Raw genomic sequence first — 72,089 nt, 5'->3', positions numbered from 1 at the left:
ATTTCCAACATGGAAAGTGCAGCACAGCATACGAGTCCAGATGGAGAAAGGTGAAGATGAATTAACTTCCTGTCATTTTAGTGGGAACATCTAAACACTTTTTGGTCTTCAGAGGAGAGAGTGCCTCCTTGTGATCAGCTCGCAGGGTTTGGTGAGACTGTCGCCAAGGTGAAGCCCCCACAACTGTAAGAAAGCAGACAGGTAACTTCAACTTTTAGAAAAAAATTTAGCAAAGTCTTGGATCCTGAGAGATAAATGAGAGGAAAAGACTAAGAAAGAGAAAAACACCTGCAAAAAAGGTGGACTTTGGGAACTCCTGTCTTTCCACCCAGCTCAAGTTCTTGCAACACCTTCCATCGTCACAGGCAAGAAACAGACACACCCAAAAAGCATAAAATTAATTGTTCTCTTAAAATTGCAAGTAAACAGGCAATGAAAAGCATTTAAAAAGATTCAACAAACTTGGCAAGGAAAGTTTGCTTGTTTACTTAAGGCTGATTCTGACGTGAAGGGACCTTGACCTGCAGATGCTCAGGCACAGAGTTTGTGTCCATGTGGTGCCAGGAGCTCAAGTACCCAACTCAAACTTTAGGCAAGGTCGATACTATAATTTATGAATACAAAATTATTTCAAGATCCCTTTCTAGTTTGGGAGAAGCCTAGGCTGCACAGAAACCATTGTAACTTTGGAGCTCTGTAAATACAAACCAGAGAAATAATGGAAGAGCTGCTTTGAAAGGAAAACACTGATTCTATGCACATGTGCTTTTCTACTATCTACTATAATATCACTTCTTTCTAGGTACCTGTTTCTTCCTACCTAGTTTTGTGCACGGCTTTATACAAGACCTCCAGCTCATCATTCTTTACACTGTTGGGTTTTTTTTGTTTTCAAGGTACATTCAACTACCCTCATCCTTTTACTTGCACCCTACTTCCTACAGTGTTCCTGCGACACTTTAATTTCTTCTTTCTCAAAAGGAGAAAACTGGATTCACGCTTGTCTTTGCCTGGTGGCATGAGAAGGAGAGCAGCCTTATTTTACAGAATAACTTCTGTTTCAGGTAGCTTTCCCACTCTGTTGTTCACAGTGAGCTTTTAATATGGATCCACCTTAAGTCCCCGTTTCAGAATCTGTGCAGAAATTCTGAAAAGTCAGCGAATTCTCAGCAACAATATCAAGCATTTCAAAGCATATTGTGCATTTCCTTAAATCCTTTTAACGCATCCACCCTTTCCACTAAATTCTGCAGCACAAAATTGTTTGAAGTTAGCAGAACAAGATTTTGCTGCAGGTATTTAGACAGCCTAAGCCAATAGTCTAGATTTAAGTCCATATAAGCAACCAGTCTAAGATATTAGATAATTTTCTTGTTGTCTGAGCTGAAAACTGTTAAAACAATAGAAAATTAATAAAAGTTTGTCATGACTACAAATGTGATTTTGTAACTGTAACTGGCTCATATGTAGTAATTTAAGTTGGGTGCAAGAAACACAACTTCATTTATATCAGAGAGTTGTTTTTTTCTCCATCCCAGTTATCACACTCCCAGTTGTGTTTGCTTAAGCACTGAAACACATTTGGGCCTGGTAACCAGCTAAATGACAGTATTTCTTGTTTGTTAGAATTTAAAAGTATCATAATGAGAAGAGGAAATCTTTATCAGATAGAATTATCAAGGCCTTCCTTTCGTTTATGTAACACAAATATTTGCGTGTGATTGAAGAGAAAGAAAATAGAGAAGAGAATGCAAACACAGATTTTAAAGGGAGACTATAAGTAAGATACAGCAATAAGAAATACAGAAAATTAGAAGGCTAAGACATCTTTTTATCAAAATGAGAGCCCTACACCAAGGGAGAGCCAAAACCGCATCTACAGTATCTCTTTCCAATCTCTAGGATATAAGGCATATCTATTGCAATTTTAAAATAAGGATTGGATATAAAAATTGCCAATATAAGAGACTGCTTTGGGTGTATTTTAAAGTAATTTGAAGCAAGTTTTTTTACTGCTCTACTTCCCCTGCAAAATTATCAGCATACAAAACCTGAGAGATCTCTGAATCCCTGCTGTCTGGCGAGGTGATAAGACTAGAGAGAGCTGGAACTGCCAAAGCAGAAGCGCTGCTGCTTTTTTCTTGAGGACCCCAAAGCTGTTTCCATACAGTAGCTGAAATATTGATCACAAATTAGATATACCAGCTGAACAGCACACATAATGTGCAAATATACAGTGGTCTTTAAATGAAAGAATCCTTGCTGTGTCTACTAAATCCCTTTCCTCCTCTAAATATATTGCTTTCTTGGAAAACATTTCCCCTTTCACATCAGTGATTCTATTGCCAGTTTCTATCTGCTAATCATTCGCAATTCAATTTTGGAGAAAATGTTCAGGTGCTTAAATTCTCTGCTCAGCAGACATGTACTGGGTTTTGTTTCCACTAAAAATTAGAAAAGTGTTTTACTGGTACTGAACAAGAATGCAAATCAAGCTGTTAGCATTTTTAAATGTTTTCATCTAATCACATAACTGGAAGAGCATCCACATAACTGAATGCTACTCCCAAGTCAGCAGTCACACCTGTGGTCCATGTGACTCTTCTATTACCTACAGATTGTTATTTGCTCTAAAAAGCCATCTAAATAATAATATCTGCAGCTCTATTTTATTATGATATTACTAATTATGGCTTTTTTTTCCTTCAGTGCTTCTAGTATAGGATAAATTACCTATTTGATAAGAGTTAAATAAAGGAAGGTAAAGCTGGGTCACAATATCATGTTAGAAAAGCATATGCAGCATGTGATATAAGCTTTAGCACAGCAGGGGTTTAGGCTTTATTGACAAGCCTGAAAACATTATCTCATAAATTCATTGCACAAAATTCCCCAGTAATCAAGGGGTTTGAGCATTTTTTTTAAATTTTTAAGTGAAATATGCATATTACAGATTGAAAATAATGAATGTTATGATTGGGAGAAACGTATCACTTAAATATGTGCTTAAAGCCTTCAGACAAACCCTTTCATTAAAGAAGATTCATTTTAGGCTAAATATTAAAGAAGTTGAAGTTCCTTTTAGGTAGAAGTCTCCATTTTGTGCTATCTGATAGCAATAAAACCTACACTGCCATTTGCTTGAATACAAAATACATTTAAACAGAATACAAATGCACAGTGGGGTCCACCTGAGATCACAGCAATAACTCTATTTAAGGATGTACAATGATAGAAGCAGGGTTTTGAGGTAATATGTCTATGCTCACCACTTGCTTATATGTGTCCAAGTTTCCAAAGCTTTCATCTGACATCCCAATGGATCCAAAGCAAAGTGACACACCAACACTCATACAATAACCTTGGCTAACTCACCTTGACTCTTCTGAAATCCCATAGTGCAAAACTAGACCTTTTTAAGAGCAAATTGCCTTCTCCATGTCTTTCCACAGCTGACATCACTCCAAGACCTCCCTGATAAGGACAGCATAAGGATGTTGAGCATGCACAGCTCCACCCAGGACCTGTCCATCCACCCTTCAGGTAGGCGTATTCCAAGGCCTTTGCTAAGAAGCAGCAGAAGCTCAGCTTCCTCTCTTTTCCATATTTCGGAGCTCTCCCAAAACTAGGGATTGATCCTGGATCTCTGCTCAATTAGTTTGGATTATAGAAGATAATTTCACCTGCCAAGTATCGAACTATGCAATATAGGCATGTACATTCAAACTAGTCGGCTGGGTGCCCTTTACAGTAACCTTAATTCATCTTACTCTAAATTAGGGCATCTAAATCACTGCCACCAAGCCACCAAATAGCTCAGAGGACAGTGAGGCAAAGAACATATTTAATTTTCTAAAAAGCTCTGCTATTTACCTGTTCTGTACATAAATTGCTATATCTGTTCCCTTGTTCACTAATACATTATCCCCTTACGTCTTTATTCTCTGTCCATTACAGAGACCTTTCAATAACAATGAGATCCTTTGGATGATATTAGCAAAGAATGAATACTGCCAATGTCCACTCTCATTTTCATTAAATGATCTATGCCTTTTTATAGATCCTATTCTTTACTTGCCCTTTGTGTAATGGTTAGCAACAGGTTTCTTAATTTTTCAAGCAGTACAGTTTTCATTTATATTTTATTCATTTAACTGTCCTTGTCTATAGGGAACATACTACATCCATATAATAGATTTCAAGGGTTTATTGTTTCTGCACTCGGCATCAGGATAAAGGACTAGAAAAGACAATTATACCTGAAGAACTAACTGTACACGTTTAGAAGGTCCTTTGAGAGTCTGTTTGCCTCTGTAGACTGGGTTCACTCTTGGAAGAGACCTTGGTTCATCTGACAGCTAAGTATATTTGATTGCCTATAAAATTGGGATAGTTGTATTGCCTTCCTTCTTCAGATGAGGAAAATAACGTTATACTCAATATTAAATAATTTGAAATGTGTTCTATCAGCAGAAAAAAGTAAGCTTAGACTTCAGACTCTCTGGTTCAAAGGAGAAGTGAAATTGTACTTCAGAAGGCAAATCTCAAAACATTTGAAAGATCTGTGAAGAAGGTCAAACATAACTCAAATTTTACCAAGATGTCTTTGTTCTGAAGAAAACAGGTCTAAGTCATCAAGATTAACTGATGAAGAATAGTTCTCTAATGCTGAAACTGTTCAAAATTGCCAGGAAGAATCTCCAAACTGGTGTCACTGAGCAAGAAACCAATACAAAAGCTGGTGAACATATAGCACAGCTCTCTCAGACTGCACCTTTAAGGGACACAACTGCCTGGCTCTCTACTATGGAATGAACAGTGCCAGAACCATTGCATTCAACTAAAACTGGAACTCTTCTGCATTTCTGTGTTATGTGCCACAGTCTTCAAGTCCTTCTGTACTGAAAGCAGCTACATCTGCCTGCTTTCTTTCTTTGTCCACTGGAGTAACGTGTGATGAGCCACACAATTCCGCGAAATATCATTGATGTCAGTGGTTAAAATTTGAGCTAATGTTAATATTTAAAATGCAATCTACAAAATATCCATTTTAATTAGTACATTTGACATATTAAAAATCAATACTTAAGTAGTGAAAGATTCTGCTGTTTAGGCTGCACTCCACATGAATGATCATTTCTAAATTAAGAGATGCAAATTTAATCAATAGATTTAAAACTTTACATCACTTGAGGCACTCGAATTGCTTCTAATCAGCCTAGTAAAGTGAAAGCAGCATTTAATTGTTTCTTCACCCCCTTTGAAAGACAAGCCCACCTTCAGGCTGGATTCTGCTCAGAATGAGCTAGATTATCTGCAACTTTGGTCTTCTTTGTTATTCTCGACAATTAAAAGTGTATTTATAAAAAAGGAAAGCAAATAGTTTATAATTCCAAAGATCATTTCATCATTTAAGAAACTTGAGCAGAATCAACTTCTTCACTTGGATTCCAAAAAAAAAAAAAAAAAATTAGTAAAATATAATTTTCACATTGTAATTTTTGTTGCTGATGAGAAATCAAACTTCATGAAATTTTTTTGCTTATATAAAAAAAAAAATCATTTTGTGAAACAGGCTGTATAGAGCTCTCATGCTTTAGTAACTGATAGTATGAGCCACAGATGATTGAAAGTTAAAATTCCTTCTTTTCTCACCCCTTTTTTTAAGTTTCAATCTACATGCTAACAATGTCACAGCTATCTGTCCAAATATCTGCAAGACACCTTGAAATACAGTTCATACTAAATTTTAGCCTTGAAATACTTTTTATTTTTCCAGAATATTTATCAACAACTTGTTGAATGTACTTCTGAAAAAGGACAAGAAAGACTGAAGACTTAATTTTACCTTTTCACATGAAAAATCACACTGACATTGATAGAACTACTCACTTTCTTGATGAATTTTTACATCTGGAATTAGTATGAATTTTTTCACTGTATTTTCTAGGATTATGCATGCACAGTAATTATTACATATGCAGTTGAAAGTACCTTAAAAGCTTTTCATCTCAATATATCCCGAAGATTTTCAGGCTAAATCTTTTGACAGCATGCATGAAGCCTGTATTTCCTTTACAATGGACAGGTGGAATTATAATGGAGAAGAATATGACAGTGTTCTTCTTTTTTTTTCTTAAAGCTATCTGTGGACAGTGCTGCATGGAAAGCCCCATACTTTCAAATGGAGCAGAGTAACTGCTTTATAAATTCTGGTATGTCACTACCCAGCTATTTAGCATGCAGTAGTATTGCATTTATATAAAGAAACTTCTTGACAACATACTTAAATTGTTATTCACCCAGTTTTCCCCTAAGCCACCAGAATTACATAAATAATTACAACCTGCAGTTACTAGCAGATTGTCCTCAGTAAAAAATCTGCTTCTGAGTCATGGGCAACAGGATACTGAGACATTCACACGATGTGAACCGGGTCAGCAATCTTGTCTTTCCACAAATTTCAAGGACAAAAATCATATGATACACACTCGAGGAAAAAAAAACACCTGTGGGCATCGCAACCAAATTGCTCTTGTATTCTCTGATACAGATGAGTCACCCTAGCAGGAGTTTCCAGGGCAAAATATTTTTGGACACGGGAGGGAAGCAAAGATTGTATTTCATCTCTGAATCGTACGCAGGCTGTTGCATGGTCTCAGCACAGAGACTTCCTAGATCTGAGCTAAAAACAGCCACAGATGTCTAACACCAGTCTTCAGCAAGCAAAGAGCATTAGTTATTTTGTGGTGTTGTGAGGATCTTCAGTCACACATTCAGTACTACCGATGTCTCAGTGCAAGGTAAACTGTGAGTATTAACTCCCAGGCTGGTGCAAAGGTAATGTCCTTTCCAAACATGCAAACCCAGTTAGGATCCTGGCTGAAAAACTGAGTTCTGTCCTACTTTTCTTTTCAATACAGCATGATAAGAACAGTTAGGGTTTAGGGTCTCAAACACTCCATTTTTCATGAAATGTTCAACCCAGTTGAGTGTTTACAAGTCCCACCAGGGTATAGAAATCTTTGCTGAACTACTCATAGGGGTACTGGAATCTCATAAATTTATTCCCTAAAATCCACATCTCATGGCTGTCAGATGTTAGGTGGAAAAAAATAAAAGTCATAACATATTAAAGTTTTAGCATACATGACCAACCCCTGATTTAATGAGTGGTGCTAGCATGACTAGAGATTTAGCAGGCAGCTTTTGAAGGAAAGGCTGGGGCTGCCACTAGGAAGTGGGCAGCAGCTATTTTTATACGCAGCACAGACCTTTTCTTCTTATGCTATCAAGTGGGAACTACTTCCCATACCATCTTTTAACATCCTTTGACAAGGGTGACAAAACACTGCCCAAGGGCTTGGTGTAAAACCCACCCCCCTCCCTTCTCCTCCACTTACAGACATTATGCAGGGTGCTGGCACACACAGGTGTCGTCACACATGTTCAGAGAGGGTCACTGGAGGAGAAAATCCTAAGAAAACTGGAAAAGGAAAGCACAGAAAGAGCTGAACTTTCAATTTGATTCAGCTACTTTCTGTCCAGATTTTATTCTAAACCTATGACTGTCAACTGCTCTCGGAAACCCCAAGTCACAGCCCAGCTTTTGCAATGTTGGGTATGACTCGCAGAATGGCTTTGAATTGGTTTTAAGATCTGAAACAGTCATCTGGCTTGCATACATTTTTTTCATTACCCATTTGGCTACAGTGCTTCCCTGTGAAGCATTTTTGCCAAAGTTTCATTAGTATTCTGTAAGAAATAAGAAATTTCAAAATTATTATATTTCCAAATTGTCACGTAATTCAAAAGGACTATCATTCTTTAGAAATTTAATGTGTTATTACTGTGTAAAAATCTATACTGCTTTTATTTTCTTATCATTTCCAACTTGTATGCAATAGTTAAAATTAGGCAGCCTGCAATATCTTATTTGCTAATAGAAAGATCACTCAATACCATCTCTAAAATCTGAACAGTTGTGTTTGGGAATCCATATATTGTCCAAAACAGTCAAGTTATGTGCTTTTCACTGATTTTGTAGAGACTAAAATGTCATTTATTTATTTTTTTTTGCTAGATAATGTAGGAGCATCAGTTATCCTCTGACCTCAGATCCCCCTGGCACTTCCCATCTGTCAGACATTTCTGTAACTACATGTTCTTTCCTTACATCAGACTAATGCACTAGGCTTGTACACATCCCTTACAAACAAAAGGCTGAAATAAAAACAAGAAAGGTATCATATCCAAAAAAATTCACCTTGTTTTCCACGTTCTTCCCCAAAACTCCAGGGCCTCGTTGTTTTGACTATCTGTTTGATCTTTGTAATATTATATATTTGTGAGACCATCATGTGGTTTTTCTTCAGTGTGAGTGAAAGCTTGAACTCCGCTCACTAAGGCAAAAAAACTCTTTACAATGAGGCAGGACCTCGAGGGATCTCCTGTGACTCTGCAGCAGACCCATCACAAACATGAGCCCTAAGGGTTGTTTATTTTCCTCCCCTTAATTCTTTGAGTAGGTAATTTTAATGAAATACAGAGTAATTGGACCTCTTTAAATGGTTAAATGGGGAGCTTCCTGGAAATGTTTTCCTTATGTATTTACACAGGATCATCTAAAGTGTAAATATAGTCCCTGGATAGTTAGCTCACATTGTAATGGATTTAATACAGTGGTTCAGATTCACAGTTGACATAAGTGTTTTGCAAATACAGGGCCATTAAAGTCAATGACGCTAAGTCAATTTACACCAGTTAAGGGTATGACAGTGTGTACAGAAGACTTCCTTCTCTGGCATAATCATCCTGGCTTTTACAGCTTCATTGACTGAGGGAGCCTTTAATACCATAGCGGGGCTTCCCATAGGAAGGATTTCTTCTGACATACAGAGGAAATGTATGGGCAGAAGGAGAGGAACCCACCAAATAGCCTGTTTATAACACCAGTAATGTTGAAAATATCTGCATTATAAGAATATATTGGTGGATGCCTTCACTTTCCAGGTATGTGGGAAACTGACTGGGACTGCCTCAGCTTTAGCAGATGTACAGTGATACGTTTTATATTTCTATTTTGCCACAACACAGAGACATTAAAAGAAGTGTGTATCTCATTCAGGCCCACAGACCTAAAGTTCTCTCCCATGTGCTGTAAGGCAACAGCACCCCACCCTGGGAAGAAGTCACTATCATAGCTACCTGAGGGCAGGCTAGGAAAGAGGAAATTTGGGTCTCGTGTACAAGTGTGGCTCTGACTCACCCAAACCAAGAAAAACCTCTAGGAATCATGGCTTCTCTTTGTATTTATTTGGTTCGTTGTTTTCCTTTCTTTTTTGTGATTCACTGGTGAGCAGCTAACAGCATCTGAGGCATGGGCCTGAAAGGAGATGTGCTGGGCAGGTAAAATCACAAGTTTGGTCCTCATTTGTGCAATACATCCTTCTGCTTTGGGAAGTAACTCTCTCTAAGCAGAGAAGGTGAACAGACAAGTAACACTGTCCATTTTCCAATAATTCTGAACAGTTTAAAATTTTGTCATTATTTGGTTTTTACACTACTCTCCTCTAATCCCCATCTGTGCAGAATGTATATAGCCTGAATACAAGGGCCTTACACCCAACAGGCACTTATTAAATATATACAGCTTACATATTAAACCCCATTTTCTGATTTATTTCCTCATGATGCTCACTTCACCTAGTCTTATTGTCATGGCCTGTACCTATTACATAGACCCCAAATGAGTTTTCAGAGAAGAAAATTGCAAGAGTTACCTGACAGGCTTCCCCATCACCACCTTGCTTTTAAATATAAAAAATACTGAAATACTAAAACAACCAAAAAATAATGTTCCTTATTAACAACTTTTATCCAATTACCAAAACAAATAGTTATTTTATTCACTAAAGGTTTTCTTGGTACTTTAAAAGAAATTTAAAAGTATGGTTTTGAAAATTCAAGTTACTGGGTTTTTATTATTTTTTACAAAAGAAAAAGGTCTGGAAGCTATTTATATGTGGTTGTGAAATTATTTGCTCAAATTTTACTGGGAAAGGTGGTGGCATAGATTTGGTGTAAATTATAGCACTAAGTACTTGATCCTTCAGAATAATTTTTCTACATTTTCTGAATTTTACAATAGCCTGAGAAGACCTCATGTAGGCATTTACATTTTCCTACTGGAAGAACGGGAAATCTTTCTAGTGTTGAACACAAAAGGAAGGAAATCAAAACCCTATTTACAGTATTGATTAAAAAAGAGAATCTTCTAAGATTTATTCATTTTCTTTGAAAGACTCAGATTACAAATAAGTTTTTTAGAAGTGTTACAAATAGATTTTGAAAGTGTGGGGGGGATTGATTTAAAAAAATAATCTCACATTTAGCCCTGCCTGATGTGAGGAAGAGATGTAAACCAAATCAGAGGGAGTACTGTAATGAGTAGAAAACACCAGAAAAGGAGCTCTGATGTGGTTATATTGTGAGAAATAATGGACCTGCTTGAAGAGAGAATATTCCACTTGATATATATACTTTTTAGGTTTACCAGTGGGAAAGTTATGTAATGCTACAAGGCACATGCAGCAGTTTCAGTCTGCATTTTTCAACATGTCATTTAAAGCACAGATTGGTACATACCTACTCAGTTTTTACTCATTGCTTCAGGATGAAACTCGATTTCCCTTAATATGCTTGGATAATAAAACAGTTGGTGGCAATTATCCTAATGATTTCAGCATGAAGATTAGTAACCCTTGTAATTTTTACCCTTGCTAGTATAAATCAGTTTATAAGGGCTCAAAGTACTTGTTAAACTGCCAAAGCATTTTAAGCACTCAAATTAACCTCTAGTTTACAACAGCAATACCTTTTTATACAAAAGTGATGCCTCTCTACTTTCTGAATAGGAAACATTAGTAACTGAAACACTAGTTGGGAACAGACTGTGGATTTAAAGTACTTTTTCCAGAAGGAATGAGGAGATGCTACCCTTCAAAATGAAATTCAGATACAAATGATCCAGGAAAGAACTCCGTCATTTTCCTTTTTTTTTTAAAGAGTGTTCATACTTTGGTATGATCACCATTACTGTAGAAATACATTATGAGTGTTTTCTAAATACTATATAAAACACAATAATACTATATATTTTATATATATAGATATAATTGGAGTCAATGAAGACCCTCAATTTACCACAGTTCAAAGCACTTAACTTGAAATATATTTTGCAGACCCTCTTTATTCTGTAAGTCAGTTCAATAAATTCTGCACAGTGTGAGGTTAAGTAGCCCCATAACCTGAACACACAAACACATTCTACAGTGATACCAAGAGTCACTTTTGTAGCCCTAATCTGTCTGTAAAAAATCCCATTAAGGAATTGGCCTCCCTAGTATGATCAGTGAAATACAACATATGCATATTTGTACACGTGAAGATTGCAAAGCAGTCAAATACTGTTTTTAAAAGACTGGTAGACACACATTTGTCCAGTAGTTCAATTTTCTGCTGAACTTCTGCTGAATTTTCTGTGCTTTTTAATTGCATACCCAATAATTAGTCCATGTCTCTTATCTAGAAACTCATTTAAGTATGAAAAGACTGTTCCAATCCATGATTTTCCAGTAGAAAGCAAGAATCAGGGAGTAGACTAACAAGAAGTGTCTAATGGAAAGAAAAGTTATAGTGAATATTTAGATTTTCACCCACAATCAGATGCAAGACTGATAGTAGCTTATCTGACAAGTTTATTTAGCTTGCCCTTGCACCCAAGAGACACACTTGGTTTGTCAGAAACCAAGGCACACTCTAAAATACATTATTTTCTTTTTTGTCAAAATTAATTTTCCTTGCAATATCTCAAAGATGAGATTATCAGTCCACAAATTTAGTTTTTATTATTCCAATTGCTTTTATTGTTTTCAGTCCTATCAACATTCATTGACTATTAGAAGTTTAAGAGTAACCACACCAAATTTTCTGCAAAATACTTTTCAGCAACTTTACCTTTGTTCTTTTTCTTTTCCTGCTTTACTTAGGTTTTACCATTTTCCAGTTGTCTATAATGTACCTTTTATTCACTTTTTATGACATAAAAACAAAACTTGGGAAACTCTCATCTTATTTCTTTCCATATACTCCATTTCTGTGTGCATTTTTTGACAACCATCTGCTTAGGTTAACTCTGCCTCCGTCTCCCATTCATCCCTGTCATAATAAAATATTGACAGAAACAATTTCTTCAAGGAAATAGAAAGTTAATAGGCAAGTGAAAGCTTGACTTGTTCTTTCATTAAAATCCTGGTATACTCTCACAACCTGTGTTGTATTTATTTATATGATCACATGAAGTTATAAAAAAAATTAAAAGGTAAAGCCCCAGCCCCAATCACTGGATTTCACAAAGGGATTCAGACTATACCTAATATTTACAAATTACTGTAGAGCTTTTGCAAATGGCAAGTAGCACGTCAGATAAAAATCTCTGGGTGCAACACACGTAGTGTAAGAGGAGGCTCTTTAATGGCAATTAAAGGGGAGAAATGACAGCAGGTTTATATAAATGAGAACAAATTGGTAAGGAAGCCAGGGCTTACACAACTTCAGTATTTCTAAAATCGTGTGACCTTTTTACCTGTTAGGGTTGCAGGCAGGTGAGCAGCGCCTTTCCCAGGATGCTCGGAATCAGCAACTACCCACTGTCAATAATTTTTCCCTTCTCCCTCAGCATTCAGGGAAGGATATTCTCAAGAACAAACATCGTATCTGGAGAGACCTTGTTTTGTAAAAGTCTTCCCTTGCACAACCAGTTAGAAATTCTCAGGGATCTGATTTATCCCTGTTTTGCTGGGTGGCTTTGGCAGCTGCATGCCAATGATGAAACTTCTGATATTCTGATGATTTTGGCTGGAAAGACACTCAACATTTTTGTAGTTGTTATATTTTTAGTTGATATTCTCTGCTTCAAGGTTCACATATCTTCCCACAGATACTACACAACTCCATTGACTATTATCTTGGCTTGTCCCCCTCTGGGTGGTGTGTTCCCACAATATCATCTCACACCTTACATTCTTCATCCTCAAGCTTGCAAACTTGCATTTGACCATGTCAAAAAATGAGCATTTTCTCCAAAAGAAACACCTTAGAAAGCAAATTAGACCAGTCTATGTGTATGAGCTATTTTCATAATTATTTACTGGTGAATCACCTTTAGTGTCATTTGCACATTTTCTCAGTAATAAGTCCCTATATTTTCTTCTAATAGCACTGAAACAAGCTGGTAAAAATTCTCATTAGAAATACCCACAGCAGATGATGATGATATAATATTAGATAAACTACTTTTTGCCACCTACGACTTTAGCAGAGTGACCGAGCATCTTAGTCTTTTAAGGCTGTTTCCATTAACCCTGTCTCCAGCTTCTAAGAGGTGCTGAATTGAAGAGAAAAAACCTCAGATATAAGAATCTATCTAATAATTAGGATATTTGAATGCCTAATAGAAAACCTAAGAGATTTTGCAAATTATTTTTTATACTTGGAAGCTGATGCTAATCAGAGGACCTTAGTGAAAAAAAATATTAAATTGATGAGCAAGAATCAGATGGGGATGATGCTAACAGAGTTAAATTTTGAGCAGCATAGCTTCATACAGGTTTCAGAAAATCTGAGATAGAATTAAATTGGTTTCTCTTGTAGCCCTTGTCCCTGAGACAGAAGAAGGAGGTGGCAGAGAAATAAAGGAAGTATCAAGAAAGACAGACAAATTTGCTGCAACCATTTTACAAGATCTGATAAGAAGGCTGGATCAACTCTCAATTTCCCATGTCCTTTGTCCTTTTAAGGAGCTACCACTGAATACTAAGCCTAAAGCATAGAGATGACCTAAATTGCAATTGTTAGTGGCAGCATAAAATAAATACATACTTCAGTTTTACAGGACATTCCAGGGGAGAAATGTAACCAAATATGGGTGCTACTAAGTGACTAATTAAAATCTTAATTTCTGGAGGCTTGTGTAGTGCTGTTGAATGTGATTTTTAAGTGAATGCCTGTTACTTTATTAACCTTTCAATTATGCTGCATCAGTAAGTTTACATGAATATTACATTAATAGATGTTAAGACCAAACAGTATTATTTGATCATATCCTCATATATTTACATGCAGGAAAACTTCTACTATTATTCTGGGGAAATAAAACATATATATAGTGTTTATAAAAACAACAAAGTTATAAAATTTTCCAATGCAATAGAAGTAATGCACCTTTAGGAAGGTGTTTAACAATTCTTGAGGGCTCTTCCAAAGATTAATTCACAAGCTCTGAAACCACCGTTTTTAAAAGTATAAAGTATATAATAAACAGTTTAATCACTATTTTGAGTGCAAACCTGAAGGCAACTTTTATTGTGGAAATCCTCTTGCCTTTCCATTAAATTTTCTCTCTTCTGAGCAGATGGGGGAAGGGAGGAGGAATTATTATTACTGATTTAATTAAGCTACTAAGATTACTGGTCCAGTCCACCAGGAAATGACAACTTTGAGATTGCGAATTGGATGTAATCATCTCACCTCATTATTATTTTTGGCATGAAAATAAATTAATTTTGTATATTTTCTGTTCTCATTACTGTACTTGTCACAAGAGGAAACTATCAAAATTCTAATAATACCTGATGTACTTTGGTAATTATGGTACTACGCTCCACAACTTTGACATTTTCAACCCCATTCTTGATTTGCTGGCTATTCCACTCCTCCCTGTCAGGTTAATAAAGGCTGTAAATATGAAATCAGCAAGGTAATTTTCTACAAAATGCAATTGCCCCACTTTATCCCTTTCCAGTTTTCAACTATAGTTGGAAGGGGAGGGAGCGAATAGAAAATTAAGCTGAACTGCACTGATATTAGTGCAATTTAAGGTATTGGATTTTTTTCTTGTGCACTGAAGTGAATTATAGAATAAACATGAAATAATATCTCTGGATATCACATTACCAAAGATTAGGCTCTTCCTCTGGAAGTAGGCAGGTTCTGCTAATGAAACTGAACTGCAATTGCATGAGTTACAACCAAACAAATGTTTTTGTGGTTTTACATGTAGAAACATTGTTATAGATGACTAGAGAAAAAAAAGTCTTGGATAGCGAAATTTGCAACAAAAGCAAAACCAGAAAACTAAGAAGCTACAAAAGAGAGAGTTATTACATGATTCCCCCTCCTCTCTGCGAATCTGTGGCAGAGAAGAGGACATGAGATGGGCTGGACATTTAGTTGTCAGCAGTGTTCCAGTAACACATTCCTATATACCATTTATTTTCAGATGAGGCAATCATTAAACCTTCTTCAAATCAGAAGAATCACTTGTGAATGGAGGAAAGAACAACGCACATAGAACTGAAAAAGGATCAAAACCATGCTAGACAGCAGAAAATCTTCAAAAAATATCCCCCTTTTCCTCCAATACCAGCAAAATTACTCTTAAAGTGATGCAAGGCTACACTTCGAATGGTAAAGTTTTCCAAAAATATCTTTCACCATCCATACCTTTTCAGAAAAGTGCTTCTCCTGGATGAAGGCAGAGCTAAACTGACACACGTCTTTGTAATCCTATGCTCTATTTTTGTAACTCCTGGGTAAGTCTAAAAATCAAAATTACTTACAGATCCATATGTTGACTATGTGACTGCCCTCCTTCTTCCAGGGCTCTGGGTTGAGTAGGAACATGAAACTTCTGCTGAAGAACTTCCACTGGCATCCAGACACGTTCTTACACCAGCTGAAAGCCTTGAATCAAGTTTTCAAAGCAGTTGAGGGATCAAGCTGCAGCAACATCAGAGAATGTATTTTGATCTATAAATCACAGAAACTGAGATATTTTTCTGGGAACACAGAGAATGGAGATCACAAAAAAACCAGAACAAAGCATGCAAGAGCCAGGGAGAATCATTTTCTCTCCAAAGAGGCACAGCTCTGAAGGGATCCTCTGTCTTTCAGAGGACACCAGATAGAGTGGTTTTGATTGCCTTTCAGATGCATCATATGGCCCCACTTTAACTGACAGAACACACTTTTGATCTCTAGCTCACTAATCCTCCCAGAAGTCCTCCCCAACTGCACTCACAAACTAAAAATTAAAATACCTAGTCCTCATAAAGTCTTCTAATCAAAAAGGCAAAAGCATCAAAACCTTCATAAATTTTATGAGTTATTATAATGTTACTATGGTGTGTGAAGCCAGGTGCTACCTGGCTTCTCTACCATCATCTTCTTGATCAACACTAATGAGAAGTCTCTTTCTAAGCCTCATAACAAAATGAGCAATCTTGGAGATCAAAAATAAGTATGTATTTGGTAAAAATAACACTAGTTAACAGAAGAACTGGACAATACAAATTAACTATAGAAAGACACAGATGCTGAGGTGCTATTTATAAAATCTACTTGACACCTAATCAAAAGTATTATTTCAGAATTGGACATCACATTGCAAGCAACTTTCCTAAATGGCCCATATAAAGTTGTGTAATGCACATCTTGCCACACAGCTGGGATTTCAAATCACGTGAGAGTTAGACCCTCATATCTTCTTTCTTCTTTCAGGATAAATCTGTCGGATATCCCAAAAATTAATGTAGATGTCCCATCAGTCTAGAGCTTTCTAGAACATATTCTCTAATTATAAAATTTACAGCTTTGAGCTAATGCCTGTCGTGAAAGAGCAAATTCTTGTGGAGAAGATAAGGGTTATAGAAACAGCATCAGATAAAAATGATGAACATGATTACTTGCAACTTCTGAAACAATTTCTATGGAAAGAACTCCAGGTGGTTAGAAAATCTGATAGTAGAAAAAAATACGGCAAATTATTTTTGTAGATATATTAATCATTTGGAGCTTTTAAATCAAATCAAACAAGTCTGTGGAGAAAACAAAACTAGTTTCACTTAAATGTAGAGCAATATTGTCGCTGACCTTAATAAAATCAGTGAGTGTCTAACATGATTCTGCTGTGTTGGTCTTATTATTTTGTCTAGACAAAAGGCAAGATCATATCTGTAAGTCACATAACAGTTTCGTATCTGTTAGGGAACAATAGTACTAAGCAAAAAAAGATTAAAGCTAAGTTGCAGCAAAGATTTGGTTTTTTCTGAGGGCACACGACCTATGCAAGAAAGATACATATCTATCACCTCATACAAGAGACTTCCTCTGACTCCGTTAGCAGAAATAATTCTCAAGAGCTATACTTTAGTTGGCTTTTTCCTTCATACAGAAGCTACACAAAGTTTCGTTTTAAACAGCTTGGAAATCCCAGATTTGCAGGGTGGATTCTTTTTAAGCCTTCTAAACAATCAGAAATTCATTAGCAGCTTACTTTTTCCCTGGGACCCAAAAGCTTTGAGGCAGGTATTAAATACTCCGACTTTTAAGCATTCAAAACAAATTCACAATCTGTTCCATATTTACTAATTCACTAAAGTTTGATGGTCATTGGAAAGCAGATGTTAGGGCTTTCCTGGTAATGTAAACATCTGTGTTTGCTATGAATAAGTAGAGCTCTTCTAATACAAAAATCATTATGAAGGAGCAAATAAAATTCTTCAAAGAACTTAATAAAAATTAATCTGCTCTAAGTAATGTATTTTTGCAGAGGTGATCTGAATGTTAGTTCTTTCCAGGAGATCTAACGAAGCCTCAGGCTATATTTCCAGACAGTATATAACAGAGAAAAAAAATAACAATTACATAAATATGTGTAGATTATTAGTGGTTGCCAAATAGATTCATTTGATATTTTTATGATCCAAGTGTTTTCCATTTAGCCAGCAGACACTGGTAATTTTGTTCTGCAGAGAAAGCCATAACAGGCCAAATAAACTATTTTATACAATAAAGCTGTTCTGCCCTTAAGGTAGAGAGCTTTTCCATACTGTTTCCATTTGAAAGTTGATTCAGATTATGAACCCCCTGCTGACACTGATACCTCTACTCTCTCTCTCCCTTCCCCACTCCTAGTCAAATTGTTGGGTCAGCACTTGTACTTTTACTTTGATTATGAGAAGTCCCCATGGAAAGATACAGTTCATTCTAAAACATCTTTATTTTATGGTCTGCTGTGAGCTTACATATTTGAATGCCTAATTTACAGGCATGCTTAGGGAAGTGTTGATGCAAAGAAAACAGCTATTCATACATAACCCAGATCAAAGTGGTGCTTCTCAGTAACGTGCTTTATAGCATCAGTTAAATAATTGAGAAAAAGCCTACCCCCCAAAACATCTGCAAGTAATTTAAATTAAATTTTAAAATTCATGGCTGACTTTTGCATTGCTTTGCCTTTCTGCCTCTCCTGGAGTCTGGGTTTTGTTAGTAAATGACCCTGTGCCCTACCCAATGTGCTGGCCACTTGAACGATGGTATTGATGCACACGTAGCCTCTGACCTGGGAAGTTGTGCAGAAGTCCTAGACACATTTTCAAATTACCAGAAACTACATAAGGCACCAAATTGAGGAGTCTGTGCCCTACCTTTCAGCTGTGCTCAGTAGCATGGGTTTAACACACCCTTGGCTGTGCTCAGACTGCAGGAATCAACTTTTAGCAAAGGCAAACCCACTTGCACCTGCCTAAGATACACTGTACAAAGCCTGTCCCTTTACTGACACCTCCATAATAGAAAATAAAAGTAGAGAATCAAGATAGGTGCCTTAAGGCAGATGTGATTCACCAGCTGAAATGCTTTTTTGGACTTGGGGATCCACATGCTTGCAAAGAGGCATCAGAACAACGATGGAGCTGAGCGATGGATGCTGAGTGACAGAGCTCAGCATGAGCTGGCTCGGTGCAGACGGAACCATAAGCCTGCAGAAGCAGACATACCATTTCTATTTACACTATCTGGGCTTTAGAATGCTATGCTGTAAAGTTCTTGTTCCTGCATGTGAGAAACAACCACCTCTGTGGGCAGACCTGAACCACAGCAGAGAACGGATTCAGGTATCAAACAACACACTTGTCATTTTTTCCTTCAGAGGGGAATATTTTAGCTGGATCCCAGTTCAGTTCACTTTGTAGTATTGCTTTGGGCAGAAACCAAAATGAAATATTTTAACCTAATATTGCTGCCAAACACTTTTTAATGTTGAAAGGCACCCTGAGTTATGGTTTTGATTAAGTTAATATTCATATATTGTTAAAAGATGTGCTCAGCACTTTAGGACTGCTCAGCATGCCAGATTGAGAAATTAACAACAAAACCAAACATTTTAGTGATGCTGCTCTTTAGCAAGCCAGCAATAATCCCAGTATTGATACCTCAATATATATCAGTAATGATACCTTAGAATAGTAAAAAGACTTCTGTATATCAGGACTGTAAGTCATTAGAGGACACAGTACAGTCCACTAAGAACTAGCAAGGGCTAGGTCAGAAATCACAGCATATTCAGCAGAATTTATGAACAGTTGTTGAAATGTCAAGATGTTCTTTCACAAGCAAGAGCTTGAGATGGACTAACAAAATGGTTGAAATTTTCTATGGTTTTAAACGTTCTCGTAACCGCAGTATGTCGGGTGGATTTTCCCATTTGCCTTGAAGACTTTGGTTATATGACTTTCCTCAAAATAAGCAAGAACAAAATAAAAGCAAAGAGATATGGTTGAGTGAGAGACTGAAATGTTAAAGGTTAATGACTCAAACAATTGGCCATTTGCAAAAGCAGTGGGTATTTTACTGAGGCCAGGTTTGCACCCCACAACAGAAAGAGAGCAGGAGAGTTTTTGGTGTGCAGTGGGGAAACCTCTGATTGGCATAAGAACAGCCCAGGTGCAGAGAGTACGAACCCACCACCAGAGAATAACCAGGACAAACCAACTTTGTTTAGCATCACACTGGGGTTTGAGCCAGATAAGGGAGAAGGCAGATAAGAAACAGGTCCTGTGAGGTGGGATAATTCTTTTTATCATGCCAATGTCCTCCCTTACACAACTCGGCTCAGGTGAAAAACTCCCCTCTGGGGGAAGTATCAGGACATTCACGAATAGGCCTGAAGGTGTTTGTCCCTTCTGATAGGGCACAACTGGCTCAGCCACAGAGAGCGAAAAACAGTGGCCATGTCTTAGAAGGGCTCATAAACCATCAAAGACCCCCGAGGCACCCCCAGACTCATTTCTGGGGCCTTCCACCAGAGGACTGATCACCACTGAACTTCCCCCACCCTTGACAGATCAAGACTTCAACCAGTGGACACCCAAATTGCAACAATCAGGTCTTATCGCTGGATCTCTCCTCTTGGCTTTCTTGTCCTTTCTTTTTCTTTCCCTTATATATTTTCTTAAGTGCTAACTTTATAGTTTCTATTTGTATAGATAATAAGCAAAATGTCGACATACCTCCTTTCCATCGCAACCAGATTTTTCTCAAATAAACCTGCCACATATATATATATGTACACACACACGTGTGTGTTTGTTTGTGTGTGTGTGTGTAAATCCTGAGCATTCAGTGTCATTTCACTCCAATCTGCCCCAAGGGGTCCATTAACAAGAACCTCAGTTACCCTTGTCTTCAAGGGTAGATCATAACAAGTAGACATACCAGTGATGGAAGCAAAGTGTACTGAAGCTTATATTGATTTAAGTAGCCCAGTTTCCAAATGTTCTATTTCACTGCAATTCTAAAAACATAATAAATCCAGATTGCCTTGAATAGCTGCATTTAACCCATAATTTTAACTCTATATATCTCAAATTTTTATTGAATCTGAAAAGTAGAAATGCAAGTTAACCTAAAGACTATGAAACCATCTTGCAAGCTCCTTCTCTCATGAACTCATACTGATTTGAGTGAGATTATTATTGCTATTGATTACTAGAAATTACTATTGCCATCTTCTGGTGCAATTGAAAATTGGAAGTTATTCTCATTAAAACGTGTTGAGATTGCTATCTAGTGCTGGAAAAGGTACTGTTCCTTTTGGAAGTGAACACAGAATGCATAATAGGTGTGGTTTTCCTCTAAATGAATAGCTTTGTGATTATGCTCCACAAAGCTTTTTTGTGAACTTGATCAAGCTAGCTAAATTTCTGAACCTCTAAGAAAATTCTTTTTGGATAATTTAATGATTTAGTTTGCTGCATTTGGCTCAATTTCTAAGAATAATAATTTTCTATTATCAATTCAATAACAGTATCTGTACACAATTATTGATAACGATTACCAAAAACCTTTTCTAGGTTTTCAAGGATTTGAACTCTCTACCAAAACAAACATACACTAGCTTATAGCTTTGATGGATAATAGCCAAATGTCTGATGCCAAGAGCAAATGTTCATGGTTCTAGAACAAAAAGTAAGGAGGAGATCTTTGGGCATAGTCAAAACACCTTTTGGGCACATTCAAAACACCTTTATATAATTTTTAGCCTGATTATGAAAAAAAATATAGGCCAGCCTACTAAAGAACGATCCACTTGTCAAAATTAGTCGCAAGGATAATAAAACCCACGAACTCAGGAGTTAAATCTTTTCATATAAAAGGCTGCCAGAAGTGTAATACATATTCCAGGGTAAAGGATATTGACACATTTTTAAGTATTTTATAAATATTGCAAGGCTTCACGGCTGCAAAGTAAAATGAACAAGTTTCATCCTTGAAATAGGTCAATGAATATCTAGTCAGTAAGGATTGAATCACCAGGGAATTTTACATTATCTGATGGCTTTCTATCACTATGTATAACCTTCCACCTAAGTACAACTTCCATGCACCGACTGCTTTGTGAAATTTGATGGCCTGTGTTATATACCCGAGGTGTTTTCAGGTTTTCAAATCTGCACATCTGTAAACTAATTATACAGAAGGGAATGAAATGTGCTTGCTTCCCTGCTTAGGTTCAGTAGACTGATTTCAGAGTTTTCAGAGACTTAAATGCAGGACAAAAAATAAACAAGGAACTTATTAAGGACCCACTGGGGGTTTTCCACTCAGTGCATTAGACATGCTCCTTCATTTATAGGTGGTGCTACTTAAAGTCAATTCTTAAATTACTGGAAATGATTCAGCAATGAAAGAAGTTTCTATTGGCTCCAAGATTAAATACATAATATTCTTAAAGAAGTGTGGGGGAATTAAAGGGAAAATGAAGAGGAAAACCCACCTAGGATTATAAACTATTTCCTTTTTCTTTGCAGATCTAATACCAGACTAGAAGAAAATTTAAAAAAAAAAAAAATAGAATCATTAATATGCCTACCTAACTACAGTACATAATACCTTAATGTTGCAGATGTCTCTATTTACCCAGAACAAAGATGAAGTCTTGCTGAATTATTGGCAGGGATTGATCCAGAACAGTTTCTCAGTAGGAGGAAATCATAAGATATGCAAGGAGGTATCTACCTCCAGCTAATTTGAGGGAGACTACTCAGCCCAGGTCCTTCAGTTCTCCTCAGGACATCACCATGAGGTTTGAATGGGAATCAGCTTCCCTTTGTCCCACTGCAAACCTAAAGAAGAAACCAAAGGGGTTGGCTGAGCTGGTCCAAAGAAAGCCTTTCTAAAACTTCTTTCTTTTTCCTTCTACTGAGGACATTGCATTACCAAAAGGCAGAGGGTCAAGCTAGCACACTAGGCTGAGTTCCAAATAAAAAACCGTCTTGGACGGTTCTGAGCCTATCATTCTCCCTCCCTTCTCTCGATGCTTCCTTAGTGCACCTTCAAGAAGTGCCATCCTTTGCCCCAGCTTCTGCACCCCAAAACGCAAAGTGGCTGAAATAGATGCTTCAGGGAACAGCAGCTCTTCTCTGAGCAGGAGAGGAAGAAGCAACTTTTCAGAGAAGAAAGCTGAAGTGGATCTGTGAAGTATTATTGGTCACATGGCAAGAGCCTTGCAACCTGAATTCGATTAACTACATAGATCTTTTACCCTCCATAAATTATGCATTAGCAGGCAGCCACTTAACTGATACTCTTGAGTTTTAACCAAACTCCATTAGAAGTGAAGAACAGAGCACATTTTTTCTGTCCTTCCTTTCTGGAACAGTTTCACTCTAAGGCTACTTCCGAATTTTATCCACTATCTGCATACTCTGGGTATTTGCTACTAGTTCTAGTCCAACTCTGATTTTGTCTTGCTTATAATTTACAAATGTAATACAAAGAATATGCAGACGATTAGTTGTATTTTTATAAGGTTGTTTTAAACTCTTTTACAATTATTTTCAGCTTCTGGTATCTATTTCATTGCCAGAAGTGACAAAAATAATCACAACTTTTATACTGCTGCTGTATTAATATTTATCTTTTCTTTCTTAATTCATATATATCTGTCATGGCAAATTTTGTACTGGCCCTTTATACCATGGATAGAGGAGTTCTGAGATGTCATCCCTCAATTCTCAAATATCATTCCTTTCCTAGTTTAAACTTCTAATCAGCCTATCTACCTTCTGCACTGACAGCCCTGGTTACACAATAGTTTGGGGAGCAATCACCCACCACAAAACAGGGGACATCCTGAGTACTCAAGAACTTTTTTAAAAGGCATTCATTTTTTATTACTATTGAAGCAAATCAATTACTCTAATTTTAAAGTTTTGCTGGATCCGAGTCAACCATTACTCTTGCCTATCATCCGCCAAAGACACATCAAACAAAAATTTAAAACTCTCACAGATCCCAAATATTTTGGCAGCCATCCACCAGCCTCTAAAAAACCTACTTAATTTTTCATGGCAGTCAGGGTTTTCTGAAAGTTAATCTATTAGATACAAAATTACTTTCAAATAAGAGTATGCCACACAATTACTTTCAAATAAGAGTAAGCCAATGACTTGAACCCTTCAGAGCAGCACAATTGGAGTTGAAGACAACGTTGCTGGAATAGGTATCCAAATGTCCCCATCACAGCAAAGGATTGTGCAGGTGGAGCAAGACTCCACTGAGATGAATGCTTGAGAAATTCAGAAAGAAAGGGTGGTTCCTGTCCAGACCTTAAGAAAATATTTTATTTCCTGTTTTGTGGCCACTTTGTAAACAAGACTGACAAAAATTGGCTACCTTCCAACGCCATTGCCCCATGTTCTTTTTTCATTAGAAATATATGTTTCCCAGATGACATAGCTTGTCTTCTTGATTGCAGCACTGACTCTGCAGGTCATTTTAGGAGAGACTTGTTACTTCCCTGATTCTCAGGTTGCTCCTATATAGAAAGGAAAAACTAATGTCTATTTAAAGTACCTGGAGGTCCATGGCTGGGATGTGTTCCTTGAAAGCAGTTGTTACTTAGAAATGACAACAGAAAACCAGAAAATGTTTAAAAATTAATAAACTAAAAATGGACCACTTCAAAAAGTATTTTTTGTTACTCTTCACTTCCATGCACACCAAGGTATGACAGCAGCAATGGAAAGGTTTTCGAGGCTTTTTTTCCACTAAAAAAGAAAATCTCTTACCATGTCTCTTTTTTTACCATTATTAGTACATTTTCTACTTAATTTTTAAGATATTAATTCCCCTTATATTTATAATTTTTATTTATTCCATTTTAATGACCTTTTCTTTGCCATTAACCTTTCCAGTGATGTAAAAAAAAAGATCCTACACCTTTGTCAAGGTCCGGTCAGAAAGTCACTTTCCTCTGCCCCTCACTAGCACTCCCTTCTATGAGAAAGCAGAGGCAGAAACACAGTTTTCACACCAAATGTCTGTGAAGATGATGCACATTTTCCTCACACCCCTTAGAAACCTCAGCTCTCACTTCTCCCCGTAAAATCAGTGATTTAAAGAAGGGAGAGAGACTTACCAAGGCTTCAGCCATTTGGAGGGCCTAGACAGGCCTTATCACTTTGTTTTACTTCACTGATCCCTTGCATTAAACAGGCAAAGACAACTAAGGTGAGCAGAGGAAGAAAAGCAAAGAAGTCAGAGAACCTTGTGCTTGTTTTCCTGGGTCTGTGCAGCATTTTGACGGCCTTATGAAGAAAGGTCTTTAGGATGCTTAGGGCATGAGACTGAAAAAAGACAGCAGACCAATGGGGATTTAGTAGAAATTTGCTAGCACATGTACACTGCCCCCGCAACATCTTCTCAGATCTCCTCTGGTGGCCACACCTGGTTGTCTCCCGGCTTTTGTGTTCAGAAGAGTTGCTTAAGGAGACAGCAAGCGTGGGATAAAAAATAAATAATAACACAAAATCTTAAATAAATAATAATACCATTTGCATTTGAGCAAAATCAGATTTCCATGTGGAGAAAGGAGAAAAATGGAGGCATTTGGGACTTTAAAGACAAGAAACAATTTACATACATACTGCTGCATGTTGCTGCCTGTTCCTCCTTTTCTTTGACTATGCTGTAGTGGTTTTCTCTTCCTACTGAATATTTTTAGGTAGCAGCTGCCCTTTAAGCTGCTCATTTAAGCCTCTGCTTATTACTGAAAAATAAGTTTTTTGAAGACATGAAAAACATTTTGTTAAATAAGCTGGGTCTAAAGTTTGAAAATTCATTGGGGGATATTTTGCTATTCCTATCCATGAAAATACTATTTTGTACATGACATTAATAAATGAAAACAAGTCCTCTGAAGTAACTTTTACAAAACAAATAATAGTCAAGTATTCCATAAATGTCGCTGGTAGCTGGTGTGGTCTTTAGTGAAACAAGATTCACTACAGTAAATTTAGACAGAGGGTTTTTTTAAAAAACATTTTGAGAAACATGTATTTTTTGCTGTGCATACAACAGTGGTTTCCATCACTGTAAAAATAAGTTTTTTCATAACCTTTTTCTGGTTTATTTTCCTGAAAATCCTATAATTTTTATCAAAAGTCTTGTTGCATTCAAAAAAATCTTTCACAACAGAACAAACAAATATTTTATGCATTAATATATTGCTAGAAAGAAGATTCAATGTTCATCAAAGAAAACACGACAAATAGAAAGTCAGATACGTTTTAAATAATCCCAGTTGCTGTTTTGCACAAGTAAGCCTTGAGAGTTTGGTTCATTGAAGGGGCTAGGAAGCGGTGCAGTTGTTGGGTTATTTTTCTATAAACAAATGTAATATGGATTCATCAGAACTCTAGTACGAACTTCTGTGAAAGGAGAGCTTCTTTCCTTTGTTATTTGGTGATAGAGTTGTATTTGGAACGTTATGTGGCTTATGGTACTGGAAAATTATATTACTGTGTGGAATAGGCTATAAACAGGCATTAATGCTTTTTATATGTAGGCTTTGCCCAATAGACAAAAATATGGGTTTAAGTTAAAAAAATAAATAAATAAAAAAGAAATTTTCCTGGCCACGTTGTCACTGTTGATGCTATCTCCCATAAAAATACATTTTTGTTAAACAGTACTTATTCAGTAAGGTCAAAACTTGTAAGTAAAATATACTGACAGTTTTACTCTAGAAATAAATATTGACAGCTAATAAGGATCTGGCATCTTGGGAAGTAGAACTGAAGCAGCAATAATCAGACGAAACTGTAATAAGAAAAAAAAACACAAGAGAAGATAATCAACAACCAAGTTAATATTCACTACAATAATTAACAAACACTTTAGCAAAAGTGAGAGAGGGAAATACCTTGTTTCAATATAAAACAAGTGCAGATGTTTCAAGATTGACAATATCAAGTGCATCTTCAGTGGCAATAAGATTTATCTGTGCTCCCTGGTGAATTTCTCATCATTTTCAGTCCGAATTGTTCTCCTGTGGCTCCATTTCCACAATCATAAGCTTACTAAAAGTGTGAGGTATTTTTCATTGAAAGAAAAATAATTTCTCATGATATGACAGTCAAAGAAATATTCTGTTTATAGTTGTGCTGCTATGCCTTCTCAACACAGCTTCAGAAATAGAGGCAACCTGTTTGCTGACTGGGGAGGAAAAGAAAAAAAGCATACTAGAAATGAAGAAAAACTCCAAACTTTTTATTCTTTTAACAGTTTCCTTATTTTCTATTTTTTTATTGTCTTTCTATACTCACAGAACTCTCACAGATTTGGATTCTCCTTGGCTCATTGCCCAGACATTCGACTAGCTTACTGATGTTCTCCACAGAAAGGTTTTTGCATCTTCTGCAAATAATGCAACCTTTCCTTTCCTTTCCTCTATCTGAATTTCACCTTATTCTCCCTGATAATTTTCATTCTGGGAGCACAGTGGCCGTGCATTTGTGATGTTATCATGTGCATTGCTTTAATCAAACCTGGTGGTGGTGATGGAATTTTTGGCTGAGGTTTATGTTTTCTCATTTTACTGTTCAGAAAAGTTAGCTCGATTGGGAGTGGGGTTTTGCCTTCTCACTAGGAATCCGAAAGGTAAGCTTGGACAAAAACTTTCTGCTGTAATGTGGGACCACTGCAGACACCAATTCAATGGTAAAGCCAGGTTCTTGATAGACTAAGAGTCAGAAAGAGAAGTCTTTCATTTTCCATTCTTACTTGCAAAGGAAGCAGAATAATAAGGAACAACATTAGTGAAATATAAAGGTAGAAGAGCTGGAGTTGCTCTCTGTCAAGGAATTAATACTGTACAAGTTGTCTGCTTGTTGCTAGATCTGACATTAGATAAAGGTCTGGGTGTTTTCATTTGATTTTTATTATTATTAAATACTTTTCCTAATCTGCCAAAAATGACAGTATACTGCAGGTAAAACCACACACGCAACTTATTTTACACAAACCAGTATTTTTTTCCCTTGCCTGTAGAACAAATACTTCAGAGTTAACTACTTTCTTCCCCCTCTTGTGCATAATATTCTCTGAGCTGCCTGCGAATCTCCATTAACTGCGATTGCTATCGGCAGAGGATAAACCCACAACCATCAGATCCCAGGCTTTGTAGCCTCCCATCACCACCTACTTTTGTGGTCTTTAAAACCCACCAGCCCTGCAGCACAACTGGAGGCCTAGCTTAATTAATCCTTTTCAAAAAGAAGCCACTGGTTTGTTCCAACTTGTTTTGTTCCCTACAAAGAGTCAAGCCAAGGCCGTACTCTCCCGATTACCACAACATGAGAGCACCAGGCCATCTGGCTATCTCATTGTATCTTGTAAGCACGAACCTAAATGAAATGTTTCTGTTTGTGGATGGCATGCTTTAAACAATGAAAATACCAGCTGATATTCACCAAACTGGTAGTAGATTAAAACTTCATAATAACAAGCAAACTCATGCTGACAAGCGCAGACGAATAACATTCTGCCATTCATCATAATTAGGAGCTTGTGATAAATCTGATGTTCTACTCTTCATGTATATATCCCTTCTAAATGTACTCACTTTCCCTTTAAGATTTAGTTTTCTTCAGATATCATTAGTCAATTGTGTTCAGGAAAGGAAAATAGGGAACATAGACAACAAAACAGATTAACTCTTCCATGAAGTGGATCGGATTTAGTACATATCAAAGAAAACACACAACAATTAAAGATGCCCATATCCCAGAGAAAAAATACAACTTTTAAATCCTTTTTTTAGTGTTACAAAGGGTTAACATAGTCTTTTTACTCCAGAACTGAAAAATTTGATAAACTATTTGAATGATTTGTATAAATATTTGTAGATAAGAGAGATTCCACCCCACTAAGAGGCATCAGAGGTTTTGATCTACATTCTTTCATACTGACCTACCTGGGACACATTCCTATAAGTATAGAGGTGCTATTAAGCATAACCCAGAAACTGTATCATCACCATGTTTCAGGATGGTATGTTTACTGGAAGAATAAACTTCTTGAAAGTATTTTATAGACTTATTCCCAAGAACCAAATTAAAAAAAAAAAAAAAAAAAAAAGAAAGTGAAAGAAGAAGAAAGAAAGAAAGAGAAAGAAAGAAGAAAAGACAGAAAGAAAGAAAGTAGGAACAATAAAAAAGTTATATATACCCAATCTACAAAAGCTGAAGAATCTGGCTTGTGAGGGAGACACAAATCCCTAGTCTGCTGGGATCCAATCTTTGCAGACTCAATTTTCATGCTGGATTAACTCCTGATGATGACTTCAAAAGGACCAGGTTTTCACCTCAAGTGTTCAAAGCAAAACTGAAAAGAAAAAAGCCCACACAAGACTCCCCAACCTGTTTTTGATGTGGAATGTGCTGCAAAGGATGACTGCGACTTGCTGAGCAGCCCTGATCCTCTAATCTACATTGTTCAAGAAAATGACTTTGAAATGCATTTTGCGGTGTAGAATTATTTTGTGGTGCAAATGATTACGTAACCTGATGTAACCTGTTATATAATTTAATGTGTAATCATCAGATTCTGTAGAAGGAAAACCTAGCTAAAATGTTTGGAATGATATCTTGTTTATAGCATCAGATAGATTTGCAAAGAGATGTCTGATGTGTACTGCATGTACTATACAAGTGTACACAGTTTCAGGGATAACTTATACCAATGTATAACTTCTGTTATACCAATATATTATATTTTTACTCTTATATATCTCATTCCAAAGCTTTTGTATACTTCTGCCTTTCTGTGTTTTAGTTTTCTTGTCATGTTTAAAGCAATATATCAAGCTGAGCTTCATATTTAAGCCCAAACATGGAACAGGTGCACTTTTATATTTTGACTAGGAAACATTAGACTCTGCATCAAGAGCTGACTGAAATATTTTCAAAACAGAGTGCTTGTTACAGGGGAGCAAATTATAACAACAACAAAGAATCCCATTTCCAATCTTTCAGCAAAGAGGAGGCAGTAATGATTCTTCTAATGGTAAGATGATAATTGCCATGTAATGTTATATCATCTTTGTTTGGAGGTGTTTGCTATTTTCAATTTTCAGCACCTTTTTGAAAGGTTACACAACCTGTAAATTAGCTACTATACAAAGTTTGGGTGAGCAGCCCAAACTCAGCCCTGAGCCAGGCACTAGAAAGTTTATTTCGTGTCATAAAAACATCACTGAAGATTCCAGCCAGAAATCAAACGGATAGCTAAGGATGAAAGGTGATGATAATCTTGAAGATTAAATGCAGAAATGTTTCAGAACACAATTCCACATTTTCTAATGAAATGACAAAGTTGTTTCCACTTTGGAAAGCGCTTTTGACAAGGCTCCGCATTTGAGGGTAATGTCTGTTTCTAAAGGGCAAGCGTTATAGAATAAAAGTTGGTTCAGAAAATTACAGACCAAATGAGGAAAAAGGAATGAGTAGTTTTAAATGGGTCCATAGAACAGTAAATAATAAGGAATCAGAAAAACAAATATTTTTTCATTTAAATGCTAATATCACCTTTGTCTTCTAGAAATAAAGAAAATTAATAGGAACAATCAAGCTCAACAACCAGTGGCTACCAGCAGGATATTCACCACTTTGTAACCAAATGGGACATTTCACAGCTATGAAATTTTGCAGCTATTTGTCCTGAACTGAACAACATCCCACAGTTGTTCCTGTTACTGGTTTTCTCTACTCCATTACCTTAGGGTGAAGCTGAAATACCCAGTGTCCTCTCTCACCCAATGGCCTCAGCTGTGGGCACGAGGTGCATCTTCACCAAACTGATGGTGTGGATGCAAAATACATCCTTGTTCAGAACAGATGCAATGAAATATGCTGATCAGGGCTGACATTCATCTTGGTAACACTTATGAAATCTCTCCCACAGCTTTGTATCTAAGTTACTTGGCATCTGCACTCAAACACTGGTCCTCCAGTGACTCTGGTCAGCAGCATGCAGACGTGCTGCTAAAAGCTGTCTTCAAATAGCTTCTGGTCAGATGTGAGAGAGAGGAAGAGTTTGGGAGCTGGGGCACATGAAAGGGAAAAGCAAAACATAAGAACTGAGGGTTTGTGTATCACCATATTGCTGAACAACTGAACTAAAATATTTATAAATTATTGCTATGATAAATCAGTTTTCATACATTTATCACTAATTCTCTTTTCAAGCCAATGCAAAGTTTAACCAAGCATATGCTCTATAAATTAAGCAAATTCCATATTTTAGGATTTCAGGAACAAGCCCTTTACTCACAGGCCCTGACAGAACTAGGTAAACAGACTCATTGCTCCCAAGCAAGGCACGTTATCCCTCAGTCAGTCAACCACAGCAACACTCGGTTTCCCACTTCCTGGGTCTGAGCCCATTCACAGATACACAGAAGCAAATGCTGTGCTCTCTGCCAGCACAAGGCAGGTGAGAAGGAAAAGGCTAGAAAGAAACAGAAAAGGACTGCACAAGGGGAAAAAGATCACTTTTTATATGCCCTTTTCTTTTTTTTCCCCTTAATTGTTTGAGTCTATATACTGGTAAATACATAAAATAGGCTACATAAGTCTTTCTTCTGACCTGGTATGGGAGCTTTTGCTGCATTTCACTACAAAGTATGATGATATATGACAAAACACTCTCTCTGTTGTCAGAGAGAGCTTAAACTTCAATCCAGAAGCACATACACAGTAAAATTTGAATGTTCTCATACAGTACATTTAATAAAGATAATTTTAAGTAACCATTTATCCAAGAAAACTCAAAGCATACAAAGCTTGTTGATAAAAAATGTACTGATGGGAAATTAAAGCTACGGCCTAAACATTTTTTTAACAGTGATCCCAAATTCACTGTAACGCTGTTCAGTGAATCTTACATGTGGTTATAGGAGCCCTCAGAGTAACAGCATCACATTTCCAGCACATGAGAAATTGAGTCCCAGATTCCTGCTGCGTTTTTCTGTGATGCCTTGGTGTACAGTTTGCATGAGAAAGAGCTCATTATGCCCCACATGATCACAGATGCCCAGCAGAGATAACAGTCTAAATCATTTGTTCTCTTTAAAATAATTTATTCATAGGTAGGAATATGAAAATGTGCCCTTTATGAAGTTTATCTGTATCTATAGCAAACACAACTTAAATTAATTCCTCATCTCCAGGACTGGCAAAGTTTGACTAAGGCATTAGGGATTTTTTATTAACCTCCATTAATTCAGTAGTCCTACCATTCTTATAAAAAATAAAACCAGATGGCTAAGAAGTTTTGTCTTATTAAAAGGTGTGAGCACAATTAAACATGCCTTACATATCTCAAGATATATTACATATTCTAATATAACTCCAGGGTTAATAAGGAAGTTTGTGAAGTTTATTAGGTTGTGTACTAGTGATCATATATAGCACATCATTTCTGTGGAAGGAGGAACACACAATTATTGATCTTAATTTCCCTTGCAGTTTTGATTTTATTTTTGGCATTTCTAGAGAATCTTCAGATATCCCACTGCAATTTAAGTTTAATTAGATGAGTAAATAGGATGATGAAAGTCTTTTTTTTCATAGCATTCAATGAGTTGCCTACATATCTACAATGGAAAATTGGAAAAAGTATTGAAATCTGTAAGGTTTACAAATCTCTGCAAAACCCTTGTATTTCTGCTCATTTTCACTTCAGATAACTCTAATTTTCCTTTAATCTATTTTATTTTGAGTGTCTCAACTGCTTAGTGTCACACTCTACTTTTGATTTTTAAACAAAAATTCTAGTCCAACTTTCCGCAGCTCTAAGTTCCTGTGCTTTCAGGACCAATCCATATTTAGCACATGAGAAAGAAATTAAAATAGCCCAGAATCAGACTATATAACCTTTTAAAGATGAGAAATAATGCATAAAAGAACTGGGGAGAAAATGCCAGACTACACTATTTAACATAAACCAATGAATTAGGAAAAGGGGAAAAAAAAAAAGAAAAGACATCAGATGATGTAAAGAAAATAGATACAGCATGCTACTAACATTGAAGAATGCATGCACAAAATGTTATACCATTTAGAGGCTAAGTCAAGATTAGCCTGCTTTATGTGTCATTTAGAATGAATAGGCTATATTAATATACAGTCCATATTTTAAAATTACCTCTAAAATAAAATGAATAATGCTTTTGCTGCACAAACCAAACTCCTTTATCTGCACAATAAAACCAGAATACTGAGTCAGTTAAAAAATAAAGCTCCTTAAAGCAGATAAAAATTCAATGAAGAAAAATCATCTCTCATGATGAAATACTGAAAAATAAATTATTCTAGTTGCTTTTGCTCCTTGCTAGAATGCCAATTACAAAAGCATAAATTAATTTTGGGAAGAGATCTGTTAAATTTCAAAACCTCATGCAAGTTCATCACACATGAAGACTCACAGGTGTCCAGTGTTAAATACAAAGCTCAAGCCCTTCTTTTGAACCAGCTTCCTGCAGGCATCCAATTTATGATGGCTTCTTACCTCACCTGTGTATATGCAGAATAATCAGCTTGGACTGGCCAAAATGGTCTACTGATGTACTCATCCTCTCCAAGGCAGAAGGAGCCAAGAAAATCCATTGCTTTTACCATAACATCCAACTTACTCTGGTTTTCATGGAGAATATAAACTTACCACCCCATATGTTTCAAACAGAAAATACAAACAGTTCCACATTTAAGATAATTGAGGGTTTTTTCACACTTGGTGGCCTTTTTCTGACCTTTTCTTTTTGACATTGGAAAAAGGAATGAAAAGAAAATACCTCAAATCCAAAGAAGTTAAGACTGTATTTGCTTTAAAAAAGAAAAATATTTTCCCTCCAAATCTCCCTTAGAAAAAGATTAAGAAAGGTCTCTCATTTAAGAAACTGTAATCAAAACTAGTAATAAAAGTCCTACATTGCTTAAATACTAGCAATTTTCCCCCAAACATGCAAAATAAAAGGCGATCTATGAAATAATACAGTCATTTCTTCTACTGATAAGAATATAGAATAGATCAATGAGATTATTTCTGATTTACTGAGGCATTAAGATACTACAGTGAACACAGAACTGAGATAAATGCTCCAGCAGAAAATACTACAGGTAATGGCAGATATGACCCCTGTCACAGCTGGTATTTGTGGCCTACTGGAAAAGTGAGAACAGCCTAACTACATATTTATATTTACAATTATTATTCCACCAGAATGATTCATGGGAAGTACTGGACTTTGATTGCTATTAACTCATTATACTCTACATGTTTTCTTTCCCTCCTGGCCATCAAAGGACTGCTGAGACTTCAAGCTGAGACTTTTATTTTGTGATAACTGGACAGTCTAAAAACTAATTTGAAACCATTACATTTTAGGACCTCACTTTAATTTCATTGCTACACCAATCAATTTTTAATTACATACTTTCATGCTTTCAAGAAATACAATTTTTAAGAAGCTCATTAGATTATTTTTTTGTTGTTGTTCTGTGACAAAGAACTCAAATACATTGATTACTTGATCAGTTACACCTCAAATGTATCATAATAAAACCTTTGCTTTCTGATTTTTCTTGACACTGTGAGGAACAGCTTGAAACTAAAGAGTGCGACAAAAAAATATGTTTTATTTTTGGGTTTGATGGAACAAGTGACAGGCATGATCCATTGCATTTGACAGTTTATATCCCCATAGCCTGAGCTGAAATTCTGGTTAGGATTGAACAGATTTATCTGGATTCCCCAGACTTGTCTTTACCTCAGTGATATTGGTCTGTGACGATAAGCTGAGTTTCTCTTTTGAAACAGAGAGCAAACCTGGCTGATGCCTTTCCCTTTACCAGTGCTGGGAGAAAAGCTCATGATTTTATAGCACAAAGCTCACTCCACAAGTGGATGGGGTGAAAATATGTCAGGCTCTTGTCATCCATCCAACGTTCCAGTGGTCCAAGGCAGCAGAGGGGCAGCCCAAAGGGGTCTATCCAAGTTATAAGGGCCAGCCCAAATATAACAACATTTTTGTACCAAGCTCTTATACCCTTGTAGTTTCCCAGACCATCATTTGGGACTTCCTTTCTGCTGCTGTTCCAGTCAAAGGACACTGCGGTGTGTCACTATGGCATTGCTGCAGATAATACTGAATATTTCCAGTTAGGCTCTTCCAGAAAGGAGGGAGTCAGCAGTGGACAGGAGGGAACACTGTTTCCCAAGGGCTTTGCCAACTGGAACTCTCAACCCCTCCAGGGAAACCTTGCTGTCATGTACGTGTGTGCACGCACTTAGGAGCACGTTTTATTTCCAGTTTGAAAAGCATCTGGGTAGTTTCTATTTTTAATTTTGCTCCTTTGAGATCAAATAGCAAGGTGCAATGCTGGAATATAAACAAATTATATATATAAAAGCAGAAAAATTTTAAAAAACCAGAAAGGTTGGACCAGATAATCCTTGAGGTCTCCTTCACACGATTCTGAGATTAAAATAGTGAACAACACAGTCATGGGGACACTAAGTCACTCTGATCACCATCTGACCTAAGGGAATATGAAAGAGTTTTTGCCAAGTATGTGGAATCTATTTAGTTGACAAATTCAGAAGAAACAGAGTACATATAGAATCAAAAATCAGACGTAAAATGTAGGTAAATCCAGTTCCAGAATTATGTTTTTGATTGTTTCAGTAAATATGGGAAGTGACACTTACTAATTTTTCCCCTTAGTTTTTCCATAGCATTTGTGGATAAATGTGCCTGAGTATGGCATTGCTGTTAACAAATATTAGGAATTACATATCCAATGTCTGATATTTTACCTGGAACTTCAGTAGTAGCATGCACTCCACAACTGCATATTTCTAGATTAGTAAAACTAAAACATTTTTAATGCCACCTTAAAGATCTCTGAAAGTAAAACTGAAGACAACAAAGCAACAAACCTCCTCAGTAACTTTGAAAATTGCGCCCGAGCACTTCTCGTCCCCCACTCTTCCTTACTGTCAGTACTAGTGCAGAGCTGGTGGGGAAAAAGAAGAAAGTAAAAAAGCAGGATACCATTGTAATAAACATCACAGCATATTATTTTGAGAGAACTGGGAAATGCAAAGTAGCAAACTGTTATTACTCAATGTAGGACTTTATTTTGTCATTTTAATGTCTGCGCTTCTTTTTTAAAGATCCACAGACTCTTAAATATTTCTGAGCCTGCCAGAACCTCCATTTTAAGTCCACTTTTATCAGATTTCCAGCACTGCAGTGCTCCCTAGAGTTACACAGATGAACTAGGTCAGTTCTGGCCTGACACCTGACCATTGCCCCAGGAAGTCCCAAGATAAACCTCAAACCAGCCAGCCTTGCTGGATGCTCAGACATCCCATGTAAAGAGAAGTGTCCAAGGTTCTCCATAGCTCAGGTGTGAGTGGCTGACTCGTTTAATATCTGCGTGTTTCTTGTAACCTACCTACTGTGATAACACTGGTAAGCTTCCTGCACAAACTATTCCCTGTTTACATCTTTATGGCTCTTTGATGTCTGTCAACTTCTGTTTAGAAACAAAGGTATTTACATTTTCCTGCCTTCTCTGAAGTTCTTTCTGTTTCCAGCCTTTTTCCAGCGATAAACTCTATCAAGTGATTCTTTTGCTATGCACACGGAATACTCGTGATTGAAGATAGAAGCTACTATTAAATTTCCCAAATGATGGTAGTAGACCTTTTTTCAACATATTTTTATCAATTTTGTACATATTAATACAAACCAGTGAAACTTCAGTTTTGGCAGCAAACCCACATTTGCTGTATTTTAGGATTTATGTTATTTTACTGTAAAATAATGGGAGAAATACACTTTTTAAGTATCATTTTTTTCTTAGATTTATACCTAACATCTTGAATAATCTTTTATGTTGATTTATTCTAACTATTAGAAAATGCATCTATCTCTCCATTCATACTGTTATTAAATTAAAGAACAAATGCAGTCATTAGAATTAATATTAACAAATTGATGAAGTGCATTACAAATATAGGACAGCACTGCTAGAACACCACTTTGGGAAGACAATTTATTATGAAAACCTACAGTTAATAATGATCTTGTTTAATAGCAATTATTTTCTTCAAGTTGCAGTATGGCCTTTTTTTGTACATCAATGCAATGTAAGAGGAAGGAAAGTTTCATGGTTTTCAAAGAGGCCTAAGGATATTCCACTTGGAAAGATAATCCAAATTGGGCCTAAACCTCTTATCCTTCAAAGTCTCACCTTTAATGTGGAATATTTCTGGAGACTTTGCATTTTAAATTTCTAAACTCACTTTATGATCTTTTTCTATTAGAAAATGTTACTTTTTTCTTTCAAAGAAAAAATAAGTTTTTCCAGCAATGGTTACTTAAAACAACTACAAAATCTTACGAGTAATTTTTTGTTGAGTCAGCTTGTGTCTCAGGTAAATATTACTGGAAGAAGCAGCCCTGTCTAAAAAATCCATACGGAAATTCACATTATCCTTTAGACTGTGGCTATGTATTCTGAAGTTCCACTTGTGAGGGTTTTCTACCCTTTTCTCTGCACGAGCCCTCCTGAAAAGATTATTGCAAACACCTTCAGTGTCTCTACCTTTGAGAGTAAAACTGAACTCCCTTGATAATAGACTCTGATAAGATATTTGAGATTAGATCCTGAGTGTACACCACAAAACTCTTCAGATTGGTACTCAGCCCTCTTGGTTCATCTTATTTTCTAAACTTTCTCTTTCTGCCCTTTAGAAGCGCTAGACAAAGACCAAAAGTTTCACGTTCGTTCTTTAAAGTGTTGATTTTTGTCTCCAAGGCTTTCTTTTAAAAACACTCTCTCTCACAGCAGACGATGGATGCGAGCAGGCAGCAGACTGACCAGAAGTACCTGAGATTGGGTGCAGTTACTGTTTTCAAGACTCAGTTCAAAGTGCTTAAACACATGATAGAACAAGGGGGAATGGCTTTAAACTGAAGAGGGCAGGTTTAGATTAGGCATTAGGAAGGAATTCCTCATTGTGAGAGTGGTGAGACACTACAACAGATTGCCCAGAGAAGCTGTGGATGCCCCATCCCTGGAAGTGTTCAAGGCCAGGTTGGATGGGGCTTAGAGCAACCTGGTTCCTTCCAACCCAAACCATTCTGTGATTCTATGATTTTGCTGTGAAGTAGAAACTTTCTTTTATAATGTCCCTTTCTGATGGTTCTGTAACACATTCATAAATAAATAATTAAAGCCTTCCTCTGATATACATGTACTTACTTGATTTATAGCAGCTTAAGTGCCTGGGAAAAAAATCATACACCATTACCTAGGCAAGCACAGGATTACTGTTCAGAGTTTTTATGGGAGAAAATGGGGGAAAAAATCCTAGTAGAAGAGCTGCATGATGAATGCAGTGCATTTGCAGAGATTTGGTAGCCTCCACAAGTCATTCAGTCTAACACATGGGATTAAAAGAAATAATGGTATTTAATAATTGCAAGAAATAATTTGGCATTAGTGTCAAAAGCATTCAAGATTAGCACAGGGCAAAGGAGGACAGGCCTGAGTTGATTCTTCAAATTCTGCTGTTACTCAAAAGGTCTGTCTTGTTTTTTCCCCATGCCATCAAGCCACATGTACTTCTTCTGAACACCCTACGCTGTGAGGTGATAGACCAAGAGCATCTCCAAATGACAAAATCACCTCTCTTTCCAGTTCAGTGAACTGTGTCGTACAATAAGCACAATAATGTGCATGATGATTCTAACAAAAATTAAAAAGAAATATTTCATACATATATAATGGACACCATTTCCCTGTAGACTCGGAAGAAAAGGCACCAAAAAGAAAACAAAGCAGAACCATGTCTCAATGACCAACTGCTTTGCAAGAAGCAGTTTTAAGAGAAAAAATAATGTAGAAGAATATGAAGGCTGGGAAATATTTACTACAGCATATAAATCCTCTTTAAGCAAACTCCATTGTCAGATTCCCTTTGCCATTTGGTTTTTGAGTTAACCTGTTTGTGTGCAGCACTGAAGAATAAGCATCAAATAAATGCCATCCATGAACATGACTTAAAACACACTTCCACAGAAAAGCTGAACTAGAAAAATTACCGTGTTATGTGCTTAGTTTGTCCCAAGTCTGGATTTCAAGCACCATCAGGAAACTAAAAAAAAAAAAATAATTTAGAAATTACATGGTTTTTAAAAATATTTCTATTTCTCCTTTTTCTATGCTCATTCACCAAACCATTCATCTTACACACACTTGTTTCTGAAGCTAGGACTTCTACAAAAAAGCAGCAATGAGTCATGCAGAGTACACTTTGCCATTGATATGATGATATCATTATTACTGTCTCAGTGCCACTCCTGTAACACCATTGCTATTGAATGTCTAGGGATGATCTCACTGCTCACTGGTCATCAATTTATTCAAAGTTGGAGCATTTTAAAATACTTAAAATATTGCTGTTCACAGGAACAGGTTCTATTCAAGTGTATTTAACTGTAAAATCCCAAAATAAGTGCCTCAAGAAGTAATTTCAGCAATATTTTAAAATTTAACTAAGAACTTTATATCAATACTGGTACAGGATGTTACAGTTTCTTGTGTTTGTGTGCCTGCATCATGTTTTTAGTTTCACAAATTTAAGAGTCTGAGAACACCATAAAGTTATTTATTATCAATATAAATGGAAATGATTAATATAATAATAAAGAAAATGACCTTGAAATTCAAAACAACATGATGTACAGGTGGTCAATTATTTTTAATTATCAATTTTTAATTATGGTTTTGCACTGGATGATTTTAAGTCCTCACTAGTTAAAGTAAATATAAATGTCATTCATATAAATAAGTAGATTGTTTTTCAAACACAAAGAAATAGTAGGAAAGAAGATGCAGAGCAAGAGACTTCAGCTTTATTTATGGTGGAATATTATACAAAAGGAATAAAATGAAGCTTCTTACAACCTGGCTTTAGTAGATTGGACGACCTGAATAACACTTTTTCTAAAAAGTCCTTAGCCAGTTGTTCCATACTAACAAAATGCAACAGACCCCATTAATCCAGTCAAGAAGGAATTGGAGTACAACAGGGTATTAAACAAACAAACAAACAAACAAAAGAATCTATATATTTAACATAATAAATAAAGTCATAGTACAAATAAAAAGTGTTTGACTACCAATACAATTATTGTATTTAAAAAACTGGAGGTTCTGGGAAAAAACGTTCTTACAGGAGTTGGTCGTAGACTGAAATTGAAAAGGCTCTGTACCATGGGAACATTGCTGATCTCTGCTGATAAATATTATTTAAAATTATACTAAATCTCTATTAAAGTAATAAAAGTTAGGGAGTGAGGACACACTTTCTTTCATTTTATACCACATTAACGATGGGCTTGGTGCTGTACAGGACACAAAGAAATAGTACTGAGGTATTCAGCATTGGAATAGATTTTGGGCACAAAACCAGGTCTCCAAGTTGGGAAACACATCTCAGGCAGCAGCTTTGCTTAAAAATAACTCCGTATTGCATCCCCCTTACATAAGCTGCACATGAATACAGGTAATTTACAAAATATAAACTGCATTTTTTTTCTTGCCTTTCTCTTTTCCTAGATCTTGTTGAAGCTGTTGAGCACAAATGCTGAGGCTGAAACTTTGGCAGTCTCCTGACATTAAGTAAAACCGTAAATAAGAACAAAGAAATGTAAATGGGCATGTTATTTTCACTTCATTTATTTTAACATTTTAGAAGTGTTACAGAGGGTTGGTTGTTTTGCTGGTTTTGTTTTGTTTTGTTTTTTTTCACCTGCTTTGAAGTTTCAGCTTTTGTTCTGAAGGTGGTTCCCACCCAGGGATTGTCCTCCCCTCTCCCCTTCCCTTCAGACCGACCCACCCCTGCTGTGTCAGCAGCACATGAGCTGTACACTTCTGAAGCTTCCTGTAATTAAGTTCACCTTGTTGCATTACAGGCAAACATGTTCAGACTTATTTTGGATACATTTGGGAAATAATAGCTTTTCAGAGTGCACGATGAGAAGCAACTTGTGCTACTAAAATAAACTGTGGTGAGGACTGCGTACTGTAGCGCTTTTACAAGTGGTAAATTCCCTTGGTGTCTCGGTACTTTCATCAGAAAATCAGGAACATTAATTTCTGTTGTTTTGCATCAGAACTAACATAAGTTTACAATAATGTTTGTGTTTATACTGTGTTGTCTGTGTGTGCACCTAGGATGGGATTCAGTTGACAAAAGCCAAGTGGGTGGTTCCATTTCAGACACTCTTTGGGCACCCTGCCAGAACTCCGCTGCCTTTCCACAAGGATTCTGGTCCCCCTTCACTTGCTCTGTCTTGCTTCCAATCCCCATAAAAACATTTCTCACATCCTAGGGCAACTTAAAGTTGCACCAGGCACATATGCTTTGGCAGCTGATTCCTACTCACTCAGAGTTATGTAAACTATGACAGAGTAACTTTCTGGCACATTTTTATGGATGTGAAAAATACTGGCCCAAGATCCTTCAAGGGACAGAGATTCTGAAGTTTTCCGTTGTGACACAATAACTAACGTGGATGTGTTTCAATCACTGGGGTGTTTTTCTGCCCTAAGAAGATGCTAATACATAATTCATTGCCAGGTAATAACAGGTTGGCTTTGCCTCTTGCCAGTTGGGATGCAGAGCCAGATGCTTCAGTGGAAGAAGTTCAGCCTCAACAAAAAAAACATCAAAATACCCACAACAAAAGACAAAGCCACCAAACCTGACAACCCAGTGATCCTATGGCTTGTGCCAGGCTGGCATGTTGATGAAGTCAGCAGTGAGGTGCCACTGAAGTTGGCTGCCAGCCTCTGTAGAGGCACAATACCTGGAATACTGCATCCAGCTCTGGGCTCCTTTAGCACAGGAAGGACATGGATCGGTTGGAGCAGGTCCAGAAAAGGGCCTTAAACTCACAGTAGGTAAGTTATGTCAGATATTAGGAAGAAATCTTCACTACAAGGGTGGTGGGGCTTTGAGCAACCTGGTCTGGTGAAAGGTGTCCCTGCCCACAGCAGGGGGGTTGGACTAGTTGACCTTTAAAGGTCACTTCTAACCCAAAGCATTCTATGACTCCATGTCCTATCCTGTCCCCCACAAGGTCAAGTGAGGATGCAACATTTCCGCACATGCAGCTCTGGGCCAGTCCCAGCTTCCACAAAGCTTCCACACGCATTTTGTCCTGCCCAGATGGCAAACACCACACCAAAGGCTCTCAGTCACGCTGCCCAAAGAGCACACACAGAAGAAAGGATCTCTGCAGCTCCTCCTCTGTCCTCCCACCATGATGGGAAACATCAAAACAGGGCTGAAATCTGCTTTTGGCCTCTCCTCAGGGGTTTTGATCTTTCTCTGCTTCAGAAAGGGGAAAATAAACCAGCCTCTACTGACATGAATCTTTTGTATCCACCTTCCCTTTCCATGATGGTGTGATTACATAAGATTTTGCTAAAAATGGGCTTTCCCAAAATACTGCTACTTCACACCCATTGCCCCAACTTCTTGCTTTGGCAATGTAAATTAGAACTAGTGTGGTTTGTCCCATCCTCAGACAACATGTTATGAGACCAGACTTCTGCTTTTCTGAAAGGACTATCCTGCAAGCTGAAAAGAGCCCAAACACATCTCTTTCTAGAAATCATTACATTGGCTGTCCCGAATGACCATTTGGACTGGCTGAAACTATTACTGTTAAATGGGTTTCCAACTACAAAGTTTCACAGGGAATAGCTGCATTTTTTGGAGCAGGAAAAAGAAAAAAAAAAAGCAGTTAAAGTCTTTCAGTTCATGGCTACTTCCTTTTCTTTTTTTTTTTTTTTACTATTAGAAGAAAGCTTTCATATTTCTGTGGCACTTTCTTTTAAAACCTCTGTGAAAGGAACATCTTCATTAAGACCGGCCATGAAACAGCCACTAATGGGAATGCTCAATTTTAACATCCTCCTTTAAGGGATAGATTTACACTCTGAGGCAAACCACACAGGCATTTAAAAGATTTTCAAAACCAGGGCACAGAAAGCTGAGGAACCCTGCATCTGTGAAAATCTGACTCTAATTTGTAATGCTGAGATCACTTAAACCCAAGATTTTTATTAAGAAAAAATGAATTCTGACTTGATGTTAAACTGGTGTTAAAAGAATCTGGTAGTCCCACAACAGCAGCATCAAAGAAGAGAAAGATACAAAGAAAGTACATAAGAGAGGAGGGTAATAGGTTTAAAGGAGAAAACCCGACAGGTTTAAATATAAATGTACTATGAGATGTTATTCCTGCTTGTTCCCTTACTTTGTGGGTCTTGTCCTGATATGTTTCTGTAGAAAAGGAATGCTCTGAACCTCTTCGAACCATTCAGTCTTAATAGTAAAAGTAATTTTCTCAGGTGGACACTGAACAGCTGCAATTACAGTTTATTTTGCTGACGAAATTTTTTTAAGACAAGAATGGTAAGAGACATCAGGTAAGGAATAACAGCACAGCATGTCTTCTAAGCTTGACTCCAGCAGCTTTGCTGAAGACCCAGAGACACTAAATGGTATTTTTTGTTAAAATGTCAGGGAGGTTTATTTCAAATGCACTTTAGCCGGGGGTAATGAAAAATAATGAAAATATTCTAACTGTGGTCAGGCAGCTACTGCTATTCTCATTCACAAGATCTATTTAAGCTCTAGCACAGTTGGTTTTGGGCTAGCAAAAGCACAAGAATTATCTTCTCTGAAAGACCAAAGCTTTTACTATCTAATTTTCATTCCCATTCACTCCATGCCTGCTTTAAAAAAATAAAAAATAAAAAAATACACCCCACTTAATAATTAGAGTATTTCTTGTAAAACAATACTCTCAAGGCCCCTCTCTTGTTTGACACAAAGACTGAGTAAGTAACCTATCATGTCATATATGATAGGTTAGCTCTACAGACAAGAACTGGTAGCTGAAAATTAACTTTTTTTTTTTTAAAAACAGTTGTCTTTAAGCCTACTGATGTCAACATATCACGGAATCAATTAGATTGTAAAAGACATCTGGGATCATCAAGTCTAACCTTTGACCTCTCCAGAAAATTCTGTTGGATTTGGGTTTTCTTTTTCTGGGGGAAGCAGGGGTTGGTGTTTTTTTTATTTTTGTGGGGTTTTTTCAATTTATCGACACATTTCAATGAGCAGCATCAATGTTTAAAACTCCTGGCAGATGTTTTTTCTCTGCTGAAGCAGTTGCTCATAAACTTCTATACTCATTTAAAAGTGGACTTGTATTTCTTTTAATACTTTCTACACATCTATTAAAAGTACACTAGAGACCAGCATCAAAATATGATAAGTGAATGACATGGAAGATATGATAAAATAATTTGTTTTTATTATTAAGGAGACATGAACAACAGAAAAGGTTGATCTCTGGTATACAGGCAGTTCATGGGAGGTCACCGTATCGCTGCAATATAATTTTGCTTTGGTTTGGTTGAACTTTCCCAACATCTTTATGATAAACAAAACAATTTTTCCATTACTAAAGGCCACTGACCTGACAGCTCAGGGTCTCAGGACTTGTCTGGGTTGTCTTTGCTTGAGCTGATTTTAGCCTTAAAAAAAGGTCACCGCATGATTGCAGCCTCTCATTGCTCAGGTAAAACCTGCTGTAGAACAAAAAGAGAATGGTTAGGAAACAACGACAAAAGCAAGTATGTGAACTCTGTTCAAAAAAACTTCCAAAAATAAAGCCCAAGAAGGCACAAGTCCGTGGAGGAAGGGACTATCAGCATTTTTCTTCTCCCAAAGCAGGGAAGGAATTCCCTGACACAGGACCGCACGCCTCCCAGTGATGACTTCAGGATGCCAATGGCTTGTCCTGAGGTCCTCTCTTTTTCAGGAAGGCTGAAGCTACCAGTTTTTAGACCCAAAGGGCCTGCACACATCCCCAGAGAAAAGGGTTTTCTAAAAAAATTTTTCTGTTTCCCTGAAAAGCAATTTAACTGTACTACTAGATTTTTTCCTACATTAATCTGAATTACTAATATATATTATTGTATTAATTGAATCAGTCTATTATATTGTTAAATCATGAACTGGAGTAAAAAAATTTCCTAGTTCCACTCGTGACTGTGCTCCTGTTTTGCCATACAAGGTTTTGAGTATAATAAGCATGAAGCATGATCACTACATATATACATACATACATATATATATATATATATACACACATATATACATACAAAATAAAAAACAAACACCAAAGTGCACAGAGCTCAGAACCATGTCTTTATTCCTAACTGACAGGGAATATTAGAAAATGAAAAGACACGTGTGATCACCTATAGTTCTTCATTCACAAGTGTATTTACTCTGTTGTAACTTTGCAGAAATATTTTTGCCAGTTTCAGCTGTAACAGGGAGTTTATTTTATATCGTAATCAAGAATGATGACATAAAACACTGGCAACATCATAGTTACTGCAATCTGTCCTAGAAGCACCAAATGAGTTTTCATCATCAAATCTTTTCAGCCAGAAAGCGACCTGTATTTTGTACAAAGTATTTAGCTGAACACAGTCAAACTGGTGAATTTTCAAAGATACTCAGTGCTCATTTTATAGAAGTGAACTTTAAGGGATAATTTTGTGGTAACACACATATTCTATCTACGCTTCTGAGAGAGCGAAGCTTTGTGAGCACTTCTTCTTTCCTTTTTTTGTTTGCACTTAGTGGGTGTAACAGACAAGATTTTGGGGCATACAAGGCCTTCTTTAGATCAAAAATAAAAGCAATAAACTCAAAGTTGAGAATAATTATGTTGTTTGACCAATTCCAAAGAAAATGGTTCTTATTACCAGCAAAGCAGAGGGAAACATCAGCAAGTGAAGCAGCAACAAGTTCAGCAGGTCTAGTGGGACAGAGAGGTCAGGCAGAGGTGCCACCTGCAGAGAAAGCCCAGATACAAGGGAGCCAGTATCTCGATGGTTTTTAATGTCAAGTGCAGCTGTGAATGTTAGCTATGAATATACTTATTTTTGGTAGTTATTCCTTAAGGATCGGGCTGAAAGACCAGAAATGCAGTCTTCCTTTTCTGAGATGCTGTTCTTTTGCTGGTAAGTGGACACATTTTACCTTCACAAATTAATTATAGAAGGTTATGCTGATGGCTATCTGATTTCATCTGTGGATCATCCATAGGGGTCTTTCAGTGCACAACAGGAAACTGCCTTTCTGATAGCTTTGCTGTGAGAGACACCACCTAATGCTTGGAAATGTATGCTAGAAGTTTTGCATATTTTCAGCTGGTTCAGACTGGTATCACCTGGTGCACGTTCACCTCTGAAGGTGAGTTCAAACAAGCCTAGCAAAGCCACTTCAATTCCAGGAGAAGGGCTCAAATCATGCCCAGGATTCTTGGTACGCTTCAAATAACTGCCAGTTTTGTTAAAGTAAATATATTGGTCTTACTGAAAGTAGATGGTGTTCTTTCTGCTTTATGAGACACGCCAACACCAGTTTGGAAACTTTTCTAGAGACAGCTGAAGGTGCTACAGTTATTAAATTGATGTGCTTAAGATAATTGTTCTAAAATTAAAATCACAACCTATTTCAGAATCTGATGGTTTGATTCACGGTTTTAAAAGAAAATAGATCAAAAAAACTCCCCACCCCACTCTGCCTTACACTGGATTAAAGATATTCAAAACGAAAAGTATTTTGAATAGAGGAGACTTTCACTTTGAAAATCCTACTTGGACAGTGGTTTTCTTTTTTAAAATCAGAAGACTCAAAACTTACATTTTTTTTCATTAGCATCTCCATCAAAAGCCTTATCAGAAATTCTCCTAACAACCCTATTAGCAACACATATGCAATCATCATCACGCTATATTTAATTGGGACAGATACAAGAGTCATAGCTGTTTCCGTGAGTGTTTCAAGCTAAATTACATTTTTGATTGAGTTACTTGAGTGGCAAATCTCCATTAGTGAGTTATATATTACATGCTGTGTTATCACTTTCAGAAAAGCAAAAACTGCATTCAGCATTAATATAGCTCTCTAACAAATAGGTTCACTAAATAATTTCTATTTGAATATTCTCTCCCCAAAAAGAACCCCAAACAAATGAAAAAAGAAACAAAAAAACCCACAAGGCAATAGCATTCACTATTTAAAGTATTATGGTAAATGTCACCCTTTTTAATAAATAGTTTGCTCGAGTATACTTCAAGTACAACACAAATAAATAAATACACTTCTTTTAATCCTTGCAACTAATCTATGTTAGTTTATAAGTAATAATTCTGCTAAAATGAGAAGAAAGAAGATTGGATTACAAGTCCTTTTCCAAAAGAGCCAAATGTGTATATATAGAAAAAGTGTTAAAAAGATGAACTTTATATTAAAGAAAGCAGTATCAGTACATTTACCATATAAATATACTCCTAAATCCATTCTTTGGTGAATGGTTACAGACTGAAAAAGATCCATATCAAGTTAATGAACTCTACTCTGCTGACTTACAGAAAAGAATATAAAATAGAAAAATCTACATATATTATTTCAAAGTGCTTATTAGATAGACTTTTCTATAATATATATATTAGGCACAAATTACATTAAAATAACATTTACAGAACTGCAAAGGAAAAGTTTCACAAGTTAGAGAATGGAAGAGGGGACTGAAAAAAAAATTAAGGTTGGCTGAGTAACCTCAACTCACCCCTTCTGCTCAGGCTGTATTTTGTGATTTTTATTTAAATCATCCTATGACATAGCAAATGTTGGAAGTCAATGCAGAAGAACAATGGTAGGAAGTTAGGAGACATGGTGCAAGGATAGATCACTGATATTCACCCTTAAGCTGGTACAGGCATGATGCTACAGGACATTCTGAAGCCAACAGAAAATACTGCGCCTTCATTAAATCCCAGACCTAGAAACCCGTCAAAGGAATTTGTGGTTTGTAATTCCCAAAGTACAAGATAATTAGGCTCAGTCTAATCTGCTTAATGTCATAAGAGATTCATTGCCACTGTCTAGGTTGAATAAAAACCCCACATTCCCAGAAGTGTTCTGATAAATCAGTGCCTAAAAGGTGGTGGGCTTAGAAACACAAAGAAGAGGCTTCAAAGAGTTGATAAGTTTTTCTGAGGAGCATGGCCACCAATTTGCTGAGAGGGAAAGCTAATGGGTCTGGGCCAAAGGGCTTTAAATTAGCAAGAAAAAATAAGGTATTCAGAAATGAGACAGGAAGAAAAAGAAAAAAAAAAAAAGTAGTCAGTACACAAGAAAATCAGCAAGAAAGATGCATCAATAGAAGGGACAATAGAGGGCACCAAACTGGGATTCAACAGGCAGGTAATTTACCGTGTTCCTAGAAAATGGCAAGAGAGATAAAAGCGAAACTCAGTGAAATGAAATAATGAGAAGTACATACGAGGCTGTATGATATCCCTGTTCCAGTGAATTAAGGTGTTCTGTTTGGGACAGTAACAGAAAAACTCAGGAAATCTTACTGTGGGATAAAAGTAAGTAATTGAAATGTTAGGGGAGGAAAGCCCACGAGAAAGAGCAGTGACTACTACGTATGTACACTCAGGAAGCATCCCCTACTCCATGGCAGCCATGGAAGTAGGAAGGAAAATTATGCCTTTAAATCTCTGGGGGAAAATAAAAGCAGAGAGAAAGAAAGGTTTCTCTAAAGATTACCCGTAAAACACATATGAGATGAAGTCCTGAAGTATGAGCACATACTGAAATTAGTTGAAGAATTTTTAAAAGCTATACTAGTTGTAGTATAGAATGCATCTTAGAAATAAAAATATACAGAATAGAACCAACTATTCTCACATTCATTCATAAGGCATGGTTCCCATGCACAGAGCGGGGAAATCCATCAAACTTCCACTGGCATTGCCAGAATTCAGTGACGTAGTATCTAAAGGAATAGAATAGAATAGAATAGAATAGAATAGAATAGAATAGAATAGAATAGAATCCAGCTGGGAAGGGCCTATAGTGATCACCCACTCCAACTGCCTCTCCAAAAGTTAAAACCTGTTATTAAGGGCATTGTTCAAATCCTTGTTGAACACCGACAGGCTTGGGGCATTGACCACCACTCTAGGAAGCCTGTTCCAGTGTTTGACCACCCTCTTGGTGAAGAAATGCTTTCTGATGTCAAGCCTAAACCTCCCCTGGCACAGCTTTGAATTGCTCCCATGTGTCCTATCACTGGAGAGCAGGGAGAAGAGATCAACACTTCATACTCCAATCCTCCAATCTATCCAGATCCTTCTGAAAGGCCTCCTGTCCCTCAAGAGAGTCAGCAGCACCTCCTCCCAGTCTGGTGTCATCTGTAAACTAGATAATGCTGCATTCAACTCCTACATCCAGATCACTAATAAATATATATACACATGTGGAAGAAACTGTTTATCATATGCAGAAGAATATCTTCACTGTGAGGGTGGTGATGCCCTGGCACAGGTTGCCCAGAGAAGCTGAGGATGTTCTCTGGGAGTGTTCAAGGACAGGTTTGATGGGGCTCTGAGCAATCTGGTCTAGTGAGAGGTGTCCCTGCCCATGGCAGGGGTGTTGGAACCAGATGATCTTTAAGGTCCCTTCCAATCCAAACCATTCTATTATTCCACGATTCTATAGGACTGGACCTAGCATGGAACCCTGAGGAGCGCTGCTGGTGATGGGTCACAAGTCAGATGTAGCCCCGTTCACTACAAGCCATTGAGCTCTGTCCTCCAGCCACTTCTTCACTGTGAACCTGCTCATCTCACAGTTGGACAACTTGTCCAGAGGATGCTGGGAGGAACAGTACCAAAAGCCTTACTAAAATCCTGAAAAAATACATTCACCACCTTCCCTTTCTTCACAGGATAGGAACTGTTGCCCAGCAGCATCAGTGTGGAAATGTTGAGGTGATCAGGACAGAAGCACAATTACAACACACATTGATGAGAAACAGCAAGTGATTTGATGACATTTTTTTTATGTATTTTAATATGTTCCAAAATATTCCTTATGTTATATATGACTAGAGAGATTTCATGGAGGTCATCCTACATAAAATATATTCTAGAAGAAAAAAAAAGAATCTTTAAATAGAGAGTGGCTGTATCAAAAATAGCCCCAATATCATATTAAAACACTGATGATGTGGATCAGTAGTTCAAACATCTACTGGCATAGCAAACCAAATGCCTGCTTCCAAACAAGAAGGGCACTTTGACCAACACCATACACTGACTGTAAGTTTACTACAAGTTTCCAGGAAGATTTTTATTTCAAGAGAAAGCATTGCAAGAAAAAGGGATAAGCATATCAGAGACTATTTTTGGAAGCACATGTTGTCTTAAAGGCTAAAGTTTCACATTGCTTCTATGAGATATCAGCGCTAATCAGCTCAAAAAAACCAAAACACTTGTTTGATATTTCCCAGCTCTAACAAGTATCTGTGTCAACGCCACATTTTCATGTTTGAATAAAGAGATGTCCAGGAAGAAGGGACTTTTTGTGGAAATCAAAAGTTATTTTTGGTTTTCTTTCCCTCTCTCCTATCCCAAATTATTAAAGATTTACTTAGTTTAGAAGCTGAGGGCCACATACACTGAATCAAACAATATATTTTTAATGATGCTTTGGTGTAGGGGTAGAGAATTGCTTTCCCATTTCTGTAATTGATATAAACAGATCTTTGGCATTGAATTTATGGTTCAAGTATGTTTTGGAACAGAAAGGAATTCTTCAGATTGATTTGTACAGTCCGGCCACCTGCCATATCTGTAGGTGAAATTGTAGCTACAGTGGCCCATAAATATCTCCTGATCCCATAAAATCTGCCCTTCCTAAAGGCAAGATTCTCCCGAGGGATCAAATTTTTATCTTGTTTTGTTCCAAAATCTACACAAGTTCTTCAAATAGCTAGAATATTTTCCATATACAAGCATTTCCCACTAGAAATTCATCTTTATTCCCCTAAAATTTATATTTATTCTAGGTTATGAAGCTTTTCTAAAAAACATCTGAGATTTCCTTGGCTCTGTTTGCATTGCGCTCACTTTTCTCTCTTCTCTGCACTCAGACATATTCTTAATTTTCAAGTTAATAGCGTCAACTAATAGTTTTGAATTAGACCTCATTTTTGTGACAGAATTCCACTTTAAAATGCCCCTGCACAGTGACCTGGTCACAGCCCTATATGAACTCAGGAAAGGCTGTGACCTCTTGCAGTTGTCCCTTATTGTGACCTCCTTAATTGCACATATTAGGAGACACCAGTGAGTTAATAGCCATCAATCTCTTTATTCTGTGCACTTTTTAAGGTCTTATTGCAGACTGCGCAGGACACCAGAGAGTTGATTTTTACTTCTAGATCAATGGCACTTAAACATATTGAATATTCTCATAAATACACAGCAGTGTGATATCCCATCAAACTGAACATGAAAAATACTATTGTGTGTCACCCCTTGTATGTAATGTCTGTGTAGAACCACTGATGGACTATATGTATTTTTGCAAGATGAACCTCAGCAAAGCCATTACTAAGAGAAGATCAATAATGTTCTCCCTGTTTAGGGCTCACACTCAGATAATGTTTTTGATAAATTAAGAAGCTGCAGGTTGTTCCACCGGATACAAACTCTATCCCAACCAGCATTTTGACCGAAATCCAAGAACTGGCAGACTGCATTTCATCTGTTCCTACTCTATCAGTTCTCCTTATTGCTGTCTATATTCTTGCATATTTATTAGGTTACGTTTCCTCAAGAACAAATTGTAGTAGAGCAGAATATTTAGTGTACTGATTTTTTTAAAACACATGCCAAAAGACTTAAAATTGGTGAAAATGACCATACACAAATCAGTCTAATCTGGCTGGTCTGGAGTAGCAATATGCCAAAAGTTCAGCAACCTACCTGGATAGCTCTTTTTTCTTTTTTTTTTTCCTTTTTTTTTTTTTTTTAAATTGTTTTTGTATTTTTTCAAAGAAGGAGTTGCTGCATCTATAGAGAGATTCAATAATTATTTCTCCTTATCAGGTCTGAAGTTCTGCTATTTAATACATCATGTCTTCCTGAATCTCTTTTATGGAACTGCAGAATTCATGTTGTTTCTTGACTCCTAGGCCTTTTCATTTTGCTTTGGTGGTGGTTTTTTGCACAGAACTTGCCTATTTAGATTAGGACATATTTTCTGGCTTGTGGAGCTCTGGTATTGCTGTGTGGTTTTCTAAAATGGTAGTGTCACAGTTCCTAGATACCCTCACTGTAAGTATTCTCATACATATATTCTTAATAACCTATCAAAAATACTTATATGCATAAATATGCAGAGAGCATGTGTAGACACTGAACTCAAGGAGCCTTTCTTATAATGTTCTTTTTAACCAAGATTTCTACCTAATCTGTTGCATCTTCTTGATCTGGACTGAGGACATGACTAGTTACAATGGAGAATATTTTGGTTAACACTGCCTTTTTTTATTAGGAATATGTATAAGAAACAAGCATTCTAACATTTTCTAACGTTTTCTGTAACTTTTATTTAAAGTTGTTGGGTTTTTCTACTCCTTTTTGACCATGGCACTATTAATCCCAAGGCTATGTATACTTGTTAGCATTAAGCAAAGTCCAAAGTCCAAATTTATGCTTGATATTTTTAAATGGTAGTAATAAGAATTATATGATGACCACCACAGACTGTAAAAGAAGATGAAGATTATAAAAACAAACGGTACCATAACATAACTTGATGTTTGTTAAGACAGAGTTATATTAGTAGTAGTAAGAAAAGGACTTACTTTCTTCTGAGGGATAACCTTTGTTCATCCTGCTATTTCTACCTGCACATTTAGCTTCAGGTTATTCTTCTAGGCAACCAGAAAAAAAAAAAAAAGAAAGGTTTTAATCTCTGATTAGCAGAATTTAGTTTGAAATATATGGGGTTTTGCATATATTCTAAAAACCATGAAAAAACCTCTTTAGAAGAGTTGGTCTTAGAGATAAGTGTTAAACCAAACTGTTCTGCACTTCACTTCCTTGGATAGCATCAGTTTTCACCTCTCTTCTCTCTTTCAAATATGTGTTGTGAGTTGTATGGTATATTATTCACTAAATTATTTCATGACATTAGCAATTTGAAATCTTCTAAAAAATCAATTTATAAAAATGCTTCTCTTTCTTAAGTTCTTACTTTTTCACAGTAGCTCTGAAAATCAAATCTTTTATTTCTATTTCCTCTGCAGAGAAATTCCATAAGAAGTTGTTGGGTGACCTTTTTTTGTCGTTGTACAATTATTATAGGGTTTTTGAGATACAGTTCACATATATATTCAGTCCACTGCAACTTAATTTATTCTTAGAGGCTTTGAGTTTCTGTATTTTATAAATAGGAAACTGGCAGTCAAGTGCCTTGATGCAACAAGTGCAGACTGACTTAAATCTTTATCTCAGAGTGGCGAGCTAGCAACTTATATTATCCCACATGCACTCTCTGCAAAGACAGCAAAGAAGCACAAAGGCCCTATTTCACCAGCAGAAAACACCATATTTTTGTCCAAAGGCAGATTTCAGACATACTTTATACCTATCAACCTATAAAGATACTTCACAGGCTCGAATTCTATTTTTAGGTGGGCCAAGGGAATTCTGACCCTAAAATACTAACAAAGGTTAATGAACAAGTGATGCACAACCTGAATTCATGGTAAATATAGGTATTTGCAAACCTGGCAACATGAGGGCTGCTGTAATTCATCTGTTCATCCCCGCCCTGTGGTTGTGCTATTGACTCTGAGATGAAACTCCGTGACTGGTGATTGTACTATGAACTTTCCATGCAAAACAAAAACGACTCAGAAAAATGATGGTCTTGCATCATCTGTCTACTATGCCGTCATCCTGCTGCTCTGGACATGGCTTGGCTACACTGCAGTCTCTGAAGCAGGAGACTCATGGATCTGTAGTGCAGAAAGCTTTATTATAACTGTGTAATGGGGGGCAATGAGTGCCATGGGGGATGGATGACTCGGTCATCTCTTAACAAAAGATTGATTTATGCCTCAACCACAATCATGAGCAATGTATTTCAAGTGATTTATTAGCAGTGTGAAAAATGACAGCAGCTGAGTAATGAAACTGAGAAGCACAACCCTCAAAGTGCTCCAGTAGTTGCCACTGACATACGTCTGGCATATGTGCACAGAGAACATGTGGCCAGCAGAGTGAGCATATAAAGACACAGCCACATTTCTCATCTGCACACAGGCACTGGAGTTGAAACAACTTTGTAAGTCAAACATAAAATATAAAATATATACAAATACCCCTCTGATCAAGGGGTATCATACAGAAAACCTCCCCAGAGAGCTCCAATAGTATGCCACTGCTCAGTTCTATTCCAAGCAGAGGACAAAGTAATGAGGTGATGCCAACTTGTGCTGTTTATCTACCTATTGTCAAGTCTGGCTTCACTTCATAACAAACTTGTTCATAAGCAGAACTATTACAATGCATTACAACAAAGGTGTTATCTCAGTGATATGACTCAGAGCACTTAAATAGATAATAATTTCTTTGAGACAGAACCTCATCTACCCTAATGTAGAGGTTAACTCCGCAAACCATAGCATATCTAATCCCGCTGTTAACTGTAATAATTATGAGCCACAGATAAAGCTACATCCTGAAAAGAACCACAAACACCTTTTTTTACAGTCAGTTATGTTTCAAAGGAAAGAGAAACAGGAACTACCAGATGCATACATGTGGAACAGCTATGTCAATCTATATGTCACAAACTTCAAACCACACAGAACAATTACCGTGTTACCAAAACTGTCAAAATGCTTAAATTTCTGTCATCAAAAATTTGTTTTATCACAGGTTTACCTGCATAACAAATGACTGTTTTCAGGATGTTCCTTGAGTTGCATGAACCTGCAACTGACCTTTAAGTATTCTGCATAGTTATATCAATAGGGGTTAATAAAAGTTGGGCCTAAAATAGCAGTGCTGATAAGAAAAGAAAAAAAAAAAAGAATTATGTTTACCTTTCTAAACAGAGTCTATGAAGGCTTATGTTTGACCTTCATAAATAATTTGGGAGACTGAAACACGAGGAAGAAGAAATACTTTTGAAATCAGAAAAAATCACCTTGTGGGGAGGGAGGAAATAAACATGGGAATAATTGCCTGTAAGACAAATGTCTTTAACTTTTGCAGCAGTGAAGTTCCTTGAAAGGATGGACTAATATTCAGAGGATCTTTGATCTGTTTAGGAGAAGGATGGCCTGATATTGCTGTCTGAGAGAGCAGAACAGAGAGCTTGATGACTCCTAGCACATCTGTCCAGCTGGTGTTAAAAGAAAGCAACACAAAAAAATAATTATACAGATTACCCTTTTAAAGGCACCACAAGGAAAATATCACGTAAAACAAATTGTTAATGAGTTTACACAATAAGGTATTGTGCAGAGATGTAGTTTAACTACTGTATAACTCAGGATGAGCTGGCACTTTCATTATTAAATCTCTGCGCTCAGATTTAGAATGAAAACCTTCAGCAAATTTTGGGTCAGATGCAAAAACCTTGGGGTTTTCCACTTCTTGAAAACACAGGCCCTCATTCTTTTCAGGATATACAGGTACCACATTTTCCCCATTTAGGTTTGGCTTATGTTCATGTCATCAAATAATTGTCCTTCAGAGAGAATTTTCTTATGTCATTCATGACAAAATACTTCACCTGCTGGGAAACACTGAATTCATACTGATATCCAGTAAGGTTGCTGGGTGTGGCTGCCATGCTGATACCTCTTCACACTGACTAAAAATTATTTCAGTACTACATAATAGTTGCAAGCAGCAGGTCCTCTGAAAACTAGCTGAAAGAAATGTTAATTTATTTAGTTGGGTCTTTTCACAGTGCATTACTCACGAGGGTTGTTGAGGGTGTGATGTTTAAAAATAAAAGTAGCTATATGTATATATCAAGTGTTGACTAATCTTTAACACCTTTTCAGCCCAAAGTTAATGTCAAGAGTAATCTGGGATCATAATCATGCGCTCAAACACATCCTCATAATATAATTCATGTGTCAGCAGAACTTATGGAAGTAATAAAGTACCTAAGAGTGGTCACGTTTTCTTTCTTTGGCTCATAAATACTGTTTACTATTGAATTTTCTGCTTTGCATTTTCTTCTCTTCTTCTGCTTCTAAGTCTCAGGGACGAAATAATTAAGAAACCCCAATTTTCTGGACTGCAAATTCCTTTCTCTTTTGAACCTCTCAAAGCTGTCCATGGGACACGAGTTCTCATCAGGATGTTAAATATCAGGCTTTAAATACGTGCACTTTAGATAAAAAGTTGCTTAAAGTCAACAAGGTGGTGTTCAGATATATTCCAATACCATCCAGTATAACAGAGGTTCAACCTATTTAAGTGAAAAGTGCACTTTGAATAGCTAAAAATGGTGATCAGCATCACAGCATTACTCACTGATGCCTGGAAAGTGCAATTCTTGTTCCTTTGGAGATTTCACAGCTTGTTGTTGTCCATCAAGTCTAAATTTCATTAAAGACTGGTCTTAGTTTTCAGGTATGTCTTAAAATAGTGCTCACAATATTTGCATTATTCTTCAGAAAAGTGCCTAGCTAATTGAGTCATCTCATATTTGGGCCCTCTGGCCCCCATTTGGTAATATTTTAAAGCAAATATGTATTGAAGAAAAGGTTCACTAAGTCATTTCCTCAGTAACATAATTTCTAATGAATCCTTTCATATAATCATGCATATCTTTATAAATATATTCTGAGCAATAAACCATGATTGAAATTAAGTAAAATACACTCTTAAGGTTGATTTAATCTCTTTTACTGAATAACCATTAAAATGAAAATTCTCTCCCAAGATGCTCAAGCCAAAATGAGGAACATGATAATAAACACTGGGTAATAAAAATAAATTAAAAATCAAAGCTTTATGATATATTTTCCTATCAAAATGAAAGTGGCAAATTGAAAACAATAATGATGCTCATCCACAGTTACAGATCCAACCGCACATTTCAGAATTTGATTTACAATTAGTGGCATCTTGAAAATGAGCCATCATTTTACATTTTAAACTGCTACTGCTCAATCCACCAAGTATTAAAATCTTGATGTTGATAAATGGCACTCTCTCCCGCTGCTTCTCTCCACGAGGCTTCACAGAAACCAAAGCAACAATATTCACCATGTGATACGGTTACACACCTCCTCCATGCCCAATTCAGCAGCAGGTACTTGGTGGTTTGAAAATTTTAGTATCTTCACCAGGGTGTGAGCATAGGACGTACACTTTGGTGCCTTTCAATGTAACACTGGCACAGGTTTCAAGTACCTGGAACAAGTGGGCTGAATGCAACCACTGACTGCAAGAACCAGTTTTCCAGCTGCAATGCCGTTTCCCAACAAACTGCAGTTTCTGGGAGATACCATCAGGGTTTCGTGTGGAAGAATCACTAGCAAAAAAGAACTCAGGGACTAAGAACCATGGGAGTGTGCACCCCTTGAGCAAGGTGAAGGTGTAAGACCCAGTGGCCTAAGCCATTTTCCTATTGTCAGTTCAGCTTTGCTCCTACTGCTCAGTTTGTCTCAGGTTCTGAGCTATGAGGTTTCACATCCCATCCAAACTGCTATTACAGAGGCCTATACTAATCCTGTTTATTTTTTATTCACATTAATCCACTTGCTGTTAGTGTCAGACCTTTTACTGGCCAAACTAAAAGGAATGGAAGAGCCCAATTTGTCTTTTTTTCCTTTTTCATTTATTCCATTGAAGAGCTTCCATCTGGATTTGCAGAACAGCAAGGAGAAACCAGGAACTAGGAAATACAGATATCATGAAAATAGTACCTGTTACATCAGTTCAGACTATAAGTAATGCAGTTTAATTTGCAGAAAAATAGTTAAACAAAACCTGTAACCAAAAGTTGTTATTTTTTTAAAATGTGGATATGACTGAGAAGATTTGCAGCTTGGCCATTTTAAAGAACACCCAGGGACTCAGTTAATAAGCTTTTGACCTGTGGGATGACTGAAACTAATAACTTTCTTCTGTTAGCATCTTCAGCAATCTTTAGTGCAGAAGAGCAACAGGCACAGAAACTCCAATTTGAATACCAAAAATAAAAAGATCATATAAATTTGATCTTATAAATATCACCATAGTTGCAGGCTATTGCATACCTTTATTCCTTAACACTTAACATCAAGTTGCAAGTCTCTACTTTAGGAAAACGCAGTTATTTAAATTGGACAAAATGCATGATTTTTGCCATATGTAATATTATGTGAACATAAGCTTGAAATGGAATATTTAGATTTAAGATTTTATATTTTTAATAAATTGCACTTGCATTTAATGGTAGACAAAAATGCCATTCCTTCTTTAATATTATTTACACACTTGAGCGCCATTCCCAGACTACAAAAAATAATTAAAGTATAAAACCAAATTAGTAAATATTAGCCAAGCTCTTACACAATCTGACAAATTGATTGTTTGCACTATATTGTGACTGGATCAATTAGCATAAAATAAACAATGAAACATTCTATTAATGTCTCTGAAAAGAAGCTCTGATTTTATTTTATCTTATTTTGAGCCTGTTCCTAATCCTCAAGGAGCTTGGACATCAAACTCAGTGGATGGATGGCGAGATCTTTAGTGCTTTGAAAATGGTTCTTATAAAAACTTTTTCAAAGGAATGATCCAGGTTTTAAAATGGTAATATGGAATAGCTGTGACTAAACAAGCAAGAAAACACCTTCAGGGCTCAAATCGGCTACACCCTTTTGTTTGAAGTGACAAGACCCATCATTAAGCAGAAAAATTTTGCTTCTCCAGCGTAACAGAGACACCAGCAATGCATTCTCACATTTTATTTCCTACTGTTATTACCTTTTCACATATAATTGGTTTCACACATTTCTGAGGAGTCTAAGCTGAAAGCCACTTGTTTTCCCAATAACACGCCCAACCCTGCACTCATCTCATGAATGTATTCCACATTCCCAACTCCTACAATGCTGCTTTGCATCTCTAACAAATTTTTCCTTCAATATACACATATATTGTTTCCCTCCTTTAATTTATTACCGTTTCTTAATCTTTTTGAAGGAAACAAAAAGGAAAATGGCTGTTAATTGCTTGGAGAAAATCTATTTTGCAGTATGCACACATAAATTACACTGAGTGCACATTAGTCTTCAGTCTAACTCCTTTCAGAAAACAAGAAACCCCCCAGCAAAAGCAGTGAAGAGAGAGAAGGGATAGGAGGAAAATTAATCAAACAGGAAAAGAGTCTGTATTTTTTATTTTTAATAATCCATAAAGTGCACTACAAGAATTCCATTAAAAAAAAAAAAAAAGTGAGTGGGGAGAGAAATTAGAAAGTGATTTCAGAAATTAGACAAAAATGGAAAGAAAACACAGGAAACAAAAAATCCTCCAAAGAGAACTAACAGGCAATCAGAGCTGCACACGAGTAGAGATGATCTCCTGGAAGACCATGGTGGCAGTAGGGAGGACACTATAGCAAGAGTCAGTATGGTCACTCAACTAAAGAATCAAAATGCTGTAATGAGGTGTTGGTCATGGCCTGAAATCCAAGCGGGAACACCCTGACAGGATTTTATACTAAACTTTCCCTTTATTCACAGCATATATGGATGTACAACTAGGATTAAACCCATAAGTGGGGTAATAACTGATATAGGCAGTAACACATGCAACATCGTGTGTTAAAAATACGTGTTGTGTCAAAACACAAGAACCAAATGGATTTTGGTATTCTATAAATGCCTGAATCTACGTCTCCATGTGCATGTAGAAAATCAGTACTCTGGGCACAAGACGATGCTGTTGTGCTGCAAGTCCCAGACGAAGACAGCCAGACATCTGCCAACCATGGAACAGGGGAGAAAAGGTGCCTCTGACATGAAAAATGCAGGACCCGCATTCGTTCTCAGTCACTATTGATAGAAACAAGAGTGAAGCAGCTGGATAGGCCCCAAGGGAGCAGAACGAAGCAAGAAATGTGACAAAAACCACAAGACATGAGAAAGAAAAGCCAAGGCTGTCAAGGATATGACAGAGCCTGCAACTGGACTGAGGAAGCTCCACAGCAATTACAAGCCTAAAAAAGAAAAAAGAAGATCTGACTGATAGCAATGGGAGAGCAAGAAGAAAACAGAGGGAGGTCCTGGCCAAAGAATATCAAGAGAAAGCACAAGTATCCAGATGCCACTGCACAAACACATCAAATTTAGTCAGTCTTGCTTAATTATATTTTATTTATTAACTTACTTGGTAAAATATCTGTCAGTGTGTAAGAAGCATTTGGACAATGCCCTTAACAACATGTTTCAACTTTTTATCAGCCCTGAAGTGGTCAAGTGGTTGGACTGAATGACTGTTGTAGGTCCCTTTCAACTGAAAGATTCTATTCTGTATTAAAATATTAGCCTTTGGTAACGAAGTCACACTAGAGGTGGCTAACTACACCATGCATCCCTCCTTTTCCATTTTAGTGTCAGATAAGCTCAAACAACTTATTCTGCCCTTGTGAGGATGACTCCAAGTAGCTTTTTCTGCCCTTGTGAGGATTATTCCCTTGACACCCTTCTTTATGTAAAAGGGTAAAGGAATCTAAAGTCAGCTGGAGTGCAGGGCAAGCAGCGGTGGTGCTCCCCTGGTGTGCAGCTCCTCCAGTTTCTGCCCTCATTCAGTGCTGGTTAGAAAACTCTCCTACATGAGCAGGTGGAAAATCACCTCTGTCAGGTCACTTAGCTGCCACTGCCATTGTCACCAGCTTGAAGAGACAAGGTTTGTTATCTGCATAACCTAAACTAGAGGACAAAATCAGGATACAACCGAGGCCGATGTAGGATTGAATTTCCTGCCTGAAAAAAATCTCAGGTGTAAATCTCAGGATTTCCACTTCCAGGTTGATATCCCAACATATACAAGTGCTTGGTGAATAATCACCCCAAAAGTCCAAATTCATAGCAGGGGCTATTATCTCAGCAACAGCAAGAATCTCCTATTCGTGTGGTAACATCGTTTCTGAGAACCTCAAAGAAACCTCATAGTTTCTGAGAGCAGTTATTTCTATAGAAATATTCTAAAATTACATGGCAAACAGAGCAAAGAAGGGGTTGCCAAAGGCTTCCAAAATGCAGATGAGACCAAAAAATTCCCAAGCAGCAGCAGGTGCTTTCACATATTAGCACTAAAAATCTCGAACAAACCATTTTTTTTCTGAATGAATATTGTCCATATGAGAGAAAAATATAGCATTGATGTGAAGCATTATGACTTTAAATTTGTGAAACAAGCACTCTGTCTTCACCCACGCATCCCCCTAAATCAAAAAAGTATTCTCCAAATTATATACTGATGACACTGGGACTCAAAGCCACCTAATTATCCTTTCTTCTCTGTCATAAGAGGAAAGAGCTCCTATGACATACACAGCCATATATTCAAGATATCTATCAAGGACTTTAATAAAGTAGAAAATTAAATTAAATGCCATTTTGTAATCAAGAAATTACTGTTTCTGCTTTTCTACCCATTTCTCAATGTGCAGTTTCATTTACTCTTTTTTCCTCTCTAGCATCTGTTTTCTTTCATTCCTCTTGTTAGCTGTTTAATTTTACTGAAAAAAATTATTTTTCCCCTTAAAAAAAAAAAAAAAAAAAAAAGGCAAGCAACCATTTACCACTTATTACACTTCCTTAAACCTCATCATTCTTTTCCCTGTGTCAACCATTTTGTCACTGAGATGACTTCGTCTGGTACTCTTCCTTTACAAGTAATAGTCCAAATCTGATGATCTTTTGGAAGACATTACCTCTCACAATGGCATTTATGAGTTCATTACTTCATCTCTCCCAGCTATATTATCCCATCACAAGAAACACAGTGACTTTTGAACCTGAAAACTTTTCTAGCCCTTCAGGAGCTGATGAGCAGGGGATTTTTCCCTTGTCTCTCTCTGCACTGAATCAGAATAGATTTGGCATCAACTTGACCTGGAGATTGAACTGAATCATTAGGTAAAATTGAATGCTTGTAGAAAATACGTAAAAGACTGTAGTGATATATAATGTAATGGACTCCTTCAAAAGCTCTTCCATATAGCTCTGCAGATGTTAAGGAGGTTATATATTTTGCCTCAGACTTTCTATCTATTTGTTCATTATGAAACCTTCCAGATAAATTCTATGGAGACTTTTTTTTTTTAAAACAAAATTTTAGCATTGCCAGTGGTAGTTCAGCATACTTAAGAAAAAGGCTCATTTTCTTTCTTTCTGAAATCAATTGATTTCCAAGAATTATTTTTTACCTCAATATCTATAAAAGTATACCTTCTCCATACATATGTATGTACTTTCATAGATTTCTGAAGCAGCGCTATGAAGTATTAGCAAGAAAAAGCAAAAAGTATGTTGTCTTCTGTATAAGACACCAATTTACCTGTCTGACCTATGATCAAGTATTTCATTAGTGTCTCACTCCCTGCAGGAAGCATTCTTGGGATATAGTATGCATGATTTATTTCAGGACAAGAAATCCAAGTTAAACTATTTTTCATATCGCCTAATGACTTGGTATAGTGAAGAATCTTCCATAGATCACCTGATGGTAGGCATATTTCTCTGATTATTCAGTGGTGGGATTTTAGTTTTTACTCACTGGGAGATTTTTTTACTAATTTTGTGTGTGTGTGTGTGTTTTTATGCTGGTAGTTGGGATTTGTATGAAGTGTTCATACAAATGCTTCTTGTATGAATCACAAGCATCATCGACCTAAACTGCCTGTTCTTGGGAAAACTTGTACAAAGTAGGTTTCTGTTCAAATTTTATTAATGAAACTGAAATAGACTTGTTGCCAGTCATAAGGACACCTCATTTTAATTAAAGTATCTTGCTTTTTTGTTACATTATTTTCAACTCTGATTGTCTTCTCCACTTCAAAGCCAACCAGCTTTTCTGGCAGGCATAAAGATTTTTTTCCCTCTAAAGTGGCTTATAGTGAGGTAAAATAAGAAATAGTTCCTTTGGCTTGAAAAAGAGATCATTAGGTATCCATGTCATGATAACAGTCAGAATAAACTGTGTAATTAATGCATTTTTTGAGCTAGAGAAGTTAACCAGAGGGACTCTTAAAGTCCTTCCAGACTATTAAAGTTCAAGTCTTGCATCCTGTGTCCCATCTCCTCCTCTCAGTGAAGAACAACTTGTCTCCAGCTTAGCACAGCCAAGATTCCCCCTTCTGCCAGAATCCCTTTTTTCCTCTACATGTCCTGATATGAAAAGTTGTGCAAACACACCAATACAAACAAAAATATCTAAAAAAACCAACCAAATAAACAAACAAACAAAACCCACTAAAATAATGTTTGTACCAAAGATAAGTAAATTTGGCATAAAAAAGCAAGCCTATTGTACTCAACAGATGCCAAATAAACTGGAAATAACTACAAAGGCATGTTCCAACTTATGTTTTTACATGTCCTATAGGAAATTGCTTAACTAAGGCTGGTATTTTTCCAAAGTTTACTGCCATTTTCAATGGCAGACACCTTTTCAGATCTATTTGCATGTTCTAAATCAAACCAAGAAGCTGAAGGTGTAATCAAAAGATCTTTTTTCAGCTCTTTGAAATGACTACTTTGAGCTAAAATCAATGTTCTATCAACAGCCTGTTTTTTAGAAGTATTCAGGCTGCCCTTGTATTCTTTCTCTGTAGCCTCTTCTTTCCTTAAGTCTGCCACCCATTCTATCTCAAAAACTGAAAATTAACTGAGAAACCATTGCTTAAAAACACTGATAATTATATTGTTTAGATTTAGCAGAGATTACCTGTTGCTTTCTCGCAGTCAAATTGGAGTTCGTTTCTTGTCAGTGCTTTCTGAAAACCTGTATTTTCAGCTGTGAAACAACAAATAGCCAATCTTCACCCCTTCTCAGCCTCCTGAATTCCCTAGAACTTTCAGATGTGAAAATTAAATACCTTGTGTCTGCAGGCTCTAATCTTATTAAGACTTTCCATTTTTTTAGTAAGTCATAGTGAAGAGCTGTAATGTCAATGTAAGTATGGAGGAGGGAGGAAAGACATGGATAAAGTATGGAAAGAGATCAGTTGAGAACAACTCTAATCCTCAATAATTTTGTGTCTTTTCAGGTAAAATTACAATCTTCAATACCTAGATTAATATAAAACACCTCTGACTAGCCTGAAAAATACACTGATCTCATATTTTCCACATCCTTACCCTGCTTCTCATACTGGTTCAGAGTTGGTGGTCAAAGATATGTGCTGCAATCACATGTAAGCATGTTCTCCCCTGTTCTGTCCTCACACCTCTTACTTCCATGAGTGAGAAAAGTCAACTGCTTTTCTGCATATCCTGCATAAGCAGAAGAAGTTGCATATATGCTGCCTGCCCCTAGAGAGCTGGTTGTATCAAACAAGCATGAAGATGCTTTTCCATCCCCTTTAAGTTTCTACATAAATTTTTTAATGAAGGTCCATGTGAGAGTATTTAGCTGTGAAAGCTGCTTCACTGTAACACATGAAAATCAGCCTCTAAAGCCAGATAATGATGTATCTGTAACTGCCTTTATAAAAAGAAGTCTTCCAGTACCCAGCTTAGAAATGGAACAAGATTAGTGATACCTTAGCTTTAAAACTGCCCGGTTATGTTTTGCAGTATTTCCTAAGAGTACAAATTGTTACAGGGTACAGTGTTTCCTAACAGGCAAAATGATTCAGGGAAAGTGTTTTCATGAGATGTTTCTCAAATAATTAAAATCTTTAGCTAAGGGCCTTGTGCTGTCCCTGCATTTGTAAAAGAAAGGTGCCCACATATTATTTATTTACCTGCTTTTCAGATACTTTCTTTAGCAAGTAAAATTGCCTACAAAGTAAGCACACTCCCTGTACATTTTCATCATCCCTCATTTTAGCTGTTGCTTTAGGTATCTTTGAAGAATTAACTGGAACTGCTGTCAGTGACAGAAACCAGTTTGTTGTATAAATATACTTCAATTTTACTTCCAGGGGTTGAAAATGAGAATAAAGCCTGTTTCTTTCAAACAAATGGTTTTTTTACTCTTCTAAGTTGCAACCTCCAGCTGAGTCACTGCTGTGAGCCCTGTGTTTTCCGAAAGGGAGTTAGCTTTCAGAAGTGTCAGAAGCATCCTGTTGCAGTCCTGACACTATCAGCAAGTGACAGTGTAGTCTGATGATGTAATCCTAACTTTGTGTTACACTGTTACATCAGAGCACCTGCCTACACAGGTACAGGGGCAGACCAACCTCATTTCCAACTCCATCATCAGGTGTTGGTACATAATCCTCCTCCAGCCCCTTGTACCTCCAATGCAACATTAATTTTGCAACCTTAATTGGGGCTGATAAATATACTGTGAGAAAAATATTTGAATGCAATAGTTATTAGCACATGTTAACTTCTATCTGAAATCTACATATTTCCACATTTATAAAGATTAAGATACAATAGTTGATTATATTTTTAATGGTGCTTTGGAGAAAAAAATCAAAGAATCATAGAATCAGCTGGGTTGGAAAAGACCTCCGAGATCACCAAGTCCAACCCATGATCCACTACCACCGTCGTTACTAGACTATGGCACTCAGTGCCACATTCAGTCTCATCTTAAAAACCTCCAGGGATGGAGAATCCACCACTTCCCTGGGCAGCCCATTCCAATGCCTGACTATCTCTCTCTGTAAAGAATTTCTTCCTAATATCCAACCTAAACCTCCCCTGGCAGAGCTTGAGACCATGCCCTCTTGTCTTACTGAGAGCTGCCTGGGAGAAGAGACCGACCCCCACCTGGCTACAACCTCCTTTCAGGTAGTTGTAGAGGGTGATGAGGTCTCCCCTGAGCCTCCTCTTCTCCAGGCTAAAATGTGTCATTTTTCTTTACCATTTTACTTATTTCACACATAAAATTAAGTTTAAAATGAAGTCTCAAGAAACACTGACTTAAAAATACCAAGCACGCAGAAAGAATCTTTTATGCAGAAGAAGAAATTTGGAATTGTGACTTGAGTAGGACTTGAGGGGGAAGGGGTTGTTATTTCAATAGCTACAGAATATCCACAAGGCTCTAAAGAAGATAAGGATTACAACAGTTCTCACTCTTTCTTCACACCACTTCAAAAATCTGCAAATAAAAATGAGGATAAGATATTTGCTGTTAGGAATCTGGAATTCAAATAGACCAAAAGAGGCACCAGCACTATGCCATTTACATTAATACTTGTAGAGGAGCTACAATCTTGTTTTTTTAAATGGGAGATTCCTCCAGGCAGATATTACAAAGAATTCTGAAACCAGAAGCACAATTAGGCCCAGGGCCAACAGCCTGAAGCATGACTCAGTCAAGGGACATCAGATCATAGATCAATATCTCTGATAAAAAGAACAAAAGCAGAATTAAGCAGGCTGCATGCAGGCAGAGAAGTAATGAGTAGCAATATTTTCTTAACCTGAGTTTGAAGAGGAAAATAAATTAATAACTATGAGACAACAGTCATATGTTCATACTACTGCCACATTCTTCTGGGGGAAAAAATTCCTTTAAAAATCAAGCTAAGACTGTGATGTTTAATGCCTCTCTAGTAACCAGAAACCTTAGTGATCTAATGCAATGTTCAGAGTCTATAACTACAGACCCACATACATAACTCTACTCACATAATAGCCTCAAAGATTTCAACAGGATAATACATATAACAAATGCACAGCCAATATTCATCTGAAAGGAATAAGTACACTGTAGCATGAATAAATAATGCTTAATGAAAGGTTGGGTTTGAGGCAACCTTAATCAAAGAATCACAGAAAGGCTTGGGGTGGAAGGGACCTCAAATATCACCTAGTTCCTGCAACAAGCAGGAATGCCACTCAGTAGATCAAGTTGCTTGAGGCCCCGTCCAACCTTGAACACTTCCAGAGACGGGACAACTTTATTTAAAAAAAAAAAAAAAAAAAAAATAGTTAAGAGTTACTGGGTCATTTGAAAGACCACCATGTTCAAATGCAAACAGGCATGACCTGATCAAGTGACTTCTTGCCCCCGTCACCTCAGCTGCGGGAAGGGAAGCTGCAGGACCTCCTCTCCCTGGGATGCGGCTCTCCAGCATGAGGGATTATCTACTGGCCAGAGAGCGTGCTTCTCCACTGCAAGTCTAAGCTAAGAGACCACAGGAGCAGCAGGCATTGAGAAGCCAAGAGGAGTTCCTTTTTCACCCCACAGAAATATAACAGCATTCCACAATAAATAAGCGTTGTGGTTACCGGTCTCCTTTGGTTTTGAACTTGCCTTAAGCTGCTGTTAGAGAATTATTTCCTTCTTTGACAATTTGCTGGCATCTTGCTAGCATGGGTGAAGTCATCACTAAATTCCCTTCTCAGGACTCACTCTAAACCCGATGGGAAAGTAAACACCTTTGCACAATGGGGTTTTTTTGCTTGTGTGTTCCTCTAGTTGCTTTTGCAACACAAGCAGCTTTGCTCAGCAGCAAATCCTATTCAAGCAGTTATTGTGATTGCCTGCACTAACACGAGACACTCGTTTAAGAAGATTACAAAATAATGATGAAATTGCAGCATTACTGCATTGTAAATCTCATCAGTGAGGACAGAGAGAAGCTCTCAGAAAGTAAGAGATTGCTATTTCAAGTTTCTCCATTTCCATTATCTGACTTCTGTGAACATAAGGAAACCAAAGACATTGATATTTTAAACTTAATTAAACATTTCAGAGGTAGTTGTATATAATGGCTATATTGTCGTTTAGAAGTTTATTTTCACCCCAGAGTTAACAAATTAATAGCAAGTGATTAAAATGTTGTCTATTGTACCAGTAACCTGTTTCACAAGCTGGATGTTGGCACTTTAAATCACCTTGTGAAAGCTGGGCAACATCAGCTTGTGCACTGGGCATTTTTGTACAGGTATTCGGACTCGAAGTGCTTAAAGCTCTGAAGTGTCAATCTGTTGAAAGACTCAGTAAGATATTCACTACTTTAAAATTACATATTGTTAACAAATATTCAGCAAAACAAAGTCATGAGAGCAAAACAAAGTCATGAGTTCAGCTTCATTACTATAGCCAGTTCGGGAGGCAGCAAATCCATGAGATTTAAATGTTGAATTGCTTTTACTGCTCAGCTAAGAGGCTCAGGTTCAGACAAAATTGAAGACTACTGAAATTACCTAAAAATTCATGCCCAGCATAAAAGCAAATGGCTGATCTTGCTGCAGGACATCGCACTCCCTGCAGATACTCTCAGCAAAATATTTCCCTTTCCTTCCCCCTAATTCCACACCCTTGAGGGGTTTCTGTGTCGTACTGCGGTCATGTGCTCTGCTATGAAAGTGGGTAAGCTGCTGCCTTCAGGACAGTGTAGTAAATCATTAAAAATTAGGAGCAGTAGCTCTTCTCAGCTTGGCTGTACGGGCACTATTTACATCTCTGGCGTCCTAACAGTGCTGTGAGTTACACAGAGTACTCAGCGCTCTTACTTGGCCCGGACACCTTTCCTGAAGTGGTTTATATAATCAGCTGAGCAATACATGCCCATATTCACAAGGGGTTCATACAGCCAGGCTTTCACTCAAAGTATTAAACACATTACTTTATGTATAAGGCTTTATGTACAGATTTATATATACAGTCATACATAGATATGTCCTAACACACTTTCTGAAAATCTATATTATATATAGATTCATACATAGATATGTTTTAATATAACATACTTTATAACAAGGACAAACCTGAGCAAGTGAAATCTTTCTCCTGTTGAAGTGAATAGTAAATAAGTGCAAAAGTAAGTCAAGTTTGGGATATAATGAGGAAGATTTCTGGACTTATTTTCACAACTAAACCTAGGTGAGGAGCTTTTTGGGGTGACATTTCTGCTGAAGCCAGTGGATAAAAACTATAATCCAATACCTTTGTCTCTACATTTTCCCTTGAAGCAAGGCAGGCACTCCAAGGACAGGAGTCTTCTAGAAAAAACTGCATGTCATATGTGCAGACAGAAAAATAAAATCTTAAAACAAAAATCTTGTTACCGTTTCTCATTCATCAGGAATACTCTAGAAACAAATAGAGCTCCATCTGAGTTACCTGATTATCTAAATTATCTTGAAAGGATTTTTATATTATACAATTAGCTGAGAGCTGGGTTGCATCTCTCTTGTGGGTAAGGCAGCTGGCAGGGGCACATCATCTTTGTACTCCCAGTGTGTTGTAGGTGTCTCTGCCCCAAGACCCTCCATTCTGGGCTTGCTAAATATGCAAATATTATTAATAAACTATTGACTCAATTTGTTAAACATTTCAGGAAGATGGTGGCAGAATGTGCATTTCCACAGCCCTCACTGCAGTTCTCACTGCAGTTCTCACTTGTCTACTTAGAATTTCATCTTATTTCCATTCAGAAAGAAAGGAGTGATTTTAATGTAATCATCGAGGTTGGAAAAGACCTTAAAGACCATCTAGTTCCAACCCCCCTGCCATGGGCAGGACACCTTCCACTAGACCAGGTTGCTCAGAGCCCCATCCAACCTGGCCTTGAACACTGTAAGGGATGGAGCATCCACAGTTTCTCTGGGCAACCTGTGCCAGGGCCTCACCACTCTCACAGTAAAGAATTTCATCCTAAAACATAATCTAAACCCATCCTCTTTCAGTTTAAAGCCACCCCCGCCACCTTTGTCCCCCATTTCCCCTTGCAGGGATTAGCTGGTAAGGAAGACCCACTAAAAACTTGTTTTTATTGTAAGGCACAAATGCTTTTCAAATTCTTGGTCTGGTGATCCTATTCCAGTCAGTTTAGTTTTCAAGTAATTTGAGAAATCTTTATAGCTTAAAAATACACCTTTAAAACAGCTTTTATAGCCAAATTTTAAAACATCTGAACCTCTTTAGAAAAAACTTAATGTTTAAACAGTTATACTCTAGTTAAAAGTAGCATTTCACCCTAAATGTAAACGTTTTATATTTTAAAAACAAAGTTAAGCAAAACATTATTGTGCTTTCAGATTTCAAAAGAGTTTTGGCAGATGACATATGTTCCCCAAAAGCATACTTTGGGGACTTGGGCCTTAGCAGAAGGAAAGCATTAAAAGGATGAGCAACCAAGTGATATATTCCATCTCTGTTTTCAGTAATGCTATAATTTGTAGCATTTACAACAACAACAACAACAACAAAAGAGTATTCACAAAGCAACAGCTGTCCTTCTCTTCAAACTACTCTTAAAGCTCATCTCTGTCATGATGTTTACAAAAACCTTACAATGGTTAAGCAGATGATATTCTGCAATTGCCACTTATTCCAAAGACGAGAACAATTTCATCCCTAACTAGAATTTTTTCTATCCTTCTTTTATATTTGCCTTGGTGAATAGAGACTGTATTTTGCTCTATGTTCCAAATGTAAGTAATAATGATAGAGACTCTAGATATCATCCATATTAAAGAAAAAGGAAAAAAAAATGTTTATTTTTACATTAAAGCACACGTTCTCAGTTATAGACAGTTATAATGGCTCCTGTATTACAGCAAATGGCTCCTGTATTTCCACTAGATAATAATTTACTCAAATAAGTTTGAAATTACGTCCAATTGTTTCTCTTAGGTAACTCTATCATATTAAACAATCTGATGTTTAACAATCTTAACCAGACTTAAGTGTCAAGTTGAAAGAAATCCACTGAACGTTTCTCTCCAGGTATCACAGGAATGCCAACATTAAACTTCAGAGAGGAACACAATTAACAAAAAAGTATTTCCAGCATAACCCCAGAGGTCATTTTTTGGATACATCACAGGAGAATTTGAAGCAAATAAAGAACTCTTTAGGTGTAGTGCTGAGATTCAACAATATCAAAGCGGGTAGTTTTCATCAGCTGCCTTAAAATCCCTTAGCTATTTCTGTTTCCACATATCTGCTGTGTCCATATAAAAACACACTTGATATCAAGGCTGGTACGATTACAGCTCCAGGGGCAGAGGCAGCAAGATTCATCTGTCACCTTGTCTCCACCTAGTACAGATCTATCTGATAGGTGCTCTCAAAATATCTTATCACACTGGATTTCTTAACACACAAACCGTGAGGAAATGTGGAGGTGAAAAAAGCTGTCCTAAAACACCAGTGCTTCAAGAACCCTTTTGAATACTGGAGAATCAGCTTCTGATTTTGCTGAAATTTGAAAGTCCTCTCTCTGGGACAGGGATTTCGAACTTCCAAGGCAACAGCCCAATCCTCAGGCCATGGGCAGACCCTAAGAAAACTGGATTTCTCCTATTCTGAATGTTTGGGGAGAGGGAAGGAGGGAAAAGAAATCAAAATACATTCTCCATCCATCTAAAAAAACACAGTGATCAGATGATTCATATCAGTGAAGTGTTAGAGAGCTATATAGAATATTCTAAAGATAAAAATCTCCTCTGAATATGTATATAGAAGCTTGAATGATTTTTTGAGTACTTCAACAACTTCAGCAGTAACCCATGAAGCACGGGGCTGGAATTGTTCAAACGGTAGCTAATATTCAAATAACCCATCAAAACTGTATTTCCAACAGACTGGCATCATGAAAAGAATTTTGGATAAAGGGGAACAGATGAAGAGAAATAGCAAAGAGAACTCAGAGGAGCTGTCAAAGTCCCCCAGGACAGTTTTAGACAGAATTAGGACACCATTTGCAGGGAAAGTTGTTGTTATGGACACTGAAGGCTCAGCCCCAGCTCTGCGTGAAGAAAGCAGTCAGAGAGGAACCCGACTGTTCAGCTCTGATCAGAATTAAATTTACATTTATTTTTTCCGTAACCTGTGGATTCCAAATTTTAAAGTAGAAGTCCAGCCTCAGACTGGACTTCAATATTGGATATACGTCCAATTGAAAGAAGAAAAGCGAGGGGAGCTCTCTCCCTAGAAAATCTGAACAAAACTGGGATATAGAGGCACAAACAGGACACTTCAGAGATGCAAGAGTTAAAGAACAACACTCTAAGTTAAATACTGACAGACAGCATTGGGTAGCTGCCAGTACAGGTAGAAAGATACCATCTGGGAGGTGTTAAGTAATACTTTGGCAAAGTACATCCCCTCTACAAAGAGGTGGTGGCACACAGCAGGTTCACAGCCTTAGCATGGTGTTTCAGAGCTTATCTCAGC

Source organism: Myiozetetes cayanensis, unplaced genomic scaffold, assembly GCF_022539395.1.
Source record: "Myiozetetes cayanensis isolate MyiCay16 unplaced genomic scaffold, myiCay2020 scf24, whole genome shotgun sequence".
Lineage (NCBI taxonomy): Eukaryota > Metazoa > Chordata > Aves > Passeriformes > Tyrannidae > Myiozetetes > Myiozetetes cayanensis.
This window is presented reverse-complemented; position numbering follows the sequence as displayed.